At 39.2% G+C, this 60,031-nt stretch overlaps 3 protein-coding genes and 1 long non-coding RNA gene across 12 annotated transcripts; 2 read left to right on the top strand and 2 right to left on the bottom strand.

Moving 5' to 3' along the window:
- Positions 1-9,576: 9,576 nt before the first annotated feature.
- LOC110045675 (uncharacterized) lies at positions 9,577-26,991 on the bottom strand. 4 transcript variants are annotated; one of them, XM_020751284.2, is made up of 12 exons: positions 26,802-26,991; positions 23,896-24,050; positions 22,626-22,725; positions 22,182-22,293; positions 18,280-18,335; positions 17,620-18,020; positions 17,094-17,166; positions 16,726-16,768; positions 11,386-11,441; positions 11,085-11,148; positions 10,609-10,665; positions 9,577-10,198 (listed from the first exon to the last, which is right to left on the bottom strand). In XM_020751284.2, the coding sequence occupies exons 2-12, from the start codon at positions 24,023-24,025 to the stop codon at positions 10,076-10,078; spliced, it is 1,215 nt and encodes a 404-aa protein (XP_020606943.2). In that variant the 5' UTR covers positions 24,026-24,050; positions 26,802-26,991; the 3' UTR covers positions 9,577-10,075. The 4 variants fall into 4 exon arrangements, with proteins under 4 accessions (XP_020606943.2, XP_089143858.1, XP_020606960.2 ...); XM_089287732.1 differs by having other exon boundaries at positions 17,094-17,169; positions 17,632-18,020; XM_020751301.2 differs by having other exon boundaries at positions 17,734-18,020.
- A 7,498-nt stretch (positions 26,992-34,489) lies between these two features.
- On the top strand, positions 34,490-43,895 carry LOC149117917 (uncharacterized). 2 transcript variants are annotated; one of them, XM_089287726.1, is made up of 4 exons: positions 34,490-35,036; positions 35,644-35,875; positions 43,151-43,249; positions 43,743-43,895. In XM_089287726.1, the coding sequence occupies exons 2-4, from the start codon at positions 35,693-35,695 to the stop codon at positions 43,845-43,847; spliced, it is 387 nt and encodes a 128-aa protein (XP_089143852.1). In that variant the 5' UTR covers positions 34,490-35,036; positions 35,644-35,692; the 3' UTR covers positions 43,848-43,895. The 2 variants fall into 2 exon arrangements, 1 of the variants encoding a protein (XP_089143852.1); XR_016206634.1 differs by lacking the exons at positions 34,490-35,036; positions 35,644-35,875 and adding an exon at positions 40,755-40,981 and having other exon boundaries at positions 43,743-43,773.
- LOC149117918 (uncharacterized) lies at positions 38,933-39,886 on the top strand. The gene is made up of 2 exons (XR_016206639.1): positions 38,933-39,008; positions 39,763-39,886. It is a non-coding gene; the product is annotated as an uncharacterized LOC149117918 (long non-coding RNA).
- A 706-nt stretch (positions 43,896-44,601) lies between the features above and the next one.
- LOC110045658 (SH3 domain-binding protein 2-like) lies at positions 44,602-58,953 on the bottom strand. Of its 5 annotated transcripts, none has more exons than XM_089287717.1 (12): positions 58,536-58,951; positions 53,419-53,682; positions 51,262-51,361; positions 49,838-49,952; positions 49,201-49,262; positions 48,316-48,818; positions 47,951-48,056; positions 47,243-47,285; positions 46,972-47,027; positions 46,330-46,389; positions 46,094-46,150; positions 44,602-45,866 (listed from the first exon to the last, which is right to left on the bottom strand). In XM_089287717.1, the coding sequence occupies exons 2-12, from the start codon at positions 53,627-53,629 to the stop codon at positions 45,860-45,862; spliced, it is 1,320 nt and encodes a 439-aa protein (XP_089143843.1). In that variant the 5' UTR covers positions 53,630-53,682; positions 58,536-58,951; the 3' UTR covers positions 44,602-45,859. The 5 variants fall into 5 exon arrangements, with proteins under 5 accessions (XP_089143843.1, XP_089143833.1, XP_089143829.1 ...); XM_089287707.1 differs by having other exon boundaries at positions 46,326-46,389; positions 58,745-58,951; XM_089287703.1 differs by having other exon boundaries at positions 46,326-46,389; positions 58,536-58,950.
- Positions 58,954-60,031: the final 1,078 nt, after the last annotated feature.

Raw genomic sequence — 60,031 nt, 5'->3', positions numbered from 1 at the left:
TGAGACCGGTCACGAAACAAATTTGTTTCGTGATCGATAGAAACTCATCTGTTTCTGTGGTTTCTGTGGTTGAAGATCTCGCTCGTGATTGGTTATAACACAATAAACATTCCAGACATATTTTACGCGTTCACGGTTTTGTGAGATTGACTGTAAGGCTCTCCAATAACTGCATAGGTACCATGCACAATCTTATAGCAATGATTGGCCTTTTTAGGGACTAAACGTACGTTAATTTACATTGGCCCAAATACAAATAGTCCAAAAATGAAGAAGACTCTAGAAAGTGAATCTAACAAAGCCTGCAATGATTACAGAATGATTGAGGGTTGTTGTTATTGTTTTATTCAAGCAACACTTAGTTAGTATAAGCTTTTGCTGACAAGGATAGTACAAATCAGGAATGATATTCCCAAAACTCCGGTTACCTTTGTACTATCTAGTGAAACCACAACCTGCATGCCCTTTGTAAGATTTGTGTGTCAAATAGAACCACTAAATTGTAACCATTTTAGCATTTGCAAACAGAATATAAATAAATAAATAAATATTATTTAAATAAATAAATGAATAAATAAATAAATAAACAAATTAATTATTCAAAATTATTCTATTAAATTACTGTAACTAACGTAATAGCCACATAATTTGTTATAAACTACAACTAGATTCTAACCTGGCACCTACAGAAATTTGATTACCCATGATATTTTGAACTTTAACACCCAGCATTTAAGCACATTGTATATGGGAGTAGCCTCTTTTTCCATATGTTCTAAAGATACTAATTTATGCACTGCATCATTTACTCTGTACTGATGGTACTGCTTACAAAATTCCAACAATTTAGCTGCTCTATATATTTGAATGATTCTGTGGTTATTTTATGGAAGGGCCATGGAAATGACTGTAAGATCGAATATTCTTTGATGGCCTATGTAATTTAGTAATGTACAAAGATGTTCAGATTTTACTTCCACTTTGCTGGCAATCAAATTGAAAACGTCAGTGTAAGACGCAGACTACGGACTGCAGACCGGGGCAAAATGCAGACCGAGAGTAAAATGCAGACTGCAGACTACAGACTTCATATATATCGTTTTATAACAATAGTATCGGGCGCTGATCTTAAACATGATTATTCAGGCTAATTGCAGTGAAAGACTACACTCCGGTCAGCTGAGTCGTGCTCCGGTTAGACTGAATATCACTCCAGTTAGCCTGGATATCCCTTACGTTGGCCCAAAAAATGCTCCAGTTAGCCTGTTTACGGTTAGGTCTTAATGGTGGAAATAGTAACATCATTCAGTTACTCTGCAATCTCCAGTTTACCCTCAGTCTGCATTTTAGCCTGTACCCTGCGGTCCCCAGTCTTCGTTTTACACTGACCGCATCAAAAATCTAGTAGAAAATACGCTTACTTACACTGTAAAACTGTAATCAACCCTAAAGCCTACCACTGTCAATAATGAAAAATATCAGATGGCTCACCTCTTAATCTTTTCAAGAAAGTATCTATTCTTGTGTCAACATTTCATGGCGTTCAACTTCGAATTTTTCTGTTGCGGATCTTGTAGATCTTTCGTGTACACTTTCATAATCTGACATGTTTCTAACTGAGCATGAATTTTTTCGATACCTAATAAAGAGGAAAACTCACTTGAGACCTGAAAACTCTGATCAAAATGGTTGAATCCAACATATTTTCCAGGGCTATAAGCTTGCCATAAAATATATGGGTTATTGACCAAGTGTGAGGTCAAGATGGCTGGATATTGGCCAAGCTCCTTTTTTGCCTGTGTATGGACAGAGACGGAGTCGAGGTCCATAAACTCGCAAAAAGGAACGAGGCCAATATCCGGCCATCTTGACCGAACAAGCTTGGTCAATAAAGGATTCATTTTAGTGGTTTTCGGGAAAATTTTTCTTGCGGGGCACGGCAGGTAGTCCCGAGCGGGCAAGATAGCTCCATCTTGCCCGCTCTGGTAGCCAATCGCAGCGCAGGATTTGATTCATCTTGCCCTCTCACGGAGCTGGCCATATAATAAGGCGAATTAATGTCTCTTAGGTTCCCCTGAAATCTGCCCATGAATCTATAAGGCTCAATTTTTGTTTTCACTATCACATCATCAAGATTGCGAGCAGTCTCTTCTCTTCCTCGAAAATCCGTGGGGATGAACGCAAAACAAGTAAGCGTGCGAGCGTGACTCATGACTGTGAGCGTTACGTGCGAGCAACGATGCCGCGAGCCGCTAGAAGCGTGGGCGTCGGAAGACCGCTGCTAGCGGCTCTCGGCATCGCCGCTCGTCGCTCCCACGTCACGCTCACAGTCACGCTCGCACGCTTACTTGTTTTGCGTTCTTTCCCTCGGTTTTCGAGGAAAAGACCACACCACACATCACACCATCATAAAGCTCTGCTGATCAACAATCCTATAGAAAACGTTCGTGCAAGTTGGCGTGGCATGCGTTGGGCCACACACCCTTTCTTGCTTCTTCTTACACGTCGATTTATGTAGTGCATACAATTCAGCCCAATTTAATGCTTATTTTTTTTTTTAAAGCATTACAATGTAATTGAACGCGGAGGCCGTGCAATTTCTCGCCGAAACTACAAAATCGTCCAAAATTTGCCTCACATGTTGGATTTTTTTAAGTGTTAACAACATCCAAATAAATAACTGCGGAGCTCCGCTTTCAGGTTTCGCTAAATCTATTATTAATTACGTCATGTATTCATCCGACAGGTCAGTTGGTAGGGCGAAGGAGCTTAGTATTTGTCTCATCTGGTCACTGGTTCAAATCCGATGCAAATGATTATTTCCTTTTCCCTTTTTCTATTTTGTCTTATTTTTGCTGAAGATAAAAGTACTTTTCTTGCTCTTTTCTAAGCAGAGGGACGACACGGCATGAAATAATCATTTGAAATTTAATTTCTGTTCGTTTAGGGCTAAGCTGTATCCTAATTGCTGACAAGTGTACTCCTCTTAACGAGAGATTGGAATTGTAACCAAAATTAATGCCCTGATAATTAATTCTATGTAGCAATTCAGAAGTGGGATCGCCCCAGCCGCTTTTTATAAATATTGCACAATCCTTTTTTTAGTCTCAAAACTGCTGTATTTCGATTAATTACAGATCAGAATTTTGTAATCAACCGAAACAACTCAAAGGAGCTCAGTTCAGAAGTATTGGCGTCCCTCTTTTTTTTATAAAGTAAATATTAACAATTAGACCCGTAGCCCTTGCGGGCTACGGGTCTATTGACCCATGGCCCTACATGAATGGGCTATTGGCCCATGGTCCTTGAGGGCGAAGGGTCTAATGGTTTTAGTATCACCCAACTAGTCGGACAGGCAATAATAAAGTTAGCAAATGCAAGTTGAAGAAATATTTATTTGGGAATAAAACGAAAGGAAGCGTCACGCTCGATTGCGCCGATTTCGCTACTCGAGGACTGTTACTAATAGTCCTCTGGTAGCGTAGCCAATTAAAATGCAGGATTTGCATTAGTCCACTAGTTGGGTGATACTAAATGTATATATTCCCTTCCCCAGTTCTCTTTCAGTCGGTGAAATAGCCATATTCCATGAAAACACTGAATTATTACGAGTGAATGTCCTGTAATTCCATTTACTGCAGTGTTTTGGCCACCAAAAATTTGCCGCATTTGTTAATTTCCTTTTGATCGATGCACAGTATAACGTAGCGCTAGATGAACACAGTATCTACAAGTCTGTTGAATCTTCGAGAAAGGGTGGGGAAGTGAAGTTTTAGCTTTTTCTTTTAATTAATAATAATAATGAAGGAAGGAAGGAAGGAAGGAAGGAATGAGAGAAAACCAAAACTAGGCCGAAGCGGCGAGTCACTGACAACGCTACCCGTTGAAGAGTGAATTTCTGCAGCATTTGCATTTACAGATCTACCGCGCAAAAATTGGTATCACCTTAAAAACTTGAATATTTGAGTACACCGTACTCCGGCATATCTTCCCCGTACAAACGACTACTCAGAAACAAAGAATCTCTAATAATTTCAACCTGCCCTGTTCAGATGCCTCGTCAGTATCTATTTGCATTCAAGGTGAATGAGTAAAGCAAAGTCGTAAATTCTCTTTTACTTATAAAATGGCATCGCGGTTTATTGATAACCAGGAAGTTATACCGGTTACTAATGTTTGAGATGTGACTCACAAATCATTTACTATCGACCTGCAATAGTATTATGTAATGATTTCGCACACTGTGCAATAAACTCATGAACATGTCTTGGAGTATTTTACAGTCTGAGTTAGTGTTAGTATAGGTAGCAAGCATAGAAGAAGTATCATACGAACTGAAAAGAAACAAACTATGACAATGTAATAGATGATAGGCAATCCATAAGCACAATACATTTATCTAAGGACATGAAAGTGCTTGTGTAGCTTGTTTTCATTCCGGCCGTTTCCTAATTCCTTCACGTAGAATTTATATATGGCTGTTTTGGAAATAAATTCGACTAATCTTATTTTTACGTCCTTACCGGTTTAAACTGAGACGAGTAATCAATTTCCCTGAATATTGGCTTCATGACGGGCTCCTGCTTCAGCGGAATCCATTTCCGTGTGAGCTAAGTGATGATCGACAAGCAACTGCTTTCGTTCGATGCATTAACATATCTTCGCAAATGTAAATGCATGGTAATTTCTTTCAATGCCATCATCCGGCAACTTTCTTAGATTACTGAGCACGGCTCAAAATTCAATGACTGAGTAAGTTAACACTGTGAATCCGTCTACTAAAAAGAAAGAGACGAGACGAGAATTAGAAATCAAACTTCTGTTAACATTTCGTGTAATGTTTCTTGGTCTAGAGGCGAGGACATGAAGGAAAGCACGCAGTTTCTGTTTTGCCCGCTTGTGTAGATCAGGTACGTTTTTTTCTCCAGGCTAAATTTAGAATCGTTAAGCCACTGTTTTCCTACACAGTAATGTGTGGGAATCCTGCGCGATGCTACTTCAGAAGGAAAAAATCGCAGCTGTTCGTGGTAAACTGGTTTTTTATCATTTACCCCTCATCCTTGATGCGATTCAGTTCTTTTGTTTTATTCCCCTAAGCTTCAGAGCCAAGTTAGAATTTTAATACATCGGAATTGGCCTATTAGTTTTTTAGGATCTTTTAATATTTTTATTTTCATCAAAACTTTAGTATATGAATAGTGCTTTTTCTCTTATTATTATTATTATTATTATTATTATTATTATTATTACTATTGTCATATCATGAGTTTGATCAATATCAGCATGCGGGCAAATGACCTTACATAAAAATAACTATATAAAATTATTGAAATGGCCTTGTGTGACTCATGACTCCAAAATAGCCTTATCAACCTTAAATCGGCCGAATTAACAATGATAACTATGTGGTGACAGGCCTACACAATTCCTATCCACGTGATAGCCGCTTTGAGAGTTTTGCTCGAACTAGTATATCTTTGAGGATCTGCCCCTTTTGTATGGTACGATAGGGGGATCTTTGAATATTTCGCTTAGCAATAATCCTGTTTTTAGGAGGACATTTAACCAGAGTAGAGCCGTTAGAGGTCATAGGTCTGCGTGGTTTCCGCTGTTATCCGCGTGCAATTTGTAGAGTTTGACACCTCTGTTTTTTGCCACGTGCTAGTTTTTTTGGCTCATTTGTATTGCAAGATATGTTTTAAATTCTCTAAATATTAGCTCTGGAGGGACAAAGTTTGAAATATTTCGTGAAAATGTTGGTTACTTGCACTTTGTATTATTACGCCGGACCCGGCTGTTTGATTAACTGTTGCAAGTTACGCTGCTTCTTATCACGGGTGTCATATTTGTCTTTGTCCGGCCTCGCCAGAGATAGGTGTAGCTTTCTTGTGGAAAGCCGTAAGTCTGTCTTAGATCGACGTTCTTATGTTTCTTGCATCAATTTCATCGAGCTTTTTGTCCTTCCAGTTTGTACGTTCTGGAACTGCTAATATAGATGTTCACGCGCAAGTCTGTGGACTGTTTTGCGTGTTGTTTATGATATTGTGTGGTTTTGTTCAGGCAAAAAGCTCTAAATTTTGGAGTTCTTCCTATGATTGTTCAACCAGCTCCACGTTGTGGTTGCCATTGCTTTTATTTGCGATGTTGTCAGGTTCTCTTGAGACTGTTGATAGTCCCTGTTTTGTTAGGAGGCTCGTAGCCTTGTCGATCAGGCAATACCGCGGTTTCGATCCTTCTGGATCTCATCAGTTGCCGATAACAGGGAGTGGTAGAGACCAATGCTCGGTAACACTCCGCACCTGGCATATTTTTTTGGTATCAGTATACTCGTTCGGCGGATCGAGAATTCTTGATTGTGATTGGTAGTTTTGCCACCAGCGAATGATGAGCACAAAGTCTTCGATCCTATTGTACACAGCTTGACACTGTGTTTTCTATGATGGCTATAACGCTTATTTTCTCCAGCATGTGTTATTTGAATTTAAGGATAAGATAGTTATGCGTTGTAATTATACGGCATATCTCCAAGTTTTGGAGGGTTGTGTAGAGTATTTTGCACGCATTTCGTATGTTTATCCTTTGTTTTTAGTGTAGCTAATGTACACCTAGGACTCACATGCTGTGATTGGATTAAGTCTTTACTCGCACGTGATGTGCTTGTAGCATATTTTTATGTTACTTCTTTTCAGTGAACTGTTGTTTTTCTTGTATCTATAGAATATTCATACTGGTTTTTTTTTCACTTGATAATGACGCTCGAGAACGTCGTGTATTTTTAACCTTTTTAAAAAATTTCTTAAATGTTTTTAAGAAAAGTTTTTTCGCAATTTTTTATAGCTAATTATTATTACTATCATTATCATTATCATTATCATTATTATTATTATTATTATTATTATGATTGTTGTTGTTTCTCATGTATTATTACTCATGTATTGTTTATTATTTGCATTGAGAACTAAATTTCATAAATTTCAGTTTCCTGTATTCCTTTCTTACCCCTGGTATTGCCCTTAAAGTGCCACTAACCCCAAGAATTCTTATTCCTTTAATAAAATCTACTAGTTTCCTTGATTACTTCAGCGAAAAAATTATCTCGATTGATAAAATCCCTGCGTTTCTATAAGCGTTTGAACATGTGATTACTATGTTCACGACCGCGCAAATCGGGCTAAAACAATCAAGAGACTTTTGACTGAGATTCGAGGGCTGTTAAAACATTTTTGGGTTATTTGTGATTCATAATTCATCAAAACTGGACAAGATTTTTAAGCGAAAGAACTGTATCATCTAGCATTACAATTCGGAGCCTAGCTACGATTTGGACGGCAACGTTGTAGATATATATTTTTTTTCCATTTCGAAGTGTGAGTCGCCAGTCGAGCTCGCTACGTTGTAATCTAGGCCAGGATCTTGAAAAGAGGTTCAGTATAGTATCACTAAAATAAATACATTTCTACTTCACTGTTATTTTGAATGAAATGTCCATTTTACGTACGCTAATAACCTGGAAGTTCTCGAGTTTTTTGTAGTTTGCGTTTCGGTTGACTGACAAGCGCATTCTTTTTTCTTTCACCACAATCTCCGTCGGTAGTTCTTCAAAAACGAAGCTCAAAGAATAGAACAATTCTCTATTCGGAATGGCCGTTGAGAAACACGGCCGGATTACGACCTCCGTCGTGCGTGTGTTTTTATTAAAATCCACAAATAGATAGCTAGTTCACCAGTTCGTAGCCTCAACAATCTCAATCGTCTCGTTGTAGGACGCAGGTTTCGTTTACTATTCGTTCAGAAAAGTCTCAATTTCGAGTACAAAAAACGCGGTGCGTTTAATTAATGTCGTTGTTCCTAGCGAAAATAAGTTAACCGTGGCGACTTGCAATTGAATCAGAGCTATTAATCAAATACAAACAGCTCGTGATGGCATTAATGGGGGGGAACACTGCCTCGCGTTTGGTTAGCCCATGCGACTTCCGACCATAGCGTGACAAAACAACCTCACTTATCTCCTCAGCACTACGAGCTGAATGACAGACAGCACGTGCTGGATCGGCCAACAGTATCGGTTAGCAAAGGCGATGAAAAAACAATAAGCTTGGGGGAAGTCGCTGCGCAGGCTTAACCGCACCGCACAGGAGTGCCCTTTTGTTTATTATGCAGGAATAAATGACCAACTTCGCCTCCAATGGGAGGGAGGGAGGGAAAATTAAACGATAGATTTACAATAAGTAATAGCTACGTTGCTCAGACGAACTCAAAATGGACTCTGAACAGTTGTCCGAGCTTTTATATGGAGACGTTCGTCTGCTGGTGAGCCAGTAGAAAAGGCTGTACTACCGAACAGCTTACCCTAGCACGTGTAACATCTTTTAAATCATGAATAGTGCTTTAATGCTTTGCACCAATGCTATGGTTCGTTATAACGTTCTGAAGGTAACAAAGCTACAATGTTTTAGGTTTAGCTACGATAAAGTTTACAGTTTGCTGACCTTTGGAATACAGCTTCTCAATAGCTCTATGGAAAGTGATGCCGCCATGCGAGTGAACGGCTCATTGAGAGCGTACGTCACGCTCCATTAATTATATTTTATTGGCGTGACAGTAAAATCTCATTTTACCGTGCACTTTCCTCGCCTACAGTTTCGTCTGGGACTCCGAGGATCATTTGAGCTCGAAATAGTCAGATGGCCTCCAGCTTATCCCAAATTCGTGTCTTATGGAGTACCTTGACAATTTCAAGCTTTCCACTAGAGATTGAGAGGAATGTACAGGCCATGAAAATCTCTAGGCTTTTACAGTAGCGGCGAACCCGAGATCGCAGAAATCCTCGATGGCTCCCGGCTTTAGCTGCGCACAGATCAGCCCACTTCTCTGGTTTTTTTCTCGTTTCTGGTCGAGTTTCATCGCGATAGAGGTATTGAATAAAGAGGAATAGTCTATCCTACGCATCCTGTATTCTTACAGCCTCCAACAACACATCTTCCTTGCATTTTGCAACGATTTTGACACACTATCGCATGTTCGCATATATTCTTCTCAGAAACAAAATATTGTTATTCCCGAAATGACGTCAGAAGCCAACTCGTCCCATTCTCCGCTATTCCTCGGTTGTGAACATGGAAAAGGGCAATTTTAGATTCATACAAAATTAAGGAAAATCGCTACAACGATTCGCTGCGGTGATCAGGAGAAAAAGGAAATTTATATTAACGAAAAAATTTGGGGGATTGGTGGCACTTTAATATAGAACTATGTAAACAGTAATGAAGAATGCAGAGGGAGAAAACATCAAACGGCTACACTGCACCACAAGAAGAAAACGATGTTAAAGACCGATACGAGGTAGTTTACAAGTTGTTTGATGCCAGACGATCAGTATGCCAGCTTACGACGATTTTAATGGCGACTCTTTTAAAGGATTTAAAGGCAGACTATTTTAAAGGACTGTTTTCACAGGTAATTGCTGCCTCGTGATATCTAGGTTCCAAGTAAACGTTTAACTAATCATGATCACTGCCGCAAAAAAAAAAAAATAATAAAATAAAAAAAAAAGAAATAAAAATAACCAACACAACATGAAATGAAATATTTATTTGATGAACTTCTAATCGCAATTAATTTCCTGGTCTTTGTAAAGGGTAAAAAAAAATTGTTTGATTTTTCCAAAGTACTTGATCAATGAAGTGCGTAGGTTAGTTTTGCGAACAAGATCGATTCTGATACTTTGTTGAATGCGGTTTTATTCGTTATTCACATAACTTGACTAGTCTCAGCAACTGTTAGCGGGATTTGGCAGCTACTGGGTCAACAAGGTTTGTTCGTTACAACTCAGATTTTCCGGTTAACCTTGAGTTCAGGGGATAACAAGGTTTGCTACGCAAACGCAGCGAGACTTGACCAAGAACCGTGACGTTAAGCTCAGACTGTTGATTATAACTATTATGTTCAGCTTACTTCATCAGCGAAAAAAAAAAACGGCTTTAGAAATTATAAAATCAATTTGATAATGAATTTGCGCTTTATTCTGCCTTCGATTACATTTGATACGTTGTCCACTGTGACTTCAGTACCATTATTATTTATAAGGCCTCGTGAATTTTGCGTCACAGTTGGGCAGATTAAAGTCGTAGTAATGCCTTAACAGGTCCTCCATTTCATGATATCTTGGTCCGGCAGGGTCAAGAGCGTAACCTTCGTCCTGTAAGCAAATTAAAGAACATAGAAACAGATCAAAGGCTTATATACCGTGGCCTGGGAAACGGGACAATTAAGTTAACACAACATAATCACAGCGCCGACGCCGTTTAAACCAGCTAAGAAAACCAACAAACTAAACAATCAACCAACCGAGTGACCAACTAGTAACCAACCACAACAAAGCAACTAAACAACAAACCAATATTCCAGTCGACCAAACAACCAACCGAGCTACCAACCGAACCAACCCACCAGCCAATCAATAAACTAACCAACCGAGCAGTCCAGCAACCAAGCAACCAACCACCTCAAAAACAAACCACAAACCGACCGACCGACCGACCGACCGACCGACTGATCAAACAACCAGCCAACGAAGTCAGCCAACGAACAATAATAACAGTGCTTTACCTCCTTATGGAATATCACGTAATGTCGAATTCGATCTCCAGTCCATACTGACAAAGCCTGTATGACGGAAACAAAGGAATGTAAGATGTACTACGGAGCAACACTGAAACACTAATACCCTAAATCGGACTGCCGCTTTAAAACGAGGCGACCAATGAACGTCTCTGTTATTTAGAGACAGCTAATCAAGAGAGAAAGAATAAATTATGATGTCATCCAACGGACAGTAACGAGAAACCTGAGCACGGTAATGAGATATCTCAGCATGGTAATGATATACCTGAGCACGGACCTCACCATTTCCTCGGCATTAACTCAATCTTTCTGTGGGTCCTGCGTTCCCCCCTGTACTACTCACATTGCTTAACATTTTAACATGTATTCTAAAGAATATAGAAGGCTCCGTAATTTGTGGGAGACGGTTCCCCACAAAGAAATCTGATGCCGTAAGAAAACCATAATAAAAATATACCTACCCTTCTTGACTGTGCAGACTGACTGCTCCGTACAATGTAAACTCCTTGTTTGTTTTGCAGGAGGCTACAATAAACAAAAAAACAGCTATATATCAGTGGTCATCAGTGACACAGTCAGAGCAGTAAATACATGACTAATAAAATGTAACAGAGCAAAATAAACCTTGTACGAAACAGTTAAATTTATTTTAATGCTATCTTGCGCAAACATCTTGTTATTACTGAACCAGACTGTACAAACAAGGATACCGTATCGCCCGCACTTCCTAAGTTTAGAGCAGAGGTAGTGAATTCTACTTACGAATTGACTTTCAGCTTGTCTAGGTCAAGTCTCAAAGCTGAGTTAGGAAGAACTCCCTGCAAGAGCCGGGTAATTGATGTAAGTTTCCATTGCTGCCTTTCTTACAATTAAAAAAAATCACCAAACAAACTTAACTTCCTCGAGGGAGACAAGTAATTTTCTGTCTTATGTATAGGTAATCAAATGATTTAGAGTGCAATTTGGAATAAAGAAACACAAGTAAATTTTTCAAAGACTACAAAAAATTTACGAGTGCTTATTTATTCCAAATTGCACGAGAAAAATCATTTGATTACTTGTTAATAATATACATGCAAAAATTTGAATCTTATCAGGAGCCATAATCGGGGACGTCTCCGTCCCCGACTATGGCTCCTGGTCTTATTCCTTTTTGACAGTGTTTATTTCGTGTCGCGGCTCACTGGTCCCACCTACATTAACATTATTGGTCGAAAAATGACAGCCTTGATTGACATGCCAAAACTTGTGAAAAAAAAGTACAGACAAAATATCGTTCAATCGACAAAGATCAAATTCTGGAAGCATCTATCATTCAAAGCGTTTTCAATTTAAGAACCTCGAAGAAAAAGTAGGACTGAAAAGACGTCAACACTGGTTCACCTAATAATGTTTGCAGTCGATTCTAATTGAGATCAACATGTACATGTTCAACAATTGAAGTATTTCGAAAACTGAACTGATCAGTTAGAATATTTTCCTCGCCATGCGGCGCAGCTGACTTTGGCTTTTCAGGAGCTGCTGTGCTTCCGATGTTGAGAGTGACTTGACACTGGTGGAAATGGTTCATATTCATAAAAGACTGACGCTACTGTTTGGGATTAATTGACGTGCTCTCAGCCAATCAGCATGGTGAAATTTTTGAATGTATATCTTTAATTTCGTTATGCTCTTGATATTTTACTACAAAATAACAGTTTTATTTAAGAACCTCCTCGAGGTTTACGAGAAATCTGCTAATTTTTCGACAAGAAGAAACAAAGATCAGAAGGATCTGAGCGCTCTTGGTGATCACAATAAATTTTCCGTTCAATCAGGAGCCATAATCGGGGACGGAGACCGTAAGTAGGGCGGAAAAAGGCCGGGCGATGAAACGGGCAGTCCGCTCTTGGTCCAATGTGTGATGCGGAGAAGGACTGGCACGAGCGCTCCTTCCGCGCTTCCGGTGAGATTAATGGCTGCCAAAAATTTCCTCTCAACGAACCGGAAATCAGTTCATAAGTTCTTTATTTTTGAGCCACCAGTGGCTTATTTTTAAACGCTTTTTTGTGGTTTTGGTCCCCAACTCAATACTATTTTGTCTGTTGGAATATCCCTGAAGTATTTTCGTCGTAAGCCGCTCAAATATGAGTGTAGTAAGACGAGTGTAGAAAGATGGCGACTGGTACATTTACCCATAGTTCTTAGCTGTACGAAAACCTTAGCAACGTTCATAAAAGGGTACAGAAAAGTCATAAAATCTTCAAACCCAGGCTGCACAATGTCCTTAGTGCAGGGACAAATTTTGTAAAAATTTAGCTTTCTTTGTGCCTTATAGGCTCTGTTAGGTTTGCAAGGTATTGTGGTAAAATGTACAGCCGCCATCTTTTTTCCTACCGTGGATTACGCTCTTTCGTGTGAAAACTTACATCGAACTCAGACAATATCTTTAGCTTTAAATATGTTTAGGACTGATTTGATAAATATTTGAGAACATATTAGATGTTTAGCTGGAAATGTACAGGTGAATGTGGGAAGACAGCAGAGATATTAAATCAGCAAAATTACGGTAGCACTTATCAATCGACCCGAATGACGATTTCATTTTGTTGTTTGAGTTCTCAAAACTCCTTGTCTTTTTCATTTTCGCAGTATAAAATTTCACTATGAAACCGTGATCTTAGTAGCCTTTTAGCGTTGGCAAAAATTATCGCATCGTCTCAGTACAAAAGATGACAAAAAAAAAATACTTTTACAAGATTTTATATTGACAAATTAAAAACACCGACTCGGACTTGGAAAGTGCACGCGCTACATTATGCAAATTGGCTACTTGTTCGCGTCAAACTTTCCTGCTCGCCAAACAAGCAGAAACAATAAGAAACTGATCGAAAACAGATTTTGGTTATGATTATAAGCATTGTTCTCATTTTTCTGAGGAACGCACAAATTAACCGGCGATACCAGAGTAGAGTCGCATAAAGTTTATTCGTAAGTCAGAAGAAATGCAAAAGATTACGCGTTCAACTAGCGCGAGCAGACTTACAGCGCGAAATATGAAGTCCCGTTTTCAACCTAAAAACTCACTTTTTCCCATTGCCTCAGAGCATAAAATGCACCAAAAACCTTCCTTCTTCATACAGAAGGGAGTTTCGTGGAATTTCTTTAGAAATCTAAGTTCCACCGTAAGTAAGCGGAATCTGCTCGTTTTAGTAGACCCCAGTCTACTGCATCACACCTTTTTGTTCGGACCCGCTCGTTTCACCGCCCTACATAGCGCGCTGCCGTAAGTCTTGGAATCCGCGCACGCAGCTATGTCCTATGGGACAGTTTTCTCTATTTTTAGAACAAATTGCGCCATCCTGACGTCATATATCCGCGCGGATCCACGCACATGTCTGGGGCTCTCGCGTTGATGTAGAGTTGCGAGATTCTCTTAACTTGCAGATTTTTCACAGCGATGGCAGGGAATAAGCACCAGGGCTATTATACGTAGTTTTATGCTCTGAGCTAATGGAAAAGGTGAGTTTTTCAGGGTCGTAAACAAGACTTCAATTTCGCGCTGTGAATGAATAATATCTGCTCGCGCTAGTTGAACGCGTAGGCTTTTGCGTTTGTTCTGTAAAGAAAAGTGATGTAATAAAACTCTTTACGCTGGTATCGAGTTAATTTGTGAGTTTCCCAGACAATGCTTAATCATAACCAAGCCCTGTTTTTGATAGTTTCTTATTGTTTCTGTTTGTTTGGCGAGTTTGCAAAAGTTTTTGAAAGGAAAGTCTGACGCGTACATTAAGTAGCTCATTTGCATAGTTAAGCGCGTGTCCGAGTCGATGTTTTCAATTGTCAACAAATCTTGATAAAGATTTCTTTCGTTGTCTTTTGTGCCGAGATGCTGCAACAATAGGCCCTTTGCAGCTAAGCCATCACGTGACCTATTTTTCATAAAATTATGGGCTACAACTTAAAGAATGCCAGAAATGGAAAGAGCGCATCGAAAATATCAAAATGGCCAAGTTTGAGGCCCCCATCATTAAAGAAGGAGATTTTATGAAGCTCCAAATTTTTAAAAGAATGAGAAGATTTGTATGGAAAAAGTTGCTGGAGAGCAAGGCCTTGTTCTCCAGCAACATTTTCCATACAAATCCTCTAAATTTTCCGAAAATTCAAACTGTCGTATAAACTTACTCTTTAATTCCACGGGCCTCAAACTTGGCCATTTTGGTATTTTCGATGCGCTCTTTCCATTTCTGGCATTCTTTAAGTTAAAGCTCATAATATAAAAATTTTATAGGAAAAATTTGGTCACGTGACCCCAGCTGCAAAGGGCCTATTTTCACCAACACCAAAAGGCTACTAACATCATGTGTGTTTCTTTAACATAGTGAAATTTTACACTGCGAAAATAAAATAGACAAGGAGTTTTGATAACAGTCAACCAACAAAATCGAAATCGTTTTTGGAGTTGATTAAAGAAAGCCGAGCGTCATCGTAATTTTGCCGATTATTTCTGCTGTATTCACACATTTTCAGCTAATGCTCTCAAACATTTATCAACCTTAAACATATTTAAAAACTAGAGATATTATATGAGTTCGATGTACGTTTTCAAACGAAAGTGGGGAAGTCCAATTTCTCATGTTTTGCTGACTGTACAAAACACGCATCGGACGCTTTTATTCATCGACAACAGACAATTTATTGGATTTTTACACAAACAAAACTGAGCAGCATCTACAGACATAAACTTAATTGTCATTTATTGGGCTTTGATAAAACATCAAGCGTTGCTTACAATTCAGGCGAAACTCAAACTTGCAATTATTTTTTTTTTAACTTTTCGAGACTCTGGCGAAATCCTCGCAAGCGTGTGGCAAGAGGAGGGAAACTTTGAAGTCCTGAAACGCTGCTATATTCAAATATATCCAACTAGTTTTTTGCTGTGTTTTGGCAAAGCTGTTGATCTTCAACATATGTGAAACTTAAAGTGGAGTAATGTGGAGCTCTTGTAAAAGAAGCAGCGGAACACAACTTGGTCAGTGATATAAAGCGGCACATAACTTAATTCAACACTGTCTTACTTCACTCAAACTGGAGCAGCTTGCGACGAAAATACTGAAATAAAATTCCAACAGACATGACCGTATTGAGTTGTGGGCCTAAAGTATCAAACGTTTCGGCAATTTCGGACGCCATTTCCCCGCGCTACATCCGCAAAAATCCTCGCAGCATGTACGCGCGTGCGCCGCACAAGATGACGCAATTTGTTCTAAAAATAGAAAAATTGTCCCATATCATAGGGACAGCCTCAATACTAGAAATGGCGCTCGCTTACGGTCTCCGTTCCCGATTATGGCTCCTGGTTCAATATAAAACTTTCCAGGCACCTAACTTAACACAGGAATTTAAATCTTCCCTTTATCGAGAATTGTTGTGAGGGCTAGATGGAGGAAGGTCTACAAGAACCTGAAAAGTTAACGGTATTCTAACCTTAAATATTTTATTGCTATATTAATGACCCAGACGCCCATGCTGGGAATCATGGTAGTTGTACATGTATTCATCAAAACAAATATCTAGTCCAAGATGACGAATACAACTAACATGATTCCTTGCGAGCACGTCTCGTAGAGGGAATTGGCCATTATCACTATACTTTGGACAAATAAATAGTATCATTATTGCGAAACGTTGGGGAAGTGTTGATGACCGAGCTAGTCAGCCTTTTAAAAATAATGAAACAAATTAAACGAAACGACTTTTATTTCGCGAGCACAACCCGTGATCAATGTCAACAATAGCAGACGTTTCTCTCCCTGAGTGAGGGGTGATCTTGGTCTTAACACACGAAAGATAGCACTTTACCACTGTAAGTGACTCTGTTGTTTGAGGTAAGATTACCAAGAGAGGTCAGTCTCCTAATACTACCAAATGGAGTGTTTTCAAACGGGTCCCCTGCTCTTTGCAAAAAGACAAATACTTGGTAAGGGTTGAAGTAGATAAATAAAAAAATGGAAACAACAGAGAAAAAGCTTGAATCGAGAGAGTTTTTGAATTTAGTCCGTGGGACAGGTTAAAACTTAATGTATATAACTTTACTTAAGGTACCAGATCTCAATAACTCACTTCTCTGTCTTTTCTTTTGAAACTTTGTCCATCTGGGTTACCCCTATCAGAAACAGAGAAACTTGTCTGTAAGAACTTTGTCCTAACGCCTGAAAAACGACTCGCATTTTAAGTGCCACACAATTAAATATATTTAACTGATTTTTATCCAGTTGTTTTGCGTATTTTATTTAAACGAACCCAATGAATTAGTATGAGGCTAGGGGGATTTGTCATTTGTAATTTCATTCATCATTGTATTGAATTGGTGAAAAGCACCATTGTACTGGTGCAAAAATACTACCAAATTGGGATACCGATACCACCACATTTCTACTTTGGAAACCTGTAGTTATTATTTCCAGCCTAATTTTTGTAAATCTCTTTACCTGTTCACGTTTTTAAGTTTACCAGGTGCTGCAGGACAATCTCTTGAGGAAAGCGTCAAAGAAGACGCAGAGCCTGAAAAAAATTCAATGGTGTAATTTGCATCTCAACAGGATCAAATTGAAATAAATGGCAGCTTACGGGCATCATTACAGACGTGAGACTTGGGATTGGTTTAACTCAGTGTCAGCAGAATTCCTTTACCTGGAAATTTAACAGGCTAAGTACCACTGTACCACTGATTTGTCTTAAAATGCAATACATTGGCATCCGCAATAGGTTTCTCTGGAGGAACAGGTGTGCTTACGCGGGGCACTTTTACCGTGGTAAAATTAATGACTCTTTCGATATTTACTTCAGTGGGTTACTAATGAAAGACTTGAAAACTTTAGGCTAAGTTTCTCAAGATGCGTTATTGGTGACTCGCTGGAATTCTAAGGGGTAAGAGTTTAACTGGGCTGATATTTGAGGGCAGAGGTTTATTCTTCCGAGCCTGTTATGTTAAACATTGATCAAGAAATGTATTACCCTTTATATCTGGCGAACGAAGTTTTACATTTCCAAGTTGACTCAGTACATCACCCAATCCCTGCGCTGGCGTCGCCTGAGAAGATGATTCTGACCTGTTTCTTGGAAACGTACCCATCGTTGATGGTCTCGGTTTCGGGTCACACGGTGGTCGAGGCAGTGGCTTAGACTTTGAATAGTCTGCACTGGCTGATGGCTGGTTTCTCGAAGGGAGTGGCAAGGTGTTGCGGGACAGATTACTCCCAGTCCCAGGATCAGGGGGAGAAGAGTGGAAATGCGGTCGCTTCGACGACGGCAGAGGTGCTGGGGGTCGAGGTCTGTTTGACTGGGTATGAAGTGAAGGTGCAGGCGTTTGAGAGACCTTATCGCCAATAACTGAGTAACCCTCCTCTTCATCTTCCCTGTTAACATGAGATACATTACACTAAATAATGCAAATGCATAATTTAATTTTAATAAACACATCGACATACAGGTTGTATGCTATTTTCGAATGCTAACTGAAACATATTCAACACAGTATGTTCTGTTGGTTAAAACAATTTTTTATAACTAACTTCCAATATTCTAAAGGATTTTTGTTTCGCTTTTAGTTCTTTTAGTTTTTATCTGCGAAGAAGTGATATATTTAACTATTCACCATCAGCATAGTAAACTTACTGTGATGTGTTAGAGCAATACTTAATCTTTGATTCAGTGATGGCGTCTTTCCATTTCTGCAAAAAAAAGCACGCCGCAGCAAAACTGTCATCGGTTGTCTGCCTGTAAATGAGCTATTCTCCCGACCTCCAAGAGCATGACAAAATAAATTTTTGTCTCGTAAATATTATAATATATAGATTTAGCCAAGCCTAAAAGCGGAGCTCCTGGACCGACATGTTCAAATATTCAAAGCCCGATTAAGCTAACCCAGGATAAGCGAGAATTTTGATTTGGTTTTTTTAACTTTACGGTGAGGTTTTCCATTTCCGTTGCTTTCCGTTTGTTTTGAGTTTGAATAATCTGAAGGTCCTCAAAATACACAAAACGAAAGCAGTGAAAAACATTTGTACACGAGAAAAATTATACTTCGGTTAACTTTTATAATCCTGGAACACCCCGGCCAACAAGTTAACCTGACATGAGCCCGCGATCCAAACGAAAACCAGCACTTGGTCAGCTTGGTCTACTTCAAAAACAAAACACGTGACCTCGATAAGTTGTAAAATTGGACCCGCGATATGGTCTCGTGATACTGGTCAGCGAATACCTTGTTCCGATAGGTGTCAATTGACCATAACATGGATGTCCAATACCAAAGATGGACGCTACAAACGGAGGGTGCATGTCTCTGTCAACCTATTAGCTGGAGTATGGCCGCCATCTTGCGTGAATCCGTAATCGTCGTCGTCGTCGTGCGTACGCGCCCACGAGCAATACCACTAGCCATGAGAAAATCAATTCATGGGTTTCCTTTTCTCTCCATATGGGTATGGGGCTCCGCTTGGCGGCCATTCGGGTCGCCGGAGCTCCGTATTACCATAATTTTTAAACAATAGCAATAACAATACTATTTATTATTTGTATTGCGCCTTTTCTATAAAATATTCAAAAGCGCATCAAACAAGGGAATAAACAAGGGAATATATAAATTTGCTCAAAGAATTCCAAGGTAAAATAATTAAGCCTCAACATACTATCTATATAAAGACAAACATTTTGAAAATCGGAAATGCAGAAAGATCTAGTAGGTTGTGTTCTGAGTCGCATTCGATATTCACACGTAGCACAAAAGAGAGTTTGAAGAAGAAATTTCTAGCAGGTGATATCTGGAGTAAACAGAACGGTTTCCAGGCTCTCACCTATGACACAAGAAGCAACGAGCCGTGGCTTTAAGTATCAGTTAATTATTTACCAAGTTCTGTTACTTTACAGATTGCAGTCAGAATCTCTATTCCGAGCGATGCACCTTGTTCACGATATTTTTCACCTGCTATCCGCCGTTACGGACGTACATTTTTTTTCTCGTTTATCACATTGCAATTGCCTGCTGTAAAACCGGCAAGACCTCGATACGAAAAATGCGAAACAGTCCACTTATAATTAGTGGATCGAGAAAGGAGAGAGTCGCAGCAACGAATGAATGTGTGGGAACTACATCATTTCAGTCACAGCTGAATATGGCATAGGTTCGTACGTTTACTTCTCTGTGAGGGTGTAAACCGGATGCAAAAATAGGCCCTTTGCAGCTGGGGTCACGTGGCCAAATTTTTCTTAGAAACTTTTTGTATTATGGGCTATAACTTAAAGAATGCCAGAAATGGAAGGAGCGCATCGAAAATACCTAAATGGCCAAGTTTGAGGCCCTTGGAATTAAAGAGTAAGTTTATACGACGGTTTGCATTTTCGGAAAATTTAGAGGATTTCTTTGTAAAATGTTGCTGGAGAACAAGGTCTTGCTCTCCAGCAACGTTTTCCATACAGATCTTCTTATTCTTTTAAAAATTCGGACCGTCATGCATGAGATCAGGAGCCATAATCGGGGACGGAGACCGTAAGCGCACGCCATTTCTAGTATTGGGGCTGTCCCTATGATATGGGACAATAATTCTATTTTTAGAACAAATTGCGCCATCGCCTGCGGCACACGCGCGTACATGCTGCGAGGATTTTTGCGGATGTCGCGCGGTGGAAATGGCGTCCGAAATTCCCAAAATTTTTCATGTTTTTGGCCCAAAACTCAACGCGTTTAGGTCTGTTGGAATTTTGCTTAAGTATGTTCGTCGTAAGCTGCTCTAGTTTGAGTGTTGTAAGACAGTGTCGAATTTAGGTATGTTCCGCTTTAAGCTTATATATATCGCTGACCAAGTTGTGTTCCGACGGAGCTTCTTTTACATGAGCTGTACATTACCCCACTTTAAATTTCACATATGTTGAAGATTAACAGCTTTTCCATTACACAGCAAAAAACTAGCTGGATATATTCAGATATAGCAGAGCTTCAAGACTTCATAGTTTCCTAGCTCCTTTTGCCACACGCTTGCAAGGAATTTGTCAGTCTATAGCGACCGAAGAGTAAAACAACATAATTGCTAGTTTGAGTTTCGCTTGAATTGTAAGCAACGCTTGATGTTTCATCAAGGCCCAATAACTTTACGTCCGTAGATACTGCTCACTTTTATTCGTGTAAAAATCCAGTAAATTCTCTGTTGTCGATAAATGAGAGCGCCCGCCGATGCGTGTTTTGTACAGTCAGTAAACATGACAAATTGTACTTCCGCCGCACTTTCGTGTGAAAGCGTACATCGAACTCAAACAATAACTCTATAGTTTTTAAATATGTTTTAGATTGATAAATGTTTGATAACATATTAAAAGCTAAGCTGAAAATATGGGAATAAAGCAGAAATAATCAGCAAAGTTACGATGACGCTTTCTTTAATCAACTTGAAATAACGATTTCGATTTTGTTGATCGAGTTATCAAAACCCCTTGTCTATTTTCATTTTCGCAGTGTAAAACTTCACTATGCTTATGTTGAAGGAACTTACATGATGTTCGTAGCCTTTTTTGCGTTCGTGAAATTTGTTACAACTTCTCAGCACAAAAGATAACGAAAGAAATCTTTGTCAAGATTTGTTGACAATTGAAAACACCGACTCGGACTTGACGGTGCACGAGCTGCACTATACAAATGAGCTAATTGTACGCGTCAGACTTTCCTTTCAAAAACTTTTGCAAACTCACCAAACAAGCAGAAACAATAGGAAACCATCAAAACACATTGTCTGAGAAACTCACAAATTAACTCGATACCAGAGTAGAGAGTTTTCTTGCTATATTCTTAAGTCAGAACAAACGCAAAATCGTACGCGTAAGCTTACAACTAACGTGAGCAGATCTTATTATTCATTCCCAGCGCGAGATTGAAGTCCTGTTTTCGACCCTGAAAAACCCACCTTTTCCGTTAGCTCAGAGCATAAAACTACATATAAGCGCCCTGGTTCGAATTCCCTGCCTTATTCCCTGTCATCGCTGTGAAAAATACGCAAGAGAATCTCTCAACTCTCACCATTTGATCACGCAACGTGACAACATCCACGCGAGAGCCCCCGACATGTGCGTGAATCCGCGCCGATATATGACGTCAGGATGGCGCAATTTGTTCTAAAAATAGAAAAATTGTCCCATATCATAGGTGCGCGCGAATCCCGAGACTTACGGTCTCCGTCCCCGATTATGGCTCCTGATAAAATCTCCTTCTTTAGTGATTGGGGCCTCAAACTTGGCCATTTTGATACATTCGACATGCTTTTTCCATTTCTGGCATTCGCTAAGTTATAGCCCATATAATTGTATGAAAAATAGGTCACTTGATGGCTTAGCTGCAAAGGGCCTATTGTTTGTAATTGGTGAGCGGCACGTCACGGTGACAGTGATGTTGCGATTTTCCAGAATTAAATAAAAGGTCCACTCCTTGCTGATTGACCCGCTGATGAACTACTCTAGGTTCAGCCCAAAAGGTAAAAAATAGGGGTAGTACAACTACATAGCAGCTCAGTCAGCTTATCATGAATACTTGCCTTCAAATCAAAATCTGAGTCCACAGCAAAGAACAACGTTTTTCCCCCAAGTGACTCATGTATCAATTTAAACATCCAGGTATATTTGCTTTTCTCCGGGGCATCGCACACCCTGCAAGCAAGACAGACATGTACGGTGACCAAGCACAGCCAACTATAACAGAAATCTAAACAGGACCGGAAACATTGACATAACAGATATACAAGAGTTAGCCTTAAAAGGTCACGATACTGCCATGCTTAGGCTTTTTTTACTGGATCCAAAATGATCTTGAGCGTCAACGGCAAGTAACTGAAGGAAATCAAGTACCAAGTCATAAGCGAACCTTCAGATAACGGCAATTCCTTATTACACACCGTCTTGCCTTACCATGGAAAATAACTGACAAAGCCATATATGGACCATAAACTATGAATAGTGCAATCACAGTGTTTTTAAGATACCTGAATTTTGTGAGAGGAATTGCCTCCATAAAGTTTTGATCATCAGCTGTTTTGTACAAGTAAAGACACCCAGCACTTAGAATCATATAACGCCAGGGCCCTACAAGGAAAAGCAAAGTGAGTGTTATTAGATGATTCTAGTCTTCCTTATGAATTAGATTTTCGAAGAGTTGTAGCTCTCCTCACTTGAAGAAAGAGTCCAAAAGATAATCCACTCACGTAACTATGGTTACCACACCTAGATAAACGTCATGTCTGTGACGATGTTAATTTATGCATGTTAAGTTAATTTCTACAGTTTAGTTTACATCTGGGATCCCGGATGTGCTCGCTCGCTTCACTTGATGTACACTCGGTTTAGCTCTGCTTACAAGATTAAAGGTTGTGTTTGGAGGCTCTGGTGCTTCGTTGTCTGTCTCAGCGAATACGTTACAATATCCTAAAATAGCCAGGGCTTTGATTTATCTCATCTTATTCTGGTCTATTCTATAGCTGCGATGACGTTTATTCTGTAGTTCGCCTTTTGAACCCCATTGAAACATGGTTCGCCTTAGCGTGGAACGCAGTACAAGATATCCCATTCAGGGAAATACTTCTACAAACTATAGGACATCTGTTACCTTTAAAACTTTACTTGGGTAAATGCATGAACACGTGAAAAATCCAATTTCCCCAGGGGAACATTGAATTTCCGTGTAATCACGTCTATTGTTCTTATAAAAATCATTTCACGTTCGGTGTCAATTTTTATTTCGTACATGACGTTGTTATTCCTTTTCGGGTGTAAATTTAGCTCAGTTTTTAGATGTTCAGCGTACACAACAGCCCAGTTCTATTATAACAGTGGACCAAGTTCGTGTAATTACGAGTCACCGGCTCTAAGAAGTCTAAAGTCACCGCATGGATTTTATGCACGGTGAGTAATCGAGTCAAAACCTGAGCGTTCATTTAGATTTAAATCAATCAACTCATTTCATCTTATGGTTGATTATAAAAAGATCCTAAAACCGGAAAATGCTTCGTTAAATAAACCGGCCAAAGTCAACAGATATATCTATTCATAGGAACCAAACTCTAAGGCGCTTTAGTGTAAGTTTAATTAAATACGTTGTCAAATACTTTTGCCAAGAAGGTCTTTTCTATTATTTTCACTGTCTAAAATAACCTTGCAAGCATCTATATCGTTACTTTGTAGTCGAAGCTATTGGGGTTTTGAACTTTTAGAGTACGTATTCCCCGAGCCTCTTTATAAGTGTCTATCAATACTTACAATCGAGTACTTTTACGACCGAGCGCAATCCTGCAATGTCTTCTTTCCTCACCCAACCAAAAAGTCTTGGACTATTTTTAAGCAGCTCCTGAGCGGAGAGGTTGGCAAATGGTTCAACAGCTTTAGCCATTTGACAACTTGATTGGGTCGACTGCCTATGAATATAAGAAAATTTGTTTCATGAATAACTTCGCTTAGGCTGGGTGCAGACGCCCTCAGTCAATTGCCTTTCAGAGGTCTACACTCAGGCTAAACTTCGCTTTTATTTCGGTCACCGTACCCCAAAACGCAGACCATGCAGACTGCAGACCGTGCAGACTGCCAGAGTACTTTTTTTCTAACACTTGACTCATTTTTTCCCCACAAATCGCTTTTGCTTCACAAAGTACAGAATCGCTATTAGACTAAAAGTATTCCCTCTTTCGCTCAGTTGACCGTAAGTAAACCTCGAGGAAAAAAAATGCTCGCATGAAATTTTTTCCTCGAGGTTTTCTTATGCATCACGCACGATGGACCAAGCGAAAGAGGGGCCACTCGTAGTCTAAATCGCCATAAAAACACAGCTGCCGTGGTGCAGAAGGCAACAAACGTGTCAAACCACCAGAGATTTCTTTAATCTTTATTTTAGTTGATTAGTAGACTCTGAAGAGTGGATCTCTGAGCCTTGGAAGAACTAATACGATGAAGCTTGAATACAATTGAATGCTCGCAATACTGACGCTGATCGCAACTGAAATCGAAATCTAAAATTCTAGTCCTAAAACGAACTATTCATGAGCTGTCAAATAAAGGAAAACGAACTGTTCATGAGCTGTCATATACAGGAAACCGCAGTTAATCGCTAAAAATAATCACGCATTGTTCAAAGTCACGCATTCTTCGTAAACCACGGGCTGTTCGTGTTCATGTTCATGGATCACGCCACGAAAGTAGAACTGTTCGTTACGTGCCATAAGGACAGATAAATTAACCATCGTATCAACTCATCACGGCAACCATACTGCGCTAAGAATTTCAAATGCTATTCGGTTTTCCGTGATCTTTCCATGCGCTAGGCTTTTTTTGGCGTGATTGCAGTCACACTCCAACAGCCATTTGGAATTACATTTTGCACACCACGAGTAGAAAATGCACATGTTACGTGTGACATTATAATGCAAGTAAAGTTTATTTCTACATTTTAAACTAGCTTTACTTGAGCATATTTAGAACTAAAGCGAGTTTCCCTCGCAAAATTCGTAACACATGAACAGTCACATATCACCGAGTTTGCGCGGCCTGTGGATAACAAACACTCCGGTATATAATTGAACAGAACCAAAAAATATGCGAGTCAAAAGTAAATGCAAAAACAAGAATATGCAGAAAAAAAGTACTCGGTCTTCACAGTCTGCATGGTCTGCACGACCTGCACGGTCTGCACGGTCTGCGGTCTGCAGTCTGCAGTCTGCATGGTCTGCGTTTTGGGGTGACCGGGGAAGTTCTGAAGAGAAATGCTGTCGGTGCAACAGGAGCCGAGTAACAGTTTGTTCTACCAGTACAAACTGTCTTTACTCACTTCTGTTCTAAGCTGGTATGCCAGCTTAGAACAAAAGCCCCTCAACAAGTGGCAACAACTACCGGCGCCTCACAAAAGACAAATAAACAAAACCGACAGTTTGAATTGTCCGCAGTTCTTTTCAAAATCGTTGCAATAACGTTGTATTTTGATAGTTCTATCATTGGTCCATTATGGACAAGACAGCATGAATTCGATAATATCCTGGGTGATACGTGATAACCACTCAATACGGTTCTCCTAACAAGGAGTTTTACAAATTGGCCGGAAGACTGATTTCAAAGTCTGGAAAAGTGGAGCGTGACATACCCGAATTTTTACACTTTCTTCTACGAACTAGCGTAATTACAGATGGCTTTGGTTCTGTCGAGATGGTGCTACCTGGCGATCTCCGCTGTCTACCGTTTGGCCCATTACAGCTACTGAGCTACAATTGTGTTAATTGTAAACTGGCACATGTGATTCTTGACTACTAAGTTCCTCATCCCGCACAACTCGTACAGGGCTGATCGAAACATTTTCTGCGATCTCAAGTCAATTTTTAGCAAGAATAAAGTGGGTACGATAAAGGGGTTTAAACAGTTGTAACATGGATTGTATGCGTAAAGTCAGTCAGTGAAGTTTAGCAATGCCTCATTAAAATGCGCGTTTACTAGTCACTGACTGTTACGCTTAGCTAGGGACGTGACAAAGGATTACGAACCTTCAGCAGCCATGCATAACTCAACGAAGCACGTATGCATTACGAATTGTACACTTTCTGCGTTCTTTCTTAACTTCCATACAAGTTGTTGATCCAAAACGTGCCAATTGCATAAAAGTGATGTCGGGTTTTCTGTTCAGCTGTATGGTTAGATTTTCGTTTCACTGAGGCAAAGAGAATACATGGGTTATCCGTCTATTCAAAATGGCGCCCGTGCCCTTCCAACCAGGAAGTGGTCGACTGAAGTGAGCTTTTTACACGATTAAAATAAGAAATAAAAATCATTTGCTACCGACATAGAGGTCATCAATTCGCGACTTCTGAATGTTGCTGTTTGATAGCGTACCCAGACGTTTTACGAATAGACAAATGCTCGGATTTGCAAATGAGTATTGTGAAGTCTGCGCTGTGTAATAACGAATCAGTCCTAGAAGTACTCTATAAAGAGCATGAGTGTCTCCGCGAAAAAGCTTCCAGATCTAAGCAACTCACTCTTCTTGTAAAAAGTGATTTGAATCTAACGCACGCAATATTTCTTTAACTTATCTTACTCTTCCTTAACGGACTGGTTCTTTTATTGGTAATCGATGCTGTCTACGTAAACAAGCGTTTATATGGTAGCTGCATTAAACTCTAACACCTTACCGTTATTATACGCTTCGTGTTGTTAGCGATAGCTTGTCACCTCCTTTGAATTTTGTCAATATTGGCCTCGGTGACATTCATTACGGAGCGGAGATACCTGTAAGCAAAACATAGACGCTTTAGACGATCTAACAGATCTACGCAGTGTGAATCGACTGCGTTTGCTTTGGCTGATGCATAAATTTACAGGGTCACTGAACGAAGGTCAAAATTGATAAATAAGTTGATAATGCGTGGCATGTCACGCGCATGTATGAATCGAAACTGAAACCGTTGGAAGCAAAGATCCCCAACGTTGAGTGCAGACGGAAACAAGAATAAGCATACGGGCATCAGTGACGTGCTTACGCGCGATCTGTTTCACTTTCAGTCTCATGTCCGCGTGGATTGTTCAAGCCAGACATTACATACACCTACATCGTTCATTTTACTGTGGTGAACACATTGGCGTAACGCAGCACGGTTTGTTTATCTTAAAGATATTTTAAAGATGAATACAAAATTACTGTTTATAGTGAATTCATTCAGACCAAGCTTTGTGACACAGTGCTGCTTGTTGTGTTCTTTTATCAATCGTCCGGAAAAACAAGTACTGTGGTAGATTACTGCTGATCATCTTGCTCATTGAAATAAAGTTGTAAATAATAATGATAAAAGGATAGAACTATGCCTTGATCTCTAATCCTCGAGAATATTTTCATTTTGCACGCTAATCATGATAACGGAATGAAATTTATTTCTTCGCACCCTCGTAAAATCCCAGACTCCCATTTGGTCGGTGTCACCTTTTTAATACAAAGGTAAAGCCCCAGAGATTGATTTAAATTTTTACCTCGGTTGATTTCAAATAAATTTTGCCCGGGTAAATCATATTTCCCTCGGTAAAAGTCTGTAGTGTGACCACAGCTAATTATTAGCTAATCCCTGGAAAAAATTATTGGACTTAAGTTGACTCAAAATAATTGCTGAAGGAGTTAGCCACCAATTGGTTTGGTGTCAACACCAAGGAATGACTTTAAGATAATTAACGTAGAAGATTGACAAGGAAAAGGTTTTATTTTGGAAAGTATGTTTATGCAATAATCAACAGCGGGTGCATAACAGATTCTCGGAGACTGATCAGTTCCCTGGAAAACGATTGAGCAATTGTAGCCCTACTTTGCATCTATATTTTTATGATTTGACGATGTTAGAAAGTCGGCTATGCACACTACTCTTACTAGTAGACCGCGACACTCACGAATTTTTTTGCCGCCTTCAGAGTAACGTTTTTGATGCCGGGAGTTTGTTTCAAACCAATCACGTGGTACATTGAAATGCACCACGTGATGACATTTTTCCTGTGTGGCGACATGACTTTAATTAGGTGATGTTCATTCACAACGTGGTTATTTTCAAGAGGAAAGCTTTTCGTGTCGAATGCGTCTAAAAAACCGATCCGAATTTGTCCTGATCATATTTTATCTTCAGCTGATAAACAGCGGCCATGCTGACAATTCTATGGCAGACAAAAAGCGCGGTAAGCTTTCCTCTTGAAGATAAACACGTTGTGAATGAACATCACGTAATACGAAAAAGTCATGACACCACACAGAAAAAAATCTCCTCTCGTGGCGCATTTCAATCAGGGTTTTAATGTACCACGTGACTGGTTTGAAACAAACTCGTGGCATCAAAAACGTTACTTTGAAGGCGGCGAAAAAAAGTCGTGGGTATCGCGGTCTACCGGGAAGAGTAGTAATTTAGCTACATTATCAAGATACATTGTTCTTAGGGCCGATTTACACGGTACGACTTTGTAGGACAAGTACTTTTCACTTACAAAATTAAATATGCAAAAGTTTGCACCGGGATTTTCGGGGCGGAAGTTCTAACAAATGGTAAACAGATATTTTATCTGTCCTGTGCTTTGAAAAAACTTTCTGACGAGATGTTTTTCGCTTTAATCCGTTCAGTACTTTTCGAGAAACGACTTCATGTGAATCAGTCAACAAGAACTTCGTCCGCCATTTTGACGCAAGAAAACTTCACATTCGTCCCCTACTCAGTATAAATTTGTCACAAAATACGTCATTTTCTATCGATTTCGGCTACGATTGTCTCAGCGCTTTAAAACATGTTTTAAAATCCTACGACAGTTTTTTTGACGTACACAACAGTCGTTAGGAAGTTGTAGGTTTGATTTACACGAAACAATTTATGTCGTAGGCCTGTCGTAAGCTTGTCGCATGCGACAAGGGACCGTTCATTTTTTATAAGGTAGGGGGGGCTGGTGGGATTTGGGGGGGGGGGCCATGCGAAAAAAAATGGCTTTCGAGGGGGGCCATCCCAAAATAATAAGGGAAAAAGGGGGGGTCACGTGAAATATTTTAGTAAAACTTTAAAATGGCATAATGTTTGAATATCAAAAAAATGCTATAGAATAAACATAGAAGGCAGGATACAAATTTATTACAAACTTTCCTTCTGCTTTAAAAAAACGTTTGGCGACAAAAAGCATTTGTAGCTACTGAAAAGAAGTATTTAACACTGTTATTTTCGAATGCAACTTTCACCGGCACTCATCTTCATCTCCGCTGTCGTCGAGTTCTTCGTCGCCGCTTGTGCTGCTATGGGAGTCTTTTTCACCAATGCTGCAAGAAGCAGCAATGCTTTCCGTCAGAGTGTACTCTTCAGGGTACATGAAAGTGTAAACATAATCTCTGACTTCCCGCTCAAGGTTGACGATGATTCTGCTTCTTGCAGCATTGGTGAAATAATTCCCTTCCAAGAGCTGGGCGATGTATGGCGTATCTCTTCTAAATATCGACGTGGCAACATCCTCAACTTTAAGACACTCTTCCGGGACGGCCGTTCTAGGAGGGTACACAAGGCATTGTGGAAGATCATTTCCTAGCGGGTTTCCAACACAGATTCCATAAACTCGTTGGACGTTGTTTTCAGTCCGCTTCCTCTTTCTTTCATTTGACTTTCTGCGGTTTTCTTTTTTCCTTCTCCTTTTGTTGATGTGCTGTTTGAGTATGCCTTTGAATATGCTGTTATAATTGCTCTTCTTATTTTCTAGTGCTTCCATGTCCTGCGTGACCTTCGTCAACTTAGCTTCTGTACATTTGATCTGTTTTACATTAAAACTGTGGGCAAATTCTTCGCCCTGCTTTAAAGCAAGCCCATTGGACTGAAAGAGTGTGGAATCGTGTTCCTTTACATCTTTCAATATGACATTCAACTTTTCCACCATTGCTCTGTGCTCTTTGATGGAGAAGTTCAGTTTTCTTCCATCACTGGGCTTCAACTGGTACCCTTGCATGGAAAACTCACTCGCCCTTTCTGAACAACCATCCGCACCTAGAAAAATTGCTTCTTTTGCTTGTAAGATGTCAAACTGCCTGGATCGTTCAGCTGTAAACCTTTTCTTAAACGACTCGTCGCTTTCGCCATTATTGCGCATTTTGGAATGAGCCTCTTTCATGATGCTCATGTACTAGTGCGCTCTTTCCCCGATTGGATTAACAATATAAAGAAGAAAGAGCATGGAAGTGGCAGGCTGGTTTTATCTGACCCAGAGAGCGTTGCTCTATTTGCAGATAAGTTTATTCTCAAATCGAAGTTTGTGGTGGATTATCTTCAGCATCTTGAAGTGCTGGAATTTAAAAAGAAAAAGAGAGCAGAAGAAAAGGCAAAGTTAAGTAGGGAGGAGGATTATCCTTGGACTGAGTTGTGCGAAGATCTAACCAAGCTTAAAAAGCTACGTGTTCCAGAACTAAACAAGTACTCAAACCACCACGGGCTGAAGCAGCATTTGAAAAGCAGCAAGAGTGAGAAAGTAAAGGCAATTGTAAGACATTCATGCTTGCAGCAGAAGAGTCCTCTCAGAGCTGGCCAACCAACACTGAGAAATGCCAGGACATTGACACAAAATGACAACAGGGCAAGTGCTGGCAGCAGTGAAACGGAGGAAAGTGACAATGATGAGTATGACAGTGATGCCATTGACTCTGGGGGAGAAGATGACTCAAGTGACGTCATTCTTGCATTCATCAATTCAGATGAGGAAGATGCCAATGAGAGGCCAAATGCCACACGCTCAGGGCGAGCCATAACTAGGAGATCCGAAATTGATTTCTCTTTCTTTTGATTTGTTTTTTAAACAACAGCTCTCTGTCGTATAGAGATTGTAAATATTGTCTTCATAGTGAGCACAATAACGTGAAGTAGGGGGATAATAGAGAAATATTAAAAAAGTTGAAATCTAAATATTGTTTGTTCAATTTTTTTTTGGGGGGGGGGGTCATCCCAAAAAATGTCCGCTATAAGGGGGGGCCATGTGAAAAAATTGGTAAGCTGAGGGGGGGTCATGCGATTTTTAAATGGTGCTTCCCAAATCCCACCAGCCCCCCCTCCCTCATAAAAAATGAACGGTCCCCAAAGTCGTACCGTGTAAATCGGCCCTAAATATTAGAGTGACACTGAACAAACGCTGATTTACCCTCACTATCAAAAATATAGGTCCACAGTGCGTACTTGTGATGTTTACTTTTGCGCCATTGTTTTGAATGTCAGTATATGGGAGTGAAAGTGCAACAAGTTGGTTGGAAATCACAGGAAAGGTTGCCGATATCAACATAGACCAGTCATTTTAAATTCTATGCGGGAAACTTTACGGAGAGCAGAACACTTTATTTACAGAGTCAAATTAACTGGCACATGTTCATGTAGTGTGAAGATGGTTTCCTGGATTTATGAAACCAGTTACACAGTTAGTCCCAAATAGACTTCTTGTCCATGGTTTTGAATTGTTCTAAGGTGCTGATAGCTTTTTGCCCTGACTGTAAAGAAATATTGACATGTTGAATAACAATAATCAGTTTACATGGTTCTTATGTTAAGATGTCACTGTGACATTTTGTATGCTTCTTACGATAGACTGTTGTAAGGTTACATGTATATGTTGCTGTAGTGGTTTGCATAATATTTCCAGGATAGGAGTGTACATCAGTGTTTGTATCAGGATTCAGTTTGAATCATCAGTGACTGTCAGACACAGTTGCACAAAGACTAAGGCTAAATGAAAACTGATTATTGTTATTGACTTGCGAGATAACTCAACTCCTCGCGTGGAAATGTTGATCAGGTGTTGATACAAAGTGAAATGTGCCTAAATTTGGCTTACCGGCACTTATTGAAATATAGAATATAGAATACCGGAAATATTTCACAGCTATTGACATTTCATTAACGGCGAAATTTTCTCCGAAATAATACTAGTATAAAGAGATCTTTCGCAGTTATTGAAATTTCATTAACGGCGAAGTCGTCACTGGGAATAATACAATAAAGGGAATATTTAACAGTTGCAGTAAAACCCGCATGTAAATGTAAGAAACTAGAACCTGTTGGCAGAGATTTGCCATTTTAATACCCCAAAAAATAAGAACGTTTTTAGCCCAGCAATATCAAGCAGGTCCTTATATGTGAGTTACAATTAAATTATGATAAACATTTTAACCAAGCTAAGGAGTGTGACCTTGAGATTGCAAATTTACATTAAAAGAAAATACCTCATACAGTTTTGAATAAATACTGTATATTTAAGGACCAAACCCAAGTTTATTTATTTTTCTAGTAATCAACAGCAATAACTCCTTCATAGAAATTAAGAACCTAATTACTGAAGAATCTACTTTGCCTAAATTGCCAATAACTAACCCAAAATACAAGAACCTACTTCGCCAGACTTCGAGAAATGTAGGTTCTTATTAGTATACTGGGAGATCTTTCGCAGTTATTTTAAATTTCATTAAGGGCGAAATTTGTTGTAGCAATTAAATATTTTTCGCGTTTGTTGCAAATTCATTAACCGAGAAATAGTGGCTTGGAATAATAAAATGAAAAGAGATCTTTCGCTATTGTTAAAACTGCAGACGAAGTCGTCACTCGAAATAAGAAGAATATTTCGCAGTCATGAGGTTTCATTAACGACAAAGTAGTCACCTGGATTAATAGAACAGACGAAATATTTCGCAATTTAATATTGAAGTTTCATTAACTGGGAAGTCTCTTCCCTTGGTGTAATGAAATTTATGAGCAGAACAACTAGCAATTAATACATTTTTTAGCACCGCGAAGTGTCTCCTGTTATAATAACTAGGACAATAATTTGTAGTTATTAAAAGGTTTCATAATGGCGAAGTCTCCCTTATTGAGGTAGAATATGAAGAATAATTCGCAGTTTCTTAAGCTTTATTTACTGCGAATCCTACACTTAAGATGCGAATGTGTGACTCAAGTATATTTGAAAAGAAACTTTTGCCATTAATGAAATTTTAATAACTGCGTAATTGTTATTCCAATATATATTCAGAAAGAAACTCTTCGCTGTTAATGAAATTTCAATAGTTTCTTTCTGCATATGATAAAAATAGACTGAAAACCTTTTAGGCTTAATTTTATTAACTTTCTGTAAAATGCAATACTGTGCAAAATTCTTATTGGATCACTCGAAATTACTAGTACCACGTCTACTATATAGAGCAAAACATGCTCCCAACGGCCTGTCACGTGTCATACGGTGTACAAAGTCCAATGCAAGATTTCTCCAGACTAAGTGAGCTTTATGCATAATGCGTAAGTCCACAAACATTGGTGTTGTTGAATCCTTGTTGGTAAATATTGATTTGGCAAGGTCAATACAAGTACAGGCGAACAATTTGCATATTTACAACACGTGTTGCTTATAGAAGTATGCGGAAATGAACATCCGACAACACAGACATCGGCCTGCAAGGCAAAGAGAGAAACTAGATCCAGCACATGAGAAACAAGCATTTCTAAAGCAATAAGCTACTTTCGATGTATTAAAATTCAGCTTGACAGTGAGGCCTAGAAGACACAAACAATGAAATAAACATGGTGATTTAATTTCATTTGTTTGTGTCCTGTAGGCCTCGCTATTAAGCTGAATTTTAAAATGTCGAAAGTGGTCTATGGAAAGAGTGGATCGTATGATTGGCATTGACAATAAGGGTGATTTAACTTGATTGATTCAGGAGCGCTACTGTCGATATAAAGCTGGTTATTTTATAATAATAGGTCGTTTCTTCGTCGCTTAAACAAAAGCAACAAACATGCAGGTGCTCAGCTGTGTAAAAAAAAACATCCACAACGCTATAAAGCTATTATTGATAACTTAGAAAGGATCTCGCCCAATTCACCAATTTTGTGCGCACCAACTGTGAAGGTTTCAAAGCGACAAGAACGAAAATAAGGCTAAAATGAAGCTCTTTCCACTCATTCTGCTCGTCATATTCATTCAAGGTACACTTAAATTACAAGGAATTCCTTCGGCTTAGCAGTTCATGATTTTATATTATTAATATTTCAAGCAGAACCTTTCGGAACTGTTGTTTTCGCAAGGTTCGTTGCTGTCGTTTTTCTTACGATGGTTCTCTTTGTCTGATCAGAAGTATGTGAAATGAATCTCAGTATACCTGTAATGTAAACTACGGGTAAAGGAATCAAAGACAAAGATACCTGGTTTCTATTTAGACCCTCAAGAAGCAGTTGCAAAGAGTGAAGCATGACAAAATTTCAGGCATGCTGAACCTAGTTTCTAACCGTGAACGGTCTTTACGAGCACAGTTCACTCTGTATACACTGAGCTTGGCCACTTGCGCGAACTAGTTTTTTATTCATGCGCACATTCTTGTCCCTTGGGACAAATAACAACACTGTCTTTGGTCTCACAAACAGTCTGCTAATTTTTTTTATTATTATTCCCTTGAACATGCTCCAGGCAGCTTTTAGTAAAACATTATATTTCTGTAATTGTCATCAACATTACAGTACTGTTCTTTATTACATTGATACATCATCAAGCCGAGACAACCGTAGAGAAAAAATAAAATTACATTGCATCGGGTTGTCTTAACGAATCATTCCCACTGGACTAACATTAATCATTATCTATTGGATGGAGTTTTTCTTAATATCCAGGAAGATCAAGGGCGAATAGAGCCGCTTAGGTGGTCGACGCGAGAAATTACACGTCACAGGATTGGCCATTTTAGACCAGGCTCCTGGGAAGTCCAAAACTACGAGTGATGTAAATATAACTAGAGAATCCTTTACGTCTTTCAGAAAGTCACAGCGAACCTGATTACGTCACCAACTTAAAGAAATACTTCAATGACGGATACTACACGGGGAACTATTACAGAACACTCTCCTCTAAAGAACGTAAGTCACCATATTTTGTTCTTGTTACTCTCGTTTGTATTGCGGTTGCATTGCAAATGACCCAAGACTGATTACAAAAAACTCGTTCGACTAAAGATGAAAGGAGGGCGAGGCAAGCAGAAATGGAAACAAAAATGGCGAGAGATACATGTAATAGCTCATTTTGAAGGGATAATTACAACCAGACTATATGCGTGGTAGAATTGGAATCACTCCATAGTAATAGCTTTAGTTTTATCAGGAGTCATAACACGGAATAGTTTCAAGATGGTTTCAAGCACCGTATAATGCTATACGAAACCCTATGGCTCCCGACTTTGTATGGTTAACCTGCTAACGTACATATGGTGGAACCTGGTGGGTGATATGAATAAAATGACTCTCGCACGTGGCGAGGCATGCAGCATGGCCTTAGAAATATGCTAGGCGGATGGAAAGAAATATGGAAAGAAATAAACCGTGCATATATTTTCAACGGAATAATATAAAACCTCTAGTTTACTTAAGCCCTTATGGCGCCCCTGACTCGGAAATCGATAGTGATAGATTCTGCTAGTCCAAATTTCGGTGATTTGAGCAATATCGGTTTTCACGTTAAAATTTGCAGGGAAATCACGTATTTCGCAGTGACTTCTGCATGTAGGGAAGGCTACAAAATGAATTGCATTGAAACTCAAGCCTTGGACATATTTCGTGAATATCTAAAAGACAAGAAGTATCGGGACATTGAGCGCTTCTTCAACGAATGGAAAATGACTTTCCATAGTGATGGACCATTTAAAACTGAACAAGATCTTCAACTCCTGGGCGAGAAAATGACTAAACCTGATGATTTTATGGTAAGAACCATTATTCCACTAGTGGCCTGTTCAGTTAGCGCATCCGGTGTAATGCTGCAAAAAGTAAAAATAAGGGATAAGCTGGAGAGAAAAAATAGGTTGTCAGGCTCACAAACTAAAGTGCTTGATATTTCTAAAATATATCCAATCAATAGTATATATTCTCCCAGGCCTTGACCACGAATCTGTTTCGTGACGTCACAGAGATGGAAAAAGTGATCGAAACGGATTGACTGTGGCAAAATATAGAGGTCTAGGAACTAGACAACCATGTTTCATATTGGCAAGCTGATCCATGATGAAACGGAATGTTCTGATTGTCTCCCAACCAGTGATAAATTATTTCGCTTAAGTATAAGTCGAATATGTTTTGCCGATTTGCCTTTCGAAACATTTTTCAGCAGAAGACTGTTCCTTTTTCAAAGTAAGCACCATTTTTAATTGTCTGGCAGACAACTTATGCCCAATGTTTTGGCCCAAACCGTATCATGCGCCCAACACTGCCGTGGATGTTTGCCATACTATAATCAGTAAAGTTTTAAAAAAGCCAATAATAAAATTAAAAATATACATGAAAAATATACTCGATTCTGATTGGCTGAGAGCAGTGCAGTTCAAATGTAACACCAGTGCAAATTACACATCGTAATTCTGGATTATGATTGGCTGAAAGACAATAGGAAATTTTCTAAGCCAATGATGGCACGTAAAATGATGACGAAAATTTTGTGCGGAAACTTTGAAAAAGTTTTCTCAAATTTGAAAAAAAATGGCTTCAAGAAAGATCTTCCCGCACTTTCTCTAGGCGAAATTTTTCATGTTTATATTATTAATAAGTAATCATACGATTTTTCTCGTTCAATTTGGAATTAATTTGCACTTGTGAGTTTTTCAAAAAGCTGAAATTACACTCGCCGAAGCAATTTCCGCTTTTTGAAAAAAATCGCGCGCGCAAATTAATTCCAAATTGAACTCGAAACCGCGTATGACTACCTGTGCAAACACTAAATTGAACTGATAAACACTGTAACTCAAAAGGTATTCACCAATTTGATATTTGGGAAATAATGACGAACTTATGTGTCAGTTTTTCTTTCTTAGTGTCAGTTTCGCTTAAGGATTTTCGCGCGAAAATTTTCCAACGTTGACTTTTTTACTGAGACTTTTACCAATGTAAGATGATGAGTTAGTTGTGTCAGAAATGTAAAAAAAAAAAAAAAAAATGGGGTGTCACCCACTTCGTTTTGGAGAAAACATGCCCGAAAGAACACCCTAAATCTGAAAAAATCGGGCTGCGTTAGAGAATAAGGCCACGGTGTCTGTAAGCCCAAAAATATTGCAATTAGATCTTTGAAATGAAATGTTCCTCTGCCAAATATTGTTTAAGTGGACCTATTAAGTGAGTTTAGTCAACTGGTGAGGTTCCTTAAAGAACAAATTCGCACTTAGCGACCATAGTGTCACGCGCCTTGCAGCCGCAAGATGGCAGGATTCGATGTCCCGTGGACAGAAATCTTGAATTTTTTTAAACCCACATTGACGTTTTAGTTCATTTTGGACAATGTGGAGATAATTGTAAATAAAATCTGTTTCTGGAAAGAAAAGCAAGGGTCAAAAAATCCATGCAAAGCTGTAGCAATGGCCATCTGCCCTATCATTGTCCATTTTGTTACTTGGCGCGCGCTCTCATGCATGACGTGGCGTGTGACTTTGCGTGCACAGTGGGAATGTGCAAAAACAATTAGCGCGAACGTCCTTAAGAGTGACTTCCTGTAAATACTACGGATAGGTGTGCAAAATGCAAAAATCGAATTCCCTCAAAATTTTTCACAAGAAAGCCCTCTGGAAACTGTTTAGGAAAATACAACTTTTAGTTCGTTTGGATTTATATTTTTCAAGTAAAGCGATTTTTTAATTTTCACCCTTGGAGAAGCCCTCGAACAACTGAAAAATGTGCTTCGTTTTTGCGACTCGTGTAAGAAAACTAAAACAATTATCAAATCTATTTCGATATTACACAATTTAATGACCCTTCCTTTACAAAGTACAGTTATTAGAATTGGAAAAGATTCAAACCTGAATTTTTTAAAAAATTTCGAATTTACCCTCCCAAACTGCATTATCAGAAAGCTCGATTTTGGCAAATTTCAACAGCAAAACTCGCTACCTGGTACATGGATTCCGCTGTAAAGATGGTATTCTATAGAAAGAGTAAGGCTTCCTCTATCGTTCTGTGAAATAAAATTTTGGGGCAACTCAAACTACGAATTTAGACGACCGAAAATATTTACAGTACTCGCTTGAAGTTTATGACCTTTGAACTTACAGTTGTCTTCATGAATACAAGAGATAACCTAAACAACAGTTGGAATTTTAGCCTGAATGCGACCCTTTCTCCCATTTAAATGATTTATAGTTATTTTTTATCTTCTGTGGGCAATTTTATCGAAAGTAATATTTTTTTTACGCGGAAAAGGAGTTCTAACTTGTTTATGAGTACGTGCGTATTTGTTTACTGAAGCGGAAATTTGTGGATATTAAATTTATTCCATCTAAGTTCTATTTTGTTTGCTGCAAGGCGTTTCGTGTTCCCATTAAAACAAAATGGTATTGCCAAGTAGAAGGTTTTGTTCTCAGATTTTAAATTAACATATAGTTTTTGACTTACCGTCCACATGCATGGCTTGATTTACTCAGCAGCGTTACACCGGGTGTGATAGCGGTGAGATGGCGTGACGATAATTGACAAATTGCTTTTCGCGAATCGAATTCATCAAAAAATATGTATATATAATATCTTTCTTTGAGACTACTTGATAAAGACTCTTGTGAAATAAGTCTGCAAATTTTGAAACTCTCATTGCTGTGAAATAAAAAACCTGGATCTACTATTTCTATGCCACGGTCGTGTGATCCTCGAGTGTGGTATCACACGACAATAACAACTAAGAAATGGCCACCTGCAGTTATTCTCAAATCGTTGGGGGCACGTGCGGTCCTAGAGTTACGAATCCCGTACATGTTCAATGTGTTTTAATTCGAAAATGTGACAAAGACATTCAAGGTGATTTGAAGGCTACTGATGTGAGCGATTCTTCTCTGGACGAAGGAAGGCTACTGTTGGCTAGAGCAGGTCAGTGTATTCGTAATTCAGTTTTCTCTTTAGATCGAAAATATTGCGGAAGATTATCGAGAAAATACTGAGTGCTGCGGTAACAGACAATCACTATGAGGCCCAATCAGGCGTGATTTCATGATACGCGAAATCAATGTACACTTTTCAATGTAGCTGACCGTGCAAAAGCGTAATAGTCTCTTGAGACTATAGTCTCTTGAGTTATATTGCGGCCCGGCTATTTACAAGTTTCTCCCACGAAAATGATCCCAATTACTAACCACGTGGAAATTAAAGGTGGGGCAGGGGTGGGGAATACTTGTCGGCTTGCCTCACTACAAGAGAAAAGTCAAGAGAAACTTTAAGGTAGTAACATATAAGGGAATTACAGAGATGACTGAAAAAATAATAATAATTTGTAGACCCCGCCTGTTATTATGAAAATCTGCGAATCTGATGACTTATCGGATTGTTGTCCTCTTGCTTGTTAAATAAGGTACAAAGGCACCTACCAGCATTGAATCCCATTCACCTAACAAAAACGCGGATGGCTCCTCTGCTTTCTTCTGTCGCCGAAACATTCTCACGTATCATTTAAATTGCGTAAGAAAGCGGAGTCCTATAATACTGCGTGACATTATCTGTGATGCCTTTCTCAATGTTATCCAAGGGCTTACATCCCCGGGGTTATGTTGCTGTCGCATGGTTTTTCGAAACCCTTACCTTTAAACTAAACTTCCAGTAAACGCATATCACACATTTTGTTTCCAAGGTTGTTTTGACGTGGATGAAGGTATTTTGAACACAACAGTATGCCCTCGTCATCAGGACCTATGGGGGATAAGGTGGCGTAGCAACAAAAAGAACTGTTCCTGTCCAGAGCAATGGATACAACATGAGAAGAACCAGAAAGGGGATCGTGGGATAAATCTGGTTCAGTCGAGAAGACTCCACCCTCAGACGCAAATTTTGTTGCCTGTAGGCTCTCATAATAAAGTGTATTATCATTTGTCTCACGATGTAGTCACTTGAGATGTAGATCGCGACGTCTTCAGGCGATAAGGTCGACTGATTGCACGGTATCATTTATATCACAAAGGTCGGCTGTGATTGGTGCATTTCGATCCTCCTATTGTTCCATTGTTTCGACGAGTAGCTGTTCCCTCAGTGGTCCGCTGTTGTACTGTTCTCCTATCCTCTTGTTGTGTTTTTCGATCGTGGGCATCTATGCTTCAGGAATTTCAATTCCACTATCCCTATTGATGTGAAGGGTGAAGTCTTATGTGAATAGCTTCCTTGACCCTACGTGTGTAAGGGTAAAGGTAAAGTCTGCATGCGAGCCAAGTGGCCCATCAGGCCGGAGCTTATCCCGGTTTCTGTAGCATGAAGCGACTAGGAGTATTTCTACTCCCCCCTGGATGGGGGGAGTAGAAATACTCCATTGATAGTCCATCACAGGGTTACCCCCAGCATTAAGTTCGCCGGTACCCATTTATACACCTGGCTGGAGAGAGGCACTGTGAGAGTAAAGTGTCTTGCCCAAGAACACAACACAATGTCCCCGGCCAGGGCTCGAACCCGGACCGCTCGATCCGGAGACGAGCGCACTAGCCATGAGGCCACCGCGCCTCCCATGACCCTACGTGTGTACCAGTGAGGATCTCGATCAATAAACTTGACCTCATTCCAGATAGGATAGTGGCCGGTCTCGTAGGTGTGTTCAGAAACGGCGGAGGTCTGGGTACGGACGAGTCGTATATCCCAGTCGGGTTCTTTGATCCTCTCCTGCATAGATCTCCTTGTTTCCCCGATGTAGACTTTGCCACACTCACAGGGAATCCTGTAGACAACACCATCTTGTTTAGCCGGATTGACAGTGTCCTTGGGTCGCACTAAGTGTGACCGAAGTGTCGTGTCGGACTTGAAGACGGTGCGAATGTCTTGTTGTTCTAGGTAGCGGCGGAGAGACTCCGAAACTCCTTGGACATAAGGTAAAACGGCGGTGGATTTAAATTCCGCGTCGCGCTCTCTTCTTGGGGTTGTTCGTGCCTTTGTGATCTTCTGTACAATCGAGAAGGGATATCCGTTAGAAACAAGTACAGATACACAGACCTCCGCCGTTTCTGAACACACCTCGAATATCTTTGCCACATTATCCAATTTTAACAAATTGAATACGTGCGGGATTCGAAACTCTAGGACCGCACGTCACGCACATGCCACAGACGATTTGAGAATAACTGCAGGTGGCCATTTTTTAGTTGTTATTGTCATCTGATGCCACACTCGAGGATCACACGACCGCGGCATAAAAATAGTAGATCCAGGTTCTTCATTTCACCGTAATGACTTTTGTAGACTTATTTCACAAGAGTCTTTATCAAGTAGTCTCGAAGCATTATGATATCAAAAGATATAATAAATACATTTTGATGAATTCGATTTGCAAAGAGCGATTTGTCAATTATCGTCACGCCATCTTAGCGCTATCACACCCGGTGTAACGCTGCTGAGTAAATCAAGCCATGCATGTGGACGGTAAGTCAAAAACTATATGTCGTTTTAAAATCTGAGAAGAAAACCTTCTACTTGGCAATACCATTTTGTTTTAAAGGGAACACGAAACGCCTTGCAGCAAACAAAATAGAACTTAGATGGAATAAATTTAATATCCACAAATTTCCGCTTCAGTAAACAAATACGCACGTACTCATAAACAAGTTAGAACTCCTTTTCCGCGTAAAAAAAATATTACTTTCGATAGAATTGCCCACAGAAGATAAAAAATAACTATAAATCATTTAAATGGGAGAAAGGGTCGCATTCAGGCTAAAATTCCAACTGTTGTTTAGGTTATCTCTTGTATTCATGAAGACAACTGTAAGTTCAAAGGTCATAAACTTCAAGCGAGTACTGTAAATATTTTCGGTCGTCTAAATTCGTAGTTTGAGTTGCCCCAAAATTTTATTTCACAGAACGATAGAGGAAGCCTTACTCTTTCTATAGAATACCATCTTTACAGCGGAATCCATGTACCAGGTAGCGAGTTTTGCTGTTGAAATTTGCCAACATCGAGCTTTCTGATAATGCTGTTTAGGAGGGTAAATTCGAAATTTTTCTAAAAATTCAGGTTTGAATCTTTTCCAATTCTAATAACTGTACTTTGTAAAGGAAGGGTCATTAAATTGTGTAATATCGAAATAGATTTGATAATTGTTTTAGTTTTCTTACACGAGTCGCAAATACGAAGCACATTTTTCAGTTGTTCGTGGGCTTCTCCAAGGGTGAAATTAAAAAATCGCTTTACTTGAAAAATATAAATCCAAACGAACTAAAAGTTGTATTTTCCTAAACAGTTTCCAGAGGGCTTTCTTGTGAAAAATTTTGAGGGAATTCGATTTTTGCATTTTGCACACCTATCCGTAGTATTTACTGGAAGTCACTCTTAAGACGACGTATTATATAATTATATGGCTAGCTCCGTGAGCGGGCAAGATGAATCAAATCCGGCGCTGTGATTGGCTACCCGAGTGGGCAAGATGGAGCTATCTTGCCCGCTCGGGACTACCCGCCGTGTCCCGCAAGAAAAATTTCCCCGAAAGCCATATAATAAACCCTTCAGTTGACCAAGCTTGTTCGGTCAAGATGGCTGGATACTGGCCTCGTTCTTTTTTTTGCGAGTTTATGGACCTCGACTCCCTCTCGGTCCATAAATACGCAAAAAAAGAACTTGGCCAATATCCAGCCATCTTAACCTCCCACTTGGTCAGTAACCCATACATATCGAGCATGCGGGACAGTGTTTCACCACAGTCAAACAACTCGAAGTTCGTCAAAAAAAACTCTTTTGGGGGTAATAAGTTATTTTCAACTCTGTTCTCAGTGTTTGGAAACTTGGTAAACATGGTCTCTCGTGTTTCATTTATTACTCCACCTTATTTTTATTACCTCCAAATGAAGGAACTTGACCAATGTTTCTTCAATACAGTCCAATAATAACTAGATAAAGTCAGTGTTCTTCGCAGATTCAAAGTAGCCCAGCAAGCCTCTTAGAGTTCCACCCAAATCTTTATAACCACACAGCCAGAGAGGTCATAACTATTGGATTAATTTGTACTTTCTTTTGACGAACAGTTCCTGATCTCCATACTTCTTTTCAGACAGAGATATACATTGCAGATTTACTGATCAATCGCGATGACGCCGATGAAGCAACAAAGGCTTATAAAGAAGCATTTGTGTCACCAGACGCTGCAAGAGTACGTTATCTCTTTGTTAATCAAATTCATCTGCCATTCTTAAGCTCCCCCTTATCCTAGAAAGGGAGAGGGAAGGGTGAGATACTCCTATATGCGAGTTCCAGTGCGTCATGTCATTCAGAAATACGCCTCATGTTAGCCCACTAAGCTCGCAATGGGGCTCACGGTAATCACAATGACTTTTTCATTTTATGTAATTTTCAAAGTATAATTACAGGGTCTAACTTCTGAATTTCTAAAATGAAACGATTCACTCTCGGAGAAAACAGCAAAAGGACGTATGCATCTTCATGTTACGCAGGCTACAGTATCGCAAGCATTAGTGAAAATTCTTGTATCGCAACAAAGTTTTCCTGCCTTTAATTTGAAGTGACTTTGCCCGCGTGGTGTAAGTCCCGAAGCCAGTTTAGCGCGTAGCTTTACGACGCTATCAGGAGAGTGTTTAATCGAGTTTTAACATCCAGTACGTGCTTGTACACTTGTGTGGTTTCAGGTGGCGCTATTTTACCTGGGAGATGATGACATCATGCACGGAGTGTTAGCAGCTGGAGTAAGAAGTAACATGGATGCCGTCTTTCTGGTTTTTCTCATAGATTGAAATACCTCCGTCTCTTTTGAGAGAAATAAAACTCTAACATGACAAAAATTAGTCCTACTCTCTTGTGAAATACTACACAGAACTCCTTTTGATCCCCTTATATTAAATTTTGTCTCGATACTTTTTGCTCTTCTAGCTTGCCTTTCTCGTAGTTACTAGTTAGAAGTTGCCTGAAAGCCGGCAAACGTCAAAGAACCGAACTGGATATCGGACTCGCCCGTCGACTTTGCCCCTTTCCTGACATAGACCGTGCACAACTCAAAGCGATACCATAGTCTCGTAGACAAAAATTTGGAACTGCATTTTCCCATACTATGGTTTTCTTAAGAGGGGTTATTCTCTTGAATTTGGACAAATGCGGTTATTGCAGTTGAATCTCCCATCAAATATTCTTTTGTTTAAAAAGAAACAACAACTAGGCGAAAGGATCAACACAGTAGAATTGACCTTACGACTCGTTCGTATGTCAAACCGCTGGTGATTGCAATAACAGAGAAGAACCTTTTGCCAGTTATCTGTGAGGATTTGTAAACGCGAAATAATTCAAAGAGAATTTTCCTATGGGCGAAACGCGTCAGCTTGCATTCACATCTTCGTGTGACAAGGGAACCTTTTGATCCCATTGCTACCCCCTACTCCTCCCGCCCCCCGCCCCCCGCCCCCCGCCACCAACACCCCGTACGTTACGCCAGAGTTTTCCAATACAAGGTCTAAACAATGCATGTGACTGTAGACGTAGTGAAACAGACTAAAACAAAATTCAAAAATAGTTTTATTTGAATACTTAAAAAGCTTTCTTGAAAAAAAATAGCTAATTTTCAATGTTCAATGCATAAATTAAAAGCTACACAGAACATTTTCCACGTTATGAAAAATAAGTTGAATACATAATAATAAAATGCATTCAAGAAATTTTAAAAAAAAGATTCCAAACAAATTTTTAAATTGTGTCAATAATTGTATCAGGACTCTCTAAGAAATATAAGAGTCTTAATGTAAATGAAATAAGTAAGATCTCCGTTATGAATAAGACAATAATGACTGTGTTGTTTAGCCATATTTTGACGTATCAACACTGATATTATTTTATCTAGATACGTTGCACTTTTAGACCAATTACAAAATACTGTAATAATAATAATTCCCTTCAATTTATCTGCGTCAACAATATGCTACATTTGTATACAGTTTTAACGTTCTTTTAGTGCTTTACTTCAAAACACTGGTTGGTATTCACAATGTAAATTATGCCTAATTTATTGCCGTCCTTATTTGTACCTCATGGCAGTGGAACCAGCCCACAAAGAGAACGACATACTTCTATAGGAGAAACACCCTTCATTTTACTTTATACTTTTATTCTTTAGGTTAAAGAGTACCTTTTCTTATTACACTGCATCACGTAGTTTTATTTTAGAGTCCTTTCATAACCCAGCGTCCAAATATGTTACTTCGGCAAATCATTCAACTTGTTTGAATTAAGAAAACAGAGGGAGGCCATGGAATGAAAGAATTGGCATAATGGCATAAATCAAATTAAGAAGTATTTATATGAAATGACCAGGAGCTGTGGGGATCAATTTACATACAGGACAAGTCCTGCTTGTTCAGAGGGAAGATAATTATACCTATGGACGAAATAATCCTCTTTCAGAAGATAAACTTCTCTATTGACGAGAACGTCTCATATTCACGCTCTCTAGCCGCCAGATTCTACATGGACTCGTCACGTAAAGATTGCATGACAAGCCCAAAAAGCATCTGCATAAGAGGCTACCGGGTCTCTTGATCATGCGAATATCAATGTCAAAACTATACTAACACTATCAATTTTAAAAAATATTTCTCATAAACAAGGAGATAACAATTCAGTGTCAGTTACCCCATTGAAAACAGCTACTTATAAGGACTTGTGAGTTTCACGTCACACTTTGGCAGATTAAACTTGTAGTAATGCCTTAAAAGGTCTTTCATGTTATCAAATCTTTCACCCTCGGGGTCGAGAGCGTAACCTAGGTTCTGGAAGTAAATAGAACACACAAACAGATCAGATGATTGCATAACATTCAGTGGACAAGGACAAGAAAACAAAGAGAGACAACAGAGAAAAGTAGGGGAGCAGGGAAGCAGGGAAGCAGGGAGACAGAGGAGCAATGGAGCATGGGGGCAGAGGGGCAAGGGGAAGCGGAGCAGAGAAGAAAGGAAGGAACATAAGAAACAAATGACATGTATCAGTTCTCCCTTACCTCATCATGAAATAACATATAATGTCGTACTTTTTCTCCAGTCCACACTGACAAAGCCTGCGTGGTAGAGAAAAACCAGTATGAGGGGTATTGCAATCACAGTAATGATCAAAGTAAATATTAATTAATATAACAGCAATTGATACATCCTGAAACTTCTACGACAACAGTTCATAGGACAGTTAGGACACAAGAGTTACTATAAAAAATTAAGTAAGAACGATTCTCCTACCCGCCTTGATTGTGCATTTTGACTTTCTCGCATAATGTAAACTCCTAGCTTGTTCTCCAGTAGACTAAAAATAAAATAAGATATAGCCCACTAAGATACCATCTACTGTAGAAAGGTAATGGTGTTTTTGTACTCAAAGGAATAAAGATTAAATTTTTCCTCCCGTATGACTTTCATATGATGGTGAAATATCGATAAATGGTCAGCCAGAGAATTTAGAGATTGATCCACAAGGTCCCTGATTCCCACGATTCTTTTGGAAATGCCAGTGAATGATGCTAAAAAGTTCAAGATTTAAACGCATATTTTGCTTCGTAAATGGGTTCAGAAGTTACATGTACACCTGATATCAGTATAAACATACATGTAAAACCCATCAAAATGTCTGTCACAAAGGAATTATTGGCCGAATTTATCTAGAGATGACCGTATTATCTGAAGCCGAATTTATATTAAAAGATGATTTACCCATCTGAGATGACTTATCCATCTCAGGAATACGAATTACTAATTCATCTCAGATGGTTAGTTTGTCACAGACGGATAACTTGTCCCTGGTATACTGTGAATTTGGCCATTGAAAACTTCACCATGTAACCACTTGCTATTGCTCTTCAGAAAAACAAGAGAAGCACATTGTACTTACTAATGGACCTCCAGTTTATCCACGTCAAGCCGTAAAGCTGAGGAAGGAAGAACATCCTGCAAGAGAACACTAAATATAACTTGTATGACTTTAGCAAGTGACTCAAGTAAACCGTTTCATCATGGCTAACATGGGCAAGTCTAATACTCTCTCAGAGAGCTCCAAACCTACTGTCATGTACTCTATAGAGAAACACCAGCGATCAACCATCAATCTGAATAAAGTTTTTTATTATTATTATTTCGATCAGTCATGCTATTGGCTTACTAACCTCACTGTGGTGCTTCCGAAAACTTTGCCCATCTGGAAATCCCCTGGAGAAAAATCAATTCACCAATGTACTGTAAGCTAAAGATATACTGTATTTAACAAGCTAGAAAAAGATAAGATTCATGCATTGCAAATCCTGACTAAGATGAAACAACCTGTCCAGTACATTTTTTCTTTTTTAGGAAAATGGTTTATAAAGACCCACATGTGGGGTCCATACAAGTTCCTCAAGTTACGGCCCCTTAGCTTAACCAGTGCTCTGCTGACTGACCAAGCAGATCGTGACCGATTGTGTTCCACTGTAGCAGGTCGTGGCCCAGCTTAAATACCTTGAAAGAAAAACACAAAGAATTCTGAAGAAATTCTGAAGTATTGATGACCTGCCTCGTCGCTATTATTTGCCTTTTTAATAAGCATATGCATTTCATCTCCAATTTCTCACAATCCATTGTATCTGCTATCCTTAAGTTGGACTAATACCGTTCAACCTCGCTATTTCAAACTCTTAGGGGAAACGCAAAATACTTTGAATTAGTGGGAGTTCGAAAACCAATAGTAAATGGCTGAAGGGCAAATCCAAGGGAAATGGTTAAATGAGTTTGAAATGAAAAGGAAATCAAAATAACCGAGTTTGAATTGGCTGGGTCCAACTGTACACCAATATAACTTTTATTAGTAAAGAAAAGACAGAACAAAAGTTGTTTCTTACTGGACAGACCTTGACGGGGTAGACTGCTTCACTTCATTTGCCACATCTTCAGGATTTGTGTCAGGAACTATATCCAAATAACCCTCACCTTCTTCATCATCATCATCTAGGGTTAAATTGAAAAGGAAGAAAAAATGTTGCTGATGTCACCCAAATCAAATTACTGTATGAAGTAATTTCTTAGTTCATACAGACTCTCGGAATGTCTACACAATTTGGTGATCTGATGCAGAAGATCATGATGTGACTTAATTCTTTAAGGATATCATCAGATATTACTCTCCCTGCCTAGTTTGTTATTATAATTATTGTGTGTTTTAAACCAGAAACGCTAAGCCAGAAATAGCCATGTACTGGAAGCATACCTTCAGAATTCGAAATGCATGAAGGATATGTCAACACGGGTGCAGTGGCACGTTTTGTAGGAGGAGGTGGCCTTGACAGTGGCTTGGGTGGAGCCAAGGGCTTTCCTTGTCTTGACGGAACATCTGGAGGAAGGTCTGGCTTACGGTTAAAAATAGGGCTGGATCCAGGAGATGGTTGTCTCATTAGTCTTAACGATGATGGTCCTGCAGACATTCTATTTCCCCCCATGTAGCTGAACCCCATCTTCTGCTTTCCAGGCCCTGGCTTAGGTGAAGGAGGGGCAGATCTGAGAAGGTGTGGTGATTTTCTTAGTATGTCTCGAGGGTCTATTTCAGGAGGTGGGCAATACACTGGGTCCGACGTGGGCTGCTGTGAACCTCCTGTTTCCCCAGAGCCAGGTAATGGGCATTTTCCAAACAAAGCAGCCAATTGTTCCATACTAAATTTTGGTTCTACTTCTGGGTAGCAATATTCTTCTCCAGAGTCAGTACAAGGTTCAATTCTGTGAAAAAGCAAACAAAAGTAACACATATACATCAACTGTACTATTAATGCATTGTCATGTACCAACAATGTACCAACAGACATTGACTACCCTGATATACATTTTTAGAAATACAATGTAGGTCTTGAAACAACCAAACACATAGCTAACTAAGATCAAGGTGTTACACTACAACTTTCAAGAGATGCTTACTAGAAGAAGCATGAAAACATCAGGAATACATGGGATGAGGCTGGATCTGGTTGAGAGCTATGGTGGAAGCCTTGTGCCTCACAAATTGGGCAAAGAGGATTAAGTCAAGTCAATTACTAGAAGAGCAATATTGTAATCAAACAAGATTTCAATAAGGGGTTGGGTTAAATCACATGATAGAACTCACATGGTCTGTCTTCCAGTTCCACAGTATTCACTCATGTCTGCATTTATACTCTCCATCCACTCCTGAGAATTTAAGGTAAAAGGGTACTGCAGCACTCAAGACAAACTACCACACAATGAGAGGTTAAACTGGTTTCCATATCATGAGACTAGACCAAGGTATTGCTATGTCCCCTGGATAGGGTGCTTAATCCTGCATGAGAGTTCTAAATTGTGCATGTAGTCAGAAAGCTACACAATTTGGCCCTGCAGATCAGTACTTGAACCACGTCCAATATGCTAACTATAAATTAATAATATTATTATCAAATTGCAATTCGAGCTCATACACTGTTTATGGCACTAGCAGTTACCATCATGTTGCAGCAGCTACGCAGTTAACTTTGTTAGGGCTTGGACCTACTGACACAGACAGGCACTGAAGGAAGATTATCACTTACAGCGCTTCCTGGTGCTCCCATTAAGCTCGGCAACGGCACTGAATACAGTGATCCTGGTGCTTATTGGAGCTAGTTATGACTGAAATCCCCTTTTGGACCCAATAACCCATGACAAAGCTAAAATCTACAGTACAATGTATGTCAAACTGTCAAATATAATTATTAATACACTGTACTGCTGTAAAAGACATTACTTACAGTCATTTCTTTTTCAGAATAAGCAGCAAAGTAATAAGTCCTCTTTTCTGGCTGCAAATGAACTAGTTTAAATGTCCACTGAAATTTAGAGCTCTTTTCTGGTGCAGGGGACAGCCTAAAAGAGAGGAGGATAAAAATCAAACAAAATAAAATAATCAGAATGTTTGTGACCAATTCCTGGTTGCCATGTGTGGTACTAATATCTAGAACAGCCTTACCACTTTTCAACTTGCAATGCAACATTGTTGAACAACAAGTTGCAAAGAAAACGATGCCTTAGGTATTACTTAAGACCTTGTTCTTGTTCTTGTTTTATTTTATTTTGCCATTTACAAAATATAAAATGTTACATTAGTGTATATATACTATAGTGAAGGATTTAGCCCAGAGAAGTCATAATGCTTATGTAAAGGACTTAACCCTACACACTTAATTCTTAACAAGAGTAAAAATGCTGTCTTCAGAATACAAAATGACTATACTTTAGGATACAAAAAGGTAGATAAAGGAATAATGGAAAAAAAAAATAGAAAAAAGCGAAAACAAGGACACACAAACACACTCTAAAAGAAGTATAATATACTGTACTTATAACAAGAAAGATGGCTTAAGTTTAGAGGTGAACACAGCAATACTAGCTCTGGGCATTTTGAATTTCAGTGCATAGAGAATAAAATAATTTGGGGCCTTGAAAACAGAGAGAGAATTTCTTTACATTTGTCCTACAGTAGGGCAAATGGAAAGAATTCTTAGTCCTTGAGTATTATATTTATGTACGTCACAGTTAAGTGAAAACATGTCATTGAAACTTTCAGGAAGAAGGTGATTTTGTAAAGGTAATTGACTTTACTTATTTAAAGTTTGATAATGTTTTCAAATTTTAGGATTTTTAACCTCACAAAAATAGGGTCGATATGTGCATTAAAAGTACTTGTCAAAATTATGTCAATATCTCGTCTCCGAAGTATAATTTAAAAATGTTCGTGATTTGATTGATACATGTAAGTCGAGCCCCAGATACTCACACAGTGGTGTCAATAGGGACAAACTAAACCATAATTATATATAGAGATGTACAGATCGAAGGAGGTCTTATTAAGGCAAAAACTTGATTTGTAGATAATGCCTACTGACCTTACACGTACACACACAATTTTTTTTACAAAGATGCAAATTTTGTTGTCACAAGGCAGTATGGTGGTATAATGGTGGTACTAGTTTTATAAAATATGTACATGATATTATTATTGAATTATTTGCAGTGTAACATTGTGAGTAATAATTTTCAATCTTGCTGTATAGCCTGAGACAAGTTGCTGTAAAAAATGCATACAATCACATTACATTTCCAAATTTTTGCTACTAAGACAAAGATACATGCATATTTGAACTCATAAGATTCAGTCCTGGGCTAAGATCAGTACCTGTATCCACCAAGAGAAAACTTCCCAGCTGTAGTTGTAGCTTCTGGTCTATTGTAATAATATAGGCAGCCTTTGTGCAAAATGAAATATCTATCACGCCCTGTAAAGAAATATTTACATGTAACACAGTCAACACCAATTTGTATCATATGATCTGTAGTTTTACTGTAGTCAGTCACTGCAGCCATGAAGTCAATGTCAATACCTAAGATATTGTAAAATCTTGTTTCCACAACAGGGCTGTCAATAAGGGCCATAACCAGTAGCACCTGTTACGGCTGAGCATGCTTGATGGGCCCTTGATGGTACAGGTGAACTTGCCTGTAGGTGGTACAATTCTCCCATAAAGTAACAAGTTTGTTATGGGTTTGAAGATCAAGGCTACAGATGAATCAAAACTTAATGACAGCCCCGCACAAGTACCTGTACACTACCCTACAAAATGTAGAAGTTTGGTATACCAATCAGGGCTGTCATTTGAAGGGCTGTAACCCATAACACCTGTAATGGCTCAGGGCTGGGCTGAGTGTGCTTGATGGCCCCTTGTTATATTTGCGCCAGGTAAGCACCACGTGGGAAAAGTACTGTACACCTTTGCAAGGGCTATTGGAATCCACAAAGAAAAATTGGGGTAGCCACGCATTTTTCGAGATAATTAGCCTTGAATCTCAACAAAAATGCTGACATCAGCATTTTCTGAAAAAAGAAGGAAAGGATATTTCTTCACAGATTTCCTTCGAATTCACCTTTACTTACAGAAAAGCAAACACATTTATAAAGACCTTACAGTGTAACACTGCATGGTAAATGGTAGCATAAAAACCATTTTTCGTATGTTTTTAATAACAAAATTGTTGCCACATCGCTTTTAGCGTCTCTGACAGCCTTCCTCTGGTTCAGCTAAAATATAGTCTAAATACCTTTTGCTCACAACCAGAAACTAATCACGTGTTGAATACGCTTGCCACTTCCATTTCATAACATAAAATGTGGGGGTAACCCCTCGTTTTTTTAAGTTATTGATCTTTTTTGAAAACTTTTACGGTGCCCGTTACATTTTTTCCTGTCACCTCCCCGGTAAGTAAAAGATTTGCATATTTCAGACTTGTTTTGTGCGTGCACTACACCATCTGCAGGTACATGTTTACAGTTGGATTTCAGTATAATTTTCCACAAAAAAACAGCTAGTTTTTCAGCTGGATGATGTTAACAGTTAGTGGTTAGTGATATGCTGCTATTTTGGTGTTCCTGGTTTAAGTACAGGTTCATTAAACTTGATTTGGTCACAGTAGGAAAATTTTGCTTTCTTTTAGTCGTGTACTTGGAAGCGTAGTTGACTGCATCAATGTCAACCCCAGCGTACGTGTGGCGCTTAAACCATGCCTTGCGTGATGCACAGAAAGTATGGACACTATCCTTAATTTGTTGGTAAAATTCACTTACAACTGAAGCAATAACATGTTACATGTGGCTAAATATCATTTAGGCAAGGTTAAACTCGAGCTAATGCAGCCAGCTAGTGTGCCCATCCAGCTAATATCATTTAGGCAAGTTAAATATGAGCTTATGCAGCCAGCGGTTTCCCCGTTTGGGAGTACATGATCTGTGGGGCGGCCTTCAGGGGTTTTGCAGGGGTTTATGGTTCATTGCATAATTGTTGTAGTGTATTCTGCTGATTGTTGCGGATCAGTTGCACTGCTTTGCTCGCGAATCATTGCGGATTCTTGCACCCTTTCCTCCCTCCCGTTTTGTTCTTGGTCAGGGATAAGCATTCTTCAGGTAAGTAGTTTCCACTGAATTTCTTTCAGTGTGACGGTGCCGGTTAGCGGATGCTCATTGGGTGGTTCCTGCTTTCCAGGGTTGCCATGGATACCTCCTAGCGGCTTATGGCTTTGGCACCCCGCTAACCTTTAAGGCACCAGTTCCCAAGCTCATCTATTTGTGATGAGTTTAACAGTGTGAAGATCAACAGGTGACTCAAAACTTAATGATCACAGTCCTGCCACAGTGAATATTTGGGACAGCCTGGCTCTCAGTGTAGCAATTAATGGGGATGATATTTATTTCATGAAGAATTACTCACCATTCACTATATTCATCATTAAAATATTCAACTCTTGAGCAGATCGATTTAACACATGTAACAAAGCAACTCACATGTTTTGAGACCTCCGCCCTCTTTCCTAATCCATCCACATTTTCTGCAGTGGCTATCCTTGAGCAGTTCCTGTGCAGGAATTGACTGGAAAGGTTCTGGCATTAGCTGTTGTGATTCTGAACAAGACCGTCTTCTTCCATCTTCAACTAGGCTTGGGCTACTGCAAGGAGGCAGTGTTGAGCCCAGACGGCAAGGTGAGTTAGCAGCCATAGCTGGATTCTCACTGTTATGACATCATCATATCAAACGTCTTATCTTTGGTGCTACAAAAGCAAATATAATCCAAATTAATATTTAAAATGACTGCAAAGTCTTAACTTCAGGAAGGTGCTTTGTTTGTACATTCATTAGTAAGTTGGCGAGATAATGGTAACTGCTTCATAGCTGTGTATGATGTACATGTATAGATCTATGTGCACACTGTAGAGGTTTGCATGGCAAGATTAGTCAGTAGTTTTATTCTTGACTTGTACTAAAGAATTGGTTCATGCTTAGCATGCGTATATTGAGTTATGGATGCATGCGGGAAGTTTGAAGAGCACAAAAGAAGTGTAAGAGTTACTCGAGGGGATAGCCGAGAGCAACTCTAGCTTCTTGAGTGCTCTCCAAACTTCCCAAGTGCATCCATAACTCGATATACACACAGCTTAAAGCATGAACCAGCCAATTCTTTTAAAACATGGCGACAACAACTTTAAAGGCGCTAAAACATGTTTTGTGATTAACTGCAACATTCTCACAATGCTCAGTGAAGGAAAACAAAGGTCAGTAGGATCCTAACATGCCACAATCAGTTGAGCAATGGTTGAATGAAAACGCTTAACCTGGTTTCTAAAATTGTCAATGAAAAATTTGCTTCTTCGAATACTGTATTTTCTCAATTAAACACCCCCGGCCTTTATTTCAAAATTGGCCTTGTGGACCCAGCATTTATTTGAAGCCGGCATTTATTTATGAAGTGCAATGTTCTGTCATTTTTTTCAGACTGATTTATTCACCCATCCTCCGAAACCTAGGGCAGTTTGTCAACACGAAATGACTTTTCCATTCGGTAAACTGTCCCTGAGTCTTGAAGGATGATTATTGCTAAAAGATACAGCATTATAAACAGCACATGTACGTTACAATCAGGACATGTGGCACTGAACAGAACAAAAATATATAAAATAAATAGGAGCAAGTATGGATACAAAGTTTTAAGTTCCATATTAACGGCAATGTCGCCATCGTTCTCCTCGATACTATCAGTTAAGCGTCCGCATTTACGATTTTTAATGTACCTTAATTGTCATAAACAACAAACTTGTTAACTTCTGGAAAGATATTGCGACCGGCGAAGGTCTTATTGTAAGTCATGAAGAAAACAGCAAGTACGATCTGTGTGCGATGGCTGTTTACCGTGTGCATGACCCTGATAATGAGAATATAAATGTCGGACACATCCCAATCGAACTCTCTTTCACTCTTTGCTTCTTTGTAAAACATGGAGGGAAAATTTCGGCTAAGGTGAGACAGGAAACCTACAGAGCTAGCAACTTGGAACAAGGCGGCCTTGAAGCCCCTATTTCTATTCAATGTGTGATTTCCTCTCAGAAAGGACAACTTATGACAAGATTGAAACAGCTCATAAACAAACGCTGGAGGGATCCTGGCAATTTTAGTGACAGTGAGCACTATAACACACGAAAGAAAGTGCGTCATCAGTAATAAGTCTTAATGACAACTCGAACACGAACATTTTGTTTTATTTTGTTGTACAGCTACTATTCTTGTTATGTTAAGCGGGACTTTTCCTTTTGAACGTTTATTAAGATTATCAAAACACCATAGCGTACTAGTATGTTGCGGTAGTGCTAATTAATAAGGGAAAAATCAAATTGTTGGTTGGAACGCAAATAAACACCGGGGCCTTGAACAAACGCCGGGGCCTCGATTAAACACCCCCGGCATTTATTTCAAAATTGGCCTCGTGGACCCAGCGTTTATACGAGGCCGGTGTTTAAAGGGACACAGTCAGCTGAGGCACATGCACATTAGATGCCATTTCATAGCTAATTTGCATATCACAGAGACGCGATCCATACTGTTTTTAACGAAATATGATAAAAATAGTATCATAGAATGAGCAAAACCACACTAAAAAACAGGCTATTCAGTAAACGATTGAAAATCAAGCAAAACACTGTGAAGATTGAAGCGGATTTCTAGATGTACTTTGATTTCAGGTTGAGGCGAACTTTTTTCAAAATGAGAAAACTAGTGTCCAGGTCAGCGCGGTCCCAAAGCTGAGTGTGTCCCTTTAATCGGGGTCCGGCGTTTAATTGAGAAAATACGGTAATAATGAAAATGTAGGCAAGCAAAGTCAAAAATACTCCAGTTTAAGGACATTCCATCAAAAAAGAATTCACAATAGATTTTCATTCAAACTTTTACTGTTGACTACTTATGCTAAGGGAACTGAAATTATGAAATAAAAGAAGGGGTGGTCCTGGCATTTGTTTATGAGCAGGTGGACCCTGAATATACCCAGCGATTCCTTTTATTACTTTAATAATCTTTCAGGAGTTCTTACTACATTCACGTTTTTGGGTGATGATTTTCTACTCTACAATAAAAATCATTACATATATTTAATAAATAGAAAGGAGCTGATCACTACATTCAAATAAAGAGAAAAAATTTATGGGTCCCAGTACTAATTTCCAAGAAAAACAATCATTTGCCTCTCTCACAAGCCAAGCTGTATAGCAAAAAGCAGCCATTTTGTTTATGTGCACGCGCTAAACAGGTGTATAATTCTGCACAGTAAGGATGCGCAATGCAATTCTGCAGAATCACCTTAAGTGAACATCTTTAGCTTGACAAAAGTCAAAGGCTCAAAGTAGAGCTTGGATTGTTCAGAATAAACTTTGCAGAAACTCAAACAAAGGGAACTTGCACTAAACTCAACAGAAATTTTTCAGCTACATTGAAACTGCACAGGTCATCTTACATGTATATACGCACAGCCGTGCGGACATAGAGATTTCATTCATGATGGCTCAATAGGAACTAGATACGACTAGCGTGTGCTATGTTATGATTAGGCAATAGACCACTCTTTCTATGAGTTTACTGGCCCAAAAAACCATGCAGGATGTTGGGAGAAGATGAGAAAAGCTTGTAGATCATGAGCTGTTAAACAAGTGGTTTACAAGCTTTTCGAGTGTTCTCTCGACATCTCAAGTGGTTTATTGTGCACGTAAACCCAAAGAAAAAGTGGTCTATCGCTTTTATGAAATAACCATGGAAAAAGTCTGTCAATGAGAGGAAAATTTATTGTACTTTTGTGATCAAGTTGCTTATTCTCATCAAATTCATGACATGATGCGAGAAGCCAATCACAGTGACTGAAAGAATGAAAGCACAGACTCCACACCGGACACGAAATCCGCAGAGCAAAGTGACAAAAACATTTCATGCGAAGAGAGTTTTAAGAAAGGAAAGGAAAAGGTTATCGGTGACAGGCAAAAAGTACATTAATTAACTCAAAAGTATTCTGACAGCGAAATGCAGGGATTTGTAGGTGGAATCGATCATCACAAAAGTAAAAGGCTGTATGAAAGGTGTGCAAGTAGTCCAAACTTCATGTGCTTGGCGAAGTGATTCAGCGCAGTGTTTAACAATAACTTTCTAAAGTTTTGCAAATGGAATAAAGTTTAGTTACAGAAATGCTGCTTGCAAAATTTGTTCAGAATTTATTTACTTATGCTGAAGGCTATGAAGTCCATGTTTCTCTGTATTTTGCTGAATGAAAACTATTGCTTGAAAGCTAAGCTTATGGAAACCAAATTCATTTAATGTATTATGTGTGCATGCATTGAGTTTAAAATCAATATTTCCGATAGAAAGAAATCTTTTCCCTGCTTTTTTAACAACCCAAATTGATCATTCAGGCCCAGCTGACTTCATCCTCCACAGACCATGGAAAGCATCAAAAAAAAGGTTTAAAACTTCCTTAATTTTAATCTCAAGCGTAACAGGAGTCACCATAAAATAAGAAAAGATGAACTTAAAGCTTTATACATGTACGACGACCAACTTCTGGTCCTTTTTTCCTTGCAGATTTCCATGTGTATGTTGATTGAAAAGATATTCGTGTTATTGATATCTCAGCCAGTAAAAGGCAAAACTGTTTATTACATTTGTTATCGTTAGAGTTCCAAGTTCTCTAGTTCCCGCGTAGAGCTGCCATAGATCAGGAACCGTGGTTTACCGGTATAATAGAACATAGGTTTAGCAACTCTATTGACCAATCAGAGCGTGCATTGCAAATATAATGCAACATAAGGAAACTTTCAGAAAGCTTGGAGAATTGTCAGACCTTAATGTCAGTAAATGCATGGAAACCCGAAATTGGGGAGCTGGCAAATTTCAGTTTGCATGTTTGAGACAAAATTTCTGACAAACTAGTTTCTTCCAAGCTGGGAAAAGTGATCATTCTCACTGTTATAGGCCTGTGTGATACTACACTAACCTACAATGAAGCTAAAAAATATTTGGCTTTCAAGACCCCCCCCCCCCCCCCCCCCCGCCCCACACAATGTCAATATGAAGTATTGTAAAACTGATGTAGAAATATCTTCATGCCCTCCCCAACTCTCCAAAGGGAATATAGTGATTACCACCGGTGTCAATGGCTTCGGCAATGTAGCAAACTCCAAGACGTCGAACACGTAAGCTGATATAGAAACAAAGTCTTGCGAAATTAAGATGGCAAATTTCTCTTCAGTGTACGACTGACTCATAAAACAGTTCAAATTCAAGTAATGAAGAATGAATACGAACTTCCCGCCAAGAAAACAACTTCATGCTACAAACTGACATCAAACAAGGACAAGATACGTTCCGACGTGTCGTGCAGACGACAAGATCAGTAAGAAGTTATGATCGAGACAATTAAAGCCTTACATGTGGCTGAGTCGTATTGGAATGTGAATGTCTGATTGTGTAAATTAACTCACGAAATGATTACAACGAAAGTTGATTACATAATTAAACAGAAAAATGAAGTAAACATGCCATCAATGCAATGGTCTTTTACGGAAAGAAAGGGTTACACAAGATTTAAGCTTACCGAAATCAAAATAATATCCAGCGTCCTGCGACTACACTAGTTCAACTCCAGCCGTTTAAGAGGGTTATAAAGTTGATACGCTAATTGTTTGATGCATGTTAGGATTCAATCTTTCCTTTCGCGAGAAAGGTGGAGCTTAAAGACCGTAAATGGAGCATTTCCGTGTAGATTTGTTGGCAATATCTGTAGAGCTTCGTACTGTCTCTTACCAAACTCACTTCCTCTAGTTCCAGGAACAGATGAGAGAATCACGTCAATCACGTGTACCTTTGTGTACCATGTGGGGAAGGGAGGGGAAACGAATGCCTCTTGAGTAGAACAACAACGATTATCAACCTCTTTGTTTCACTTCATCTTTTGGGAATGTAAGTAGCATAAGTTTTGAAGTTTTTCACTGTATTTCGGTTTCCATGAACTGAATGCTTTTTCGATGACTAAACTGATGACTTCCGCTAGCATAAACCCACGTCATGTGGGCGTGAGAGAGACGTCATTTCTGTTTATAGTACCGCACTAGTTTATGCCGAATTCTAGCCCCCCATGTTAGCCTTGACAAACTTGCAGAGCAAACAACTGCTTCAGAATAAAACAAGCCTGTAAAAGGAAAATGTCGCCACAGTGCGGGCGTAACAGCTGTTATTACGATCGCAATTTGCAACTAATGCAATAAACTGTCACATTAACCCAATATTACTCAAGCATGATAATTATTTGAATATTATATTGACCGGTACCGACACAACAATTTTATGGAATTTCGAATTGCAATTTATTTGTTTACTCGCAATTAAAGTGATTTTTGTCAACTAAGTCGATCCATCGCAAACTGCGGAAGGATAGATTGCCAGGAAACAGATAACACCAGGTTCATACCACAGGTGGTTTCAGCTCGATTCAGCAATTTGATATAAACCTCAGTGAGTTCTCTTTTGTTTGCGACGAAGAATTTTTAAATCTAATTTCCATTCAAAACATAGTAGTCTAATATCATTAGTATTCAAATAATATCAATGCCCGCCTGAAAGTTGCCCCCAAGTGTTCCCACGAACATATTTAAAAAAAAAAACTTGCCACGCAGTGAGATAAACAGGGGGAGGGGGTTACAGTGCTCGTTCTCGAAATAAGGCCCTTTGAAGACCATGCGTTTTTAGAAGCTTTCATTATTTTAAGACATCTTAGCGTACGAATATCAGCAATAAAAGAAGCTACGATGTGAAGTATATATGAAATAATTCATATGCGAACTGCGTTTGTAGATGAAAGTGAAGGATGATCATCGCAGTAAATTTTCCAATTTAAGCAATTGGAAAGAAGAAGCCTGAAAAAAATCAGGGCTTCAACGGGATTCGAACCCATGACCTCCGCGATACCGGTGCGATGCTCTACCAACTGAGCTATGAAGCCACACATTGGTAGAGCATCGCACCGGTATCGCGGAGGTCATGGGTTCGAATCCCGTTGAAGCCCTGATTTTTTTCAGGGTTCTTCTTTCCAAT

Source organism: Orbicella faveolata, unplaced genomic scaffold (genome assembly GCF_042242905.1).
Source record: "Orbicella faveolata isolate gen_17 unplaced genomic scaffold, um_ofav_v1 contig_1, whole genome shotgun sequence".
NCBI lineage: Eukaryota > Metazoa > Cnidaria > Anthozoa > Scleractinia > Merulinidae > Orbicella > Orbicella faveolata.
Note: the sequence above shows the minus strand (reverse complement) of the source record. Positions and strands in the feature narration are given on the sequence as shown.

What these genes read in the sequence shown, in the direction of transcription:
- LOC110045675 (XM_020751284.2), bottom strand. Translation starts at nt 24,025, where the DNA reads ATGGCTAAAGCTGTTGAACCATTTGCCAACCTCTCCGCTCAGGAGCTG. An exon ending in GGTCGTAAAAGTACTCGATT is followed by an intron (nt 22,726 to 23,895) that starts GTAAGTATTGAT and finishes TTTTCCTTGTAG; the next exon opens with GGCCCTGGCGTTATATGATT. An exon ending in ACTCAGATTTTGATTTGAAG is followed by an intron (nt 18,336 to 22,181) that starts GCAAGTATTCAT and finishes TTTTTTTTGCAG; the next exon opens with AAATGGAAAGACGCCATCAC.
- LOC149117917 (XM_089287726.1), top strand. Translation starts at nt 35,693, where the DNA reads ATGAATTGCATTGAAACTCAAGCCTTGGACATATTTCGTGAATATCTA. An exon ending in CTAAACCTGATGATTTTATG is followed by an intron (nt 35,876 to 43,150) that starts GTAAGAACCATT and finishes ACTTCTTTTCAG; the next exon opens with ACAGAGATATACATTGCAGA. An exon ending in TGTCACCAGACGCTGCAAGA is followed by an intron (nt 43,250 to 43,742) that starts GTACGTTATCTC and finishes GTGTGGTTTCAG; the next exon opens with GTGGCGCTATTTTACCTGGG.
- LOC110045658 (XM_089287707.1), bottom strand. Translation starts at nt 53,629, where the DNA reads ATGGCTGCTAACTCACCTTGCCGTCTGGGCTCAACACTGCCTCCTTGC. An exon ending in TTTTCTCTTGGTGGATACAG is followed by an intron (nt 49,953 to 51,261) that starts GTACTGATCTTA and finishes CCTCTCTTTTAG; the next exon opens with GCTGTCCCCTGCACCAGAAA. An exon ending in ACCCCGTCAAGGTCTGTCCA is followed by an intron (nt 47,286 to 47,950) that starts GTAAGAAACAAC and finishes ATTTTTCTCCAG; the next exon opens with GGGATTTCCAGATGGGCAAA.